The sequence below is a fragment of the Dermacentor andersoni genome, chromosome 9 (genome assembly GCF_023375885.2).
Source record: "Dermacentor andersoni chromosome 9, qqDerAnde1_hic_scaffold, whole genome shotgun sequence".
NCBI classification, from domain to species: domain Eukaryota; kingdom Metazoa; phylum Arthropoda; class Arachnida; order Ixodida; family Ixodidae; genus Dermacentor; species Dermacentor andersoni.
This window is the reverse complement of record NC_092822.1, coordinates 14,593,213-14,665,301: the sequence shown is the minus strand read 5'-3', so window position 1 is coordinate 14,665,301 and position 72,089 is coordinate 14,593,213.

The window sequence follows — 72,089 nt, the reverse complement described above, 5'->3', positions numbered from 1 at the left end:
TTTAATTATATATGGTAAAACGAACATCATGATGCCTTAGAATTTAGTGTAGTATCGTTTATTCGAGCGCTCACTTTCAACTGCGCCGATACTATACTGATAACTTCCACGTACACTTCTCCAGAATTTCGCGAACGCGGCCATGAAAACAATGCTCAAGGTTAAAGACAGCATCAGACAGATGGTCTCTTCAGCGCTGGATAAACCGAACAACCTTGCGCCTTCTGAAAGTGCGCGTGTTGGTTCCGATCGCACTAACGAACATTTACACAGCGGGCTCTGTAAGCCGTGCTTCGAGTTTTACAGATGGGATTACGTCGCACGCTGCGTCCACACACCAATCAATGGCTGGTGTGTGGGCACAGATAAAACTTCTCCTTCCTTATTTTCTTTTACCTTTCCATTTCAATCTCACCTTTTCCTGTGTTGAGCAGCAAACAAGATTAGGTAGAAGAAATGCCAGAGAGCGAAAATACATGATTAGTGCCTGTTCTGTTTACTTCGTCTTTGTGTTTGTTTATTTCATTTATTGTATTCACTATTGTGCTATATAGTTTACTCCTTCCGTTTGAACCAACTCCGGATGAAAACGTTTTGCTAAGATTAGGTCCTCGCCTAACTTCCCCAAGTTTCTTTCTATGGCTTTTCTCAGACTTTCTAAAAAGAAGGACGACAACGAAGGGCGTTTCTAATTGACCGGTGCTTTCCCGTCACCTGCTGATTTTCGGTTTTCCCGGCGTTTTTCAATTTCTGCTTCTGAAGCCAGCCTAGTTACGGTTTCATTCATTTCTTCTATGTCATTTTCATCTCTCTGTTCTAAGGCTGCATATCTGTTTCCAAGTACCAACCTGAATTGCTCTGTTTTTACCCTTACTGCGTCTAGGTTGGTCTGTTTCTTCTTGACCAATTTTACTTTTCTCTCTTCAAGTTGAGGTGAATCCTAGCCCTTACTAGCCTATGATCACTGCTCTTAACCCTGCCTAACACTTCCGCACCCTGCATTATGCTGGGATCGGCAGAAAGTATGAAATCTAAGTCATTTCTTGTTTCACCATTAGGGCTTGTCCAATTCTACTTTTTGTTCCAGCGCTTCCTGAAGGTGTTCATTATTCGTAGCTTATTCCTTTCCGCGAATTCTACCAACATCTTTCGTCGAGTGTTCCTAGAATCCACGCCGCAGTTGCCAATTGCTTGTTTATCAGCCTGTTTTTCCCCGCTTTTGCATTGAAGTCACCCATCACTACAGTATATTGAGTTAGCACTTTACGCATCGCTAATTCATAAAACTGTTCTATTTCTTCATCATCGTGACTGGAGGCTGGAGGGTAGGTTTGTACTACCTTCATTCTATATCTCCTATTCAGCTTGATTACGACTACTGCTACCCTCTGATTGATGCTGTAGAATTTGTCAATGTCGCCGGCTATGTTTTTATGCATTAGGAATACTACTCCGGACTGCTTCTCATCTGCTGGTCCTCTATAGGAGAGGACGTGGTCATTTGTCAGCACTGTATAAGCCTCACCAGTTCTTCTAACCTCACTAAGGCCAATGATATCCCAAACAATGCCTGATAGCTCCACAAAGAGACCTGCTAGGCTAGCTTCACTCGAGAGGGTTCGGGTGTTAAACATTGCAATGGTCAGTTACCATTTGCGGCCTGTCCGGGTTCAGAGATTCTTAGCACCATCTGCTGCATTACAGGTCTGACCGCCGCCTTGATCAGGTAGTCCGCAGCTGCTGGGGACTGAGGGCCATTGGGTAATCGAGTGAGTAATTTGGGAGGGAGTAGCCGAGTACTGCACCAGGGTGGCCAATTTCTGTTCTGGTGAAGAAATGTTTTGTTGAAGCTTAGTCGGTCTTTCTAATTTGGTTGTACCTGGATTTGTAAAGCCCCGCTTGCTCTCGTTTTTGCGGCTGTCAGGCGCCACTCCAAGTATGGAGATGTAGTGTACTGGGGGAGGTGAATTCGAGTTTCTCACCTTCAGAAAAAAAGCGCAAGGATTCGAACTTCTGACTGTTGCAACCGAGCATCCAAGCTAGCACAGTGAGATAACCCTGCGAGCTCTCAGGCCACCTTATGTCGGAGAATTCCAGACCAGACAATCGTACGTGGGTGAAAACATGCATGAATTACCCGCGATATATGGGTTTTGCTGATCGCGGCAGGTTACACAACATAGTATTTCTCAATGGTTTTAACGTCGTGGTTTCGGAGTCTCCCGTACGCATGGGGCCATGAACGGGGCTAGCTACACGATATATTTTCGTCAAATTTGAAAAGTAATCTGGAAAAAAAAAAGAAAATGAGAAAAAGAAAAACTTTCAGCGCTTACCGGGAATTCACGAGTCGCGTATGGACGGAGTTACACCAAACAGCTTGCGGTATCGTTTGCCTGCCTTGTTGTGTTACGGAAGTACTACATACACATAGTCTTACTCGCTCGCACGAGAATGTTGCCGCCGTAGCAGAGTTCGTCTAATTTCGAAAATAACTTTATCCTCAGCTCTCGCACCTGGGACCCGTATAAATTTCGAACGGCCCCCACTTTTCACTCACTTCCCAGCGTCCCACGGTTCTAGTTTACCCAAAGGCGTTAGCGTCATTTATACGAGGACGGACCGGAGCAGGCGCTTGCGTAAGCGGGATGTGCCTTTGTTATCCTCAAAAGCGGACTCGTCTTCGCAGCGCACATTTGCCAGAGCGCACACAAACCGCGTGAAGCCCACGATCGTTCGAAACAGCGACGAAGCGCTGAAATGAATGTGCACTGATTCCAATAGGCTGGCTTTACTATAACCAATCAGAGGAGTGCGCGAAAAAGGGACGTCGGGCGTCTTCGTTTCGGCCTTTCGCAATGTACGTGGAATGCGCCGCGTCAACGTAAGCGAAGTGTGGCATGCGTGGATTGAAGCCGTTGATGGCACCAGATGCGCGCGCTCAGCGCCTCTCCGAAAGAAAGAAGTTTAGTTCATAACCTATGTCTGGGCATATTTGCTTCGAAGGAAACTCGCTGTGACCTCTCTTTCATAGACGGGACTCAATGGTGGCGTACATCACCGAAGCAATGACGCGGCTGCGGCAGCGAAGTTTCGCTTTTCATGAGTGGTTTTCGCCGCGAAGGCACTTTCTGTCGGAGGAATCCTTCGACCTTTGTCGACTGTTGGAAACGAAAGAAAATGACAACATATAGTTGCGTGGGGAGAATCGCCTCGGCACCGTCGATGAGTGAAAAGCGTCGTGACGACTCTGCAGTGTCTTCTTTTGCGGCTTCTTTTTCAACCCTTCAATCAGAAACGCTGCACTTGCTTGCATTCACCGTGACGATCCCATAAGACGAGTGCTGCTTCTTGCGCAGAGGTGCCTTTTTTCAACTTTCTGTAAACCTACAGAGAGCAACAGATTCCTTCAAATTTTCTTTCTTTGTTCTAAGAAGGTCCTTTGCCTTTCGTTCACAGCTGGCGGCTGCTGGCGCCTGCTGCTTACAGAAAAGCTGAACCACTGAAAGTGTTTCATTGAGTCGCAGGGACTCTCTGTAAATCCATATCACACAAATGTTCACGTAAAATATGTAACCTATGCATTTTAGAAACGGAAACGGAAAGAAACGGTAAGTATCCGGAAAGTCCATAGGATAATGACCAGAAAGTAGTAAAAGAGTGAGAAAGTGCTGCAGTGCGGATAAAGGTAGTGTTTCAGTAGCATCTCCATTTACACCTAAAGTACGCTCATTTACTCTTTGTCGGCAGTAATGAAGATTCAGCCTGCGTAGCTGGTAAAACCTAAATGTATCCGCATTTTTACACCACCGGCGCGACTTCTCGGCAAGCGTATTTGTTGGTATTTCGTCTTTACCATCGTAAGACAGAACCTATATCACTTAAGTTGCTGTCTGGTGGCTTAAACGGCGCCATCGGCTCAACCTCAATTTACTTAAGTGGCGTACCAACTGCGTGCGAACTGCTCGCGAACTTTCATGGTCACGAAAGCCGGGGATAAAGTAGGCGACATCAGTGACTCATGAGAATAAGTGGTGGCGGAATGGTTCTTTTTTCGTATAGAAGCTGCGAATGCCGTTAGCCTATGTACGCTCAGTAAATCATGCAATATTTACATTACATACACCTAACTTTACCTCACTCTCTGCCAGATTTCCTATGTTTTGTGCATCAACATTTAAATATTGTTTAACACAGCTAGGCTGAATGCCATTATATTTCTCCTACGTGAGTAGAAATTGCGACAATCTTGCAACGCATAAAATTATCAGAGGCACCTTAAGAGAACCTTGAAGAACCTTGAATCTTAAGTTAGACAAAAAACAACATAAAGATAGCATCAAATGCTGAGAAAAACGTAACAAAAACAAGAACACGCACCACTAGACACTAGAAGTTGCGCAACATTCATGATGCGTGCGTAAGGAAATTATGAAATTATACTTAAAATAACCGAGACGTGTCGAAAATCGCAAGTGTCTTTTACAGTGCAAATTTAATCCTCGCGAGACTCGCACTTCGTGGCATCATCCCTTGTTGTGACAATTGCTTGCATGTCCAAGTGTGTTGCAGCGTTGGCATTAGCGGGGGCTAATCTAAAAATCTTGTCTAGAAGCTTAGGCTTACTTGAGCCCTTTGTTTGAGGACATTGACGCGCTTTCATATTTTGAAGCAAGCTGGAAACAGTCGCCTAGCACTAATGGTCATATAAATTCGTTATTGTAACAAAAGGTATGCCCAGTTATCTTGGAGATCAACCCTGGGATCAACTGCGCCTTTGTAATAAAGGACAACAACATGCTTCAATTTGATTTTGGTCTTAATAAAATAATAATCTGAATAAAAACCGATCACTTGTTTTTTATTGACCTTACTCGTTCATCAATACATTATATTGACGTATGTCCTGCGACTTCCCGAATATTTCCGGTAATAGGCTTTGTGAATCATTCGCAATGAGAATCGCCAGCACCGTCGTAAAGTCAACACAATGCTACGTTTACGATCACCCATGAAGATGCAAAACGTCAACATGCACGATAAATGTTACGAGACACACAACATTAACAGGAAGCAGAATAACATAGAGTACTACTGTTTTAAACAGTTACAAATGCAGCTATCAATATTACTGAGACTGGACAGCTTCACGAAAAATCATTCGCATGGATAGATGCGTCATCCCTTTAATACAGGCCAGCAATTCACCTGACCCCCAGAAGCTTGACTGGAACAAATGGTGGCGTTTCTCAAGAAAATTTTTCGGCCATGGGTCGACGAAGGTCGTTACACTTTAAAATAAGTCATAAAAGGTTATTAGATTTGACATTCCTCCTACTGATTACGGAAGGTTTCTCCCAAAACACGTAAAGGAACATGGGGACAATGAATCTCCTTTATAAACTGTGGCCCCTAAGGAGCTTTTTAAGACAATGTATACGACGCATTGTAGCAGTGCCTGAAATAAGTCGCTCCAGACCATTACTGACTAAATTCACGCCCTACTATATTTCACCCCCAATAAAAGCGGCAGACATTTTGGCATTAAAATCGAACCCATCGTCTCGCTCCTATGCCTGCGTAATCTACTGCGTTCCAGAAAGGAAGATATTTTGAATGTCAGTACCAGCGGAAATATGCAGGGTGTTTTTTTTTCGGTAATACAAATTTTCTATTAAAAGGCCCTAACCGCAGCCAACGTGGTGTTTTCACAGACGATATCTTAAGCAACGTGGAAATACTTTGCCGCTGACAACGTGAGCTTGAGGAGAGTAACCAACAAAAATTTATTAAATAATGTTTCTTTTGGTGGCTTAGGGGAAGATGTTCAAATGGCGAGTTTGAAGGCAGTCATATTATTATGCACCCTCACTAAAAGAAATTGCTAAAGTGGCAGCTAATTTGGAGATATTTATCATCGAATGGCAATGTTAAATACAGGCAATACTGAAACCGAGCGGCGCAGGAGCGCAGAAAAGGCGGCCTGCGCTGTCATATCAGACAGGAAGGCGTCGTGACGACAAGCACGACGAAGTTAGAACATCTTGGCTAGTCGCGGCAGCTACAGGTACGGCACGCTTTTGCCTGGCAAGCATGCCCGGCTGTGTAGTCGGGTCAGGAATTGCCGAAGGATGCTACCATTCAAACTTCACCTCATGTTTCTGTACGGGGGGGTCCCATCTGACACGCAGCAGGACGTGCTTAGTCTTGATGCTGCCTCGACTGAGCTTTGGAATTTGACGATGAATATCTCGAATTAGGTGCAGCTTTGAAGATGTTTAAAAGATGGGTGCATGAAAATGTTAATGCCTCCTAGTTGGCCATTTGAACGACTGCTTGCAAGGCGCTATTACAGTTTAATTATTTACATTTTGTTACTTATTCTTCTTATGCTTACGTTATGAGCGGCAAAGTATGTCCGCCTCGTCTAGGAACTCGTCGCTCAGCTCATTATCTTTAACAATACCTGCATGGCGAAAAAAAGCAACACAAAACAGCAACACCCTGAATAACGTACAAGAGTGCAAGGCTATAGTTTCCGGTCAAATAAACAGTGCTATACGATCTACTGCAAATCGGCATCTCTGCTTTTATCTTTATATTTTTCTGCGTACACATGCAGTCCCGCTTTATGGCGTTTCTGCTAATGTCTGTTTAACTCATGAGGAAATCACCAGCGCATGCGCAAGCCATCAAAGCGCCCTGTGCGACTTGCTTAATGGGCAGTCGATGAACCCAACATAACAAATTCGTTTGCTTTCAGCGTTTCTTCGCTGCTATGCGGGTTGCGTGCAACAGATGTCGCGCGCACTGCAAGTATAACGGCCGCTCGACACGCGCGCCGTTGGAATCAATGGCCCACACCATGGCAGTTTGAGAAATAAGTGCAATCCGTGTCGCATGCAGCGGAGACGCAAATTACAGGCATTGCTTCTTTTTTTCTAGGTTAACGCTAGTTTCAAAATTTTCATGGCGTGTCTGATGCTTGTTGGCACAAGTACGCACGCCCACGCTACTTCCGCTGAGCGCCATTCGTGCTCATTAATGTGCAGTCGAATGACATGATGAAGACAAATGCGCGCATTAAATTTTGTTTGTGCGGGTGCGCGTGTCACCTTGACCCTCGGTAGGCATTGAGGGCGAAACTCAGACGCCATATTTTCTGTTTTCGCTTTTATTTTTTTTATTTGACTTCATCTACTAGCTCGATCTGCTTATTTACAGAATTTGTAATGATGGGGTATATATGCTAGGCAATGCATCCAAGTAGTTTAATGTAAGCTATAGTTTAGCAGGAAGAACTATTAAGGTAATATATATAATTGGTGTCCTCCTGGAAGCTTCAATATAGGTGATTGACAGCTTTCAGAAGTTACGTTAAATAATTACTGTCTTTTAGCCTACATATGGTGATACATGAGTTTCAAGAGACACCGAAATGAGCCGCAAGAAAGGCAGAAGCAGTAAGATCATTATGTGAAGCTTTCTTGTACAAAATTCAACTTATATTAAAGGCATACCTTGCTTGCAAAGCGGTGTTCCTACACCAAAAACATATCTTGCTCTCTTTTTTATCGCGCTAAGTCACTACTTCGGATAGTAATTTGAACATACGAGAAAACACAATTCTGTTACGCGGAAACTCAAACACAAACCCCTTTTCCAGCGGCCGTTTGAGGTCTGTCTTATCAGGCGCGCCCCGCTCGGTTTCTTGCAACACCATGTGGATAGTGCTCGCCTACGCGCATCCTAGGCAGCGGCGGTGCCCACCGTGTGGGGACGGGGGACAGAGAGAAATAAAAGAACCAGAAAGCTCGCCTTAGTGCATAGCGTTCGCAGCTAGCGTTTCCAGAAAAACATTACGTTTACATAAGCTGCAGTTGCCGGGAAGCGTGAGAAGCACTCGGGGATCTTTGAAAGCTGTCGCGTTCCAGTCTTAAAGGTGAACCTTAAGCGCCGTCCAAGTCTTTTTTTTATGTTTGGATATTATTTCTATCAGTGCTTTTGCTTTTCATGCACTATATTGTCGTGCACGATTGTGTGCACACTAACGGAAGAGGGAAGCTACAACGCATTGATGATCATAATCGGACGCCACAGAGCAAGTATACGCAGTTTTGAAGACCCGGCGATGCGTCGGTGCAGAAGACGGAGCAGACGAGGCGTAGAGAACAAAGGAATTCAAGTGGCCTGGAGGTATCTTAAGCAGTGGTTCAAAAGGCACAGGAGCGCCCCATTCATTTAGAGTCATGCGTGCGACCGGCTGGACCTCTTGTATCCCACCATTGCTTCTTCGTCGCCTCCGTCTAAAATTAACGTCGCCACACGCAAACAAAACCGATGCTGGGTACGTAGCACACGCAGCTTTCATGACATACGAGACAATGGCACCGCAGTGTACGTCGGGCTCACGGTGAGTCAAAATCTGCACGGAATGGAGCGGGCGCGAGCGTTTCTTCAATTGTATTCTTTGAGCTACATGCAGGGTGCAATATACTGCGAGCTGAATGGTGTCTAATGTTGCACCTGCACGACCGGCCCCCATCATTGGTGTCCTTTAAACTGCAGCCCGGCTTTCCTGAATGAACTAATCCTCCAGTAGAGTTCGCAGCTGGACAGCTTGGTGTGGGAACACGGATAGTGCGAAGGCGTGCTACGACCTGGGAAAACATGTTTTCGTACCTGGGCTGTTTCAAAGCTGCCAGTTTCATAAGAAACCGATAAAGAACCTAGAATAAATAGAAATTCAAAGAAATAAAGAAGATCTTGGCAACCCGGTGACCAGCACATATTTCGAGAAGCACTAAAGAAAGGTTCGCTTAGTACACAGAAAGGAATAAAGACAAGTATGACCAAGTGCAACTTCCAAATGAATTCAAAGAGTTCGTTAAGAGAGCCGTTATGCGCTGTTTCTTATAAACCTTTGCTTCGTTCCACGGGTGTAGTATTATTTGCGCCTCGTTTTTTTTTCTTGCACTGAACCAAAGGATTTTCTAACTTTATTTGCGCTGCGCCAATAGACTGTAGAACTTGTATTTCTTTACAACCTAATAGTTAGTCGCCTATGCCCAAACTCATACGTCCGTTTCTGTTTGCATTTCCACCCGGACTTAAGATATCTTGACTATTCGAGAACAATACGCCAAACCATTTACTTCCCAGTGAAAACAAAGCGAGACACGAAGGGTACCGATTAACATAACAGCTAGACTGCAATCATGGAGACAAGGGCGCGAACAAAGGAAACTTAATGAACTCCTTGGTGCAGCCGTTAAACTGTCTAATTATAACATGCCTACATACTTTTTCGCCCAAAAGAAAAAAAATTGCGAATTGGTAGCATTCGCTAATAACCTTTACGGTTGCTTTTCTTAATTATCAAAAATTTGAAATATATAAACAAACTGATTATTGAACATCGTGCCTGATTCTTTAAATATTTGTGCAGCTCTAGGGCAAGTAATAATAAATATTATAGAAATTAAGACATCACCTGGCAGCCGAGATGTAGATTTAAGGGGGGGTTTCTTCCCTTTCTCTTTTGCTCTTCTATCCTTTGTTTATAATATCTTTTTCTATTATCTTTTATTCCTCTCACCCCCTTTGCCCAGCACATAGTAGCCAGCTGATCTGAGAACGGGCTAACCTCCCTGTCTTTCCCTCTATTCCTGCTTCCTTCTCCTCATTTCGCGTGCAAGAGAAACATATGTGAAATTATACGCCTCACAGAACACACCAACGCGCAGCACGACGTTCACAGCAAAAGTAGGAAAGGAAAACTGCTCCAAACTTATCTTTAAAATCGATTCCTTAGTAATACAATTGAATTTCAAGAGTGATTCCGCGACTTCGGCTGTAGAGCAAGTAGAGCTTCGAGATATTCAGCTGGAGATGAACAGTGGTCTAATATCCTTGCTTCCCGTACAAGGTCAATCCCTTTTGACACGCAATTAGCTAGAAATCACCATAATAAGGACTTCATATTCAGGAATGGCTATAGAGAGAGAGAGATGCAAATGAGAGGAAGGCAGGGAGGTTAACCAGACTTAAAACGTCCGGTTTGCTACCCTGCACTAGGGGAAGGGAAAGGGGAAGTAAAGACGGAAAGAAGAGCGTGACAAAAATGAAAGCGTGAGAAAAAAAAATGAAAAGGGACGAAATGGGGTCATTATAGTCTTTCTAATAGGCCACTGTCACGTAGAAAAGTCAACAGAGCCTTGACCGACTTTTGCTGCGACGACAGTTCATGTCGACATTCCAAAACTGACTGTTCTGAAAGTGGCCTGTCGTCAAGGCGTGCCAACGCGGTCGCTAGTGACAGCCGGTGCGCGCTGTATCGAGGACAGTGGCAAAGCACGTGTTCGATAGTCTCTTCGCCGCCGCAGTGTCTGCAAGCCGCGCTGTCGTCCATCCCGACTCGGAAGGCGAAGGATCTTGTGTAGGCGACACCAAGCCACAGTCGGCAAAGTACTGCTGTTTCGAGTCGAGAGAGTCCAGGTGGGGGTCGAAGTCGAAGGAATGGCTATAGATGGCTTATACACTCTACCGGAAGAATTCCAGGCCAGAAGTGCCCGAGAAATCCATAGACAATCTCCTGAAAACTGAACGTCTTGTAATAAATACCTATGGACATTAGCCGACGAAACTTGCAAGGCCATGAGTCTATGCAGCGGGCACGTCCTTGGTTAACTTCCTTAACTTTACCTCCTTGTTTCTCTGTCTCAACAGCAATGGTCGGTAGAGACACAATAAAGCTAATAAACAAGTATGTACAGACTTTCCATAGATTCTTTCCATAGACTTTCGTGTAGGTGCATCCTCTCCTCAAAATCTCACAATTGAGTAGGAAGAAATAAAAGTACATTATGAATTTCAAGTCCCTAATTCCCAGAGCTATAGATATGCTTTAGGATATACTACAAGGGCATACTTAAGACGTCGTATTTGACCTTTTCGCAACTTGACCAGTTTAAAAAAACCTGTTTTAATATGTAAAGTGCCCGAAAGATAAACCAGGGAATGTGAGCAAGTGGAAAACAGGCAGCAACGGTTTCTTTGAAGGATTTCTTCACACCTTCGTCAGCAGCTTTGAACTCGAAATAAAGGCGGCAGCACCGGAAGCTGTTCAAAGCTGGAATAAAATCGTAATTCTTTAAACGCAGTGGGCGAGAAATTCATAAAGCCTGCATATGCGAAATCCTTGGCAGCGAATGCATTCTTTGCATGGTTTTGCTCAAGAAAATAACATACAGTATAGAGTGAGCAAGACAGTTGCGGCCGCACTCTTGATTCACTAAGGCGGCCCTATGTTCTGATTTTCCTTCTGATTCTTTTGCTTCTTTCTTCTTAAAATTCCTCTTCTTCTTTTATTGTATTCCACTTGAACTTTCTGCGCAGCCCCGATATTGAAATATGACAACCAGAGTGTGGCTCCTTTTCTTTCCCATCAATTCCTCTTCCTTTGTTCTTCACTTCAAGCCGTATTTCGCGAGAGACCCTATCGCGATATTGAATTGCAAGAGAGTACAGAAAGCGATCATTGAGGTCACAGATACGAAGAGATTACCACAGCTGACAAGTCAAACGTCAAGCAGGTGGCGTAAGAATATACTTTAAAGATATTTCTCCTCTCAGTTCCTTCGTCTTTCCTTCATGCCTTTGGCGATTTACATAGGCATCAATTTTCCACTTTTTTATTCGAAGTGATTGGTTTTTCTTGACTCTTCTGATGGCGGTGCTGACTTAAAGACACAATATATAGTGAAACTATTATTGCATGACTGTAATGACACAATGCTTTGAAAGCCAACAAAAATTTTTTGTGAGAATAAGGCGAACCGACTGGCCTGACTTACCATATTAGTCACTACCATATCAAACCGAAAGACAGTCAGGGCAAAAAGAGAGCACGGCAAATTATCTTGCGTTTTATTTAAAGCGTATTAAATGAAAGTGTACAGAAAGACAACTTGCTGTCCATGAGAGCCGAACCCTCAAAACTTCTACATTACGCGTGCGATGCTCTATCAATTGGCTCTTCCCGCGTCCATATTCTTGAGTATTTATTTATGTGTACAAGGCCTGTTTGTATGCGTACACTCAGTTTCGTCCTGCAGTGCATAAGAGGGCCTTCGTGGGAAGGTGATAAGTCTAACTCCAATGCAATTAGCTGCGAAATTGAAGTCGATCAACTCTGTTTGTCCGCCTTCGTTCACTTAAAGGCAACTGGTAATGTATATACACTTTCCAGAGCAAAACTGTACGTACAGTCTGAATCGCACTTGTCTATCGTGGCTAACCGGCTGATTTGGCCACCGTGTTCAGCAAGAAAAGCGCACGCGCCGCAATGAGACCCCGCATGTTCGCACCTTAAGCTGAGTCATGCCCTCTCCGACAAACATAAGTGGAATCTAGCACCTACCGCTAGGCAGCAGCTGCGGACTCTGGCGCAGTTCGCAGCCGGCCACTGTATAGACAAGTGTGATTCAGACATTACCACGAATTCTGCTCGATAAAGCCGATTTTATTCTGTGCCTCTAAATGTAACTTGAAATTGAGGACTGTGGTTCGAATTTGGAATTGCGAAGTCTCCAGCGCACCCGTCAATTTCGATTAGTGTGTTTGAATGACTAATAAATTAGTTTTTTTCAGGCAGACCAGTGGCACGTACACTGTTGTTCGTGGATGTGCGTATTTGATCCCAACTGCAACGAGAGCTTGGATCTACGCCATAAATTTCCTTCTCTCTTCTTAGAAATCCCCTTCCGTCTCCGTTTATAGAAGTAGTTCCCAATTAAGCGTGCTCCTTAAGAAAACGCGTACAGTAACTGAAACTGCGAAAACTCTCGCACAAGTCAAACACAGCACCAGCCGTTCGGGTCTTGCTGGCGAAAAAGTACAATTATAAAAGAAAAGGAAAAGACACCTCGAGGAGAACAAAACTTGAAATATCTCCCAAGCCGGTTTTCTGATGCTTACAACAAGTTAAATGGTGTGGTTTAACGTACCGAAACTGCACAACGGCTTATGAGGGAGACGACATAATTAATTAAAGGTTTCGTATTAATTTCATCAACTTCGCATTTTTTATTCCACATTCAGTGACAATACTGGGCACAGCTATCTCGACAGCTTATTTGTCAAGATACCCATCATCGTTTTGTGTGTGCAGGTACATGCTTTTGTTTCATAGAAAACTGCAACCGAAGGTCCCACTGCTGGTGCGCAATTTCAATAACCCACGCCGAAACGGAAGAGTTAGCGTAATACCACTTAACCTGTTCCTCTCTCTGTCACTTTCAGTGGATCACCCAGTGCTGACGTCCCATGAGACGTACCACAGTGCAAAATAGGTGGCGCCACTCCGATTTTTTCGTTTTCGTCATTTTCTCGCGTGACAATAGCTCGGTTCTCGGAATGACGAATTTGTCATTGCAGAAGCCGATAATATTTTATTCTTTCTTGACATAATATTTTTTGTATGCCCTTTTAGCGTGCACCCAAATGTAAGTATCCGAATGTTTTTGCATTTCGCGCTCATTTAAATGCGGCCACCTCGACTGGGAATGGAACTGGTGACATGTTGCTTACCAGCAGAACGGCAGTGCCCTTGTGCCACAGCGGCGGGTCAACGCAGTTTGAAAGGGCTTCTCACACCTTTTATACTTGCTGTACGACACAAGTATGTTGGATGTTTGTTGATGTGCGTCCGTTGGAGGCGCTCAGCTGGAAACGCTTTCCCTCACATAGCTTGCAAGAGTTAATCTTCCTCAGGGTTCGACATTAATTTAAAACTAAATTCTGGTGTTTTTGTGCGTCCAGACAACAACCTGATTATGAAGCACGCCGTACTGGGGACGCCGGATTAATTCTGACCGCCTGGAATACTTTGACGTGTGCCGGATGCGCATGGTTGAAGGGCGTTTTGGCTTTCTCCTCATGGATATGCGGCTGCCGCGGCTGAGATCTGATCCCACGACCTCGTGCTTAGCAGCCTAATGCCGAAGCCACTGAGCGACCACGACGAATCGAACGAAACCGACCGCCACCATCAACGCTGCCCGCCGAAAAGCGTCTAGATCGACAGGCCGGTACATAACGTCAGGAGGTGACGTCGTGAAAGCAACAAGCAATCATCGCGTGCCCTATGCGCCCGCAGTGCCCGTTGATGAACCGTTGACACCACGCTTACGCTCAGTCCTCTTCGAAACCGCACCGTGCTCATTCCCTTCGCCGGCCTTGCACACGCGCCAGACATTCGCATATCCGCCTAGTGCACCGCCTATAGAGGCGCCACTGATAGCCACCTACCGGGCGCTTCCAACAGTACGCTGTAGCAGACGCCAACCCTTTGCAGCAAGGATGGCTGAAGTTCGCGGCTGCCATTTCTCCTTTGTTCGGGCGCCAGGCTGCTTATTCTGCAATGACAGCTGTAGGGAAGATGCTGACCTCTGTGGGAGCGGATGTGAACACGATGTTACCGGTGTTCGGGACAATCCGGTCCACATACGCGCCAGGTGCGTCTCGCAGACAAACGGCATGAACCCCATTTATACGCTAAATTTTGTTGAATAATGCGATGTCTTGATCGTTATTTCTTTAATTCTACCCTTGCCGTAATGCTGCTTCTGTACGTCAATAATAAGCACTTGTCGTTAGCGCAGACTTATATCAAACAAATCCGCGTGGTGCGATGTCTGCATATGCCGTTGTGATTTTTCTGCCGATGAATACAAGTGACATCGCCGAATAAGTGCAGTTTAAGTCGCCTCAAGAAGAGTAATTGCGAATTTATTGATGGAAACGCGTAAACTGGTCAACAAAGTCACCAAATGCACGGGTTAATAAAACCGCGGGTTAGCGCTGTAGCGCCGATGCAATTCTGCTGCATACTCCGTTGAACTTCCGTTCCCGCCGCAGTTGTTGCAATTCTAAATCCCCTAAGGGAGCTGCTTGGAAACGTACAAAGCTAAAGTCAGACTAACTTTTCAGTACTTTTTTTAGTGTTACTAGAGAGAGGTGCCACATGATATATTTAAAGGCAGAACAGCGCCAGTCAAAGTAGATGAGCTCTGGCGGCAAGGCCTGGTTTAGTCCTCTGCGGCGTAAGCATAATAAGAAAAAATTCAGTTGAGTACAAAATTCACATGTAACAAACAAATCACGCGGCGTGTTAAGTCTGCTCAGGCAGCATCGAGGTGTGATGACTACCTAAAGGTGACGCGAACTTTTAAACCAAAAATGGAACGAAAATACCATATGCAGCAACTATTAGCAATTCTCGCCCTGAACTACCTATTTTCTAAACACATTTCCAAAAAAAAAAACAATATCGAAGATTCCCTCGGGCGAAAAGAATAAAGCTGTTAAAGAAGCACTTGCTTGGTATCATTCCGATAAGGAACAGCATCATCTATACCTTTTACAAACGAGGTAAGGTGAAAACCTCGCAGCTCAAAAGAATCAACAAGAGTTATGCATGAATCAACCAACAACAGTTAAACATGTGCGAAGGCACGCATAAAATAGATGTAAAAACATGAAATGCGCGACCACATACCGGGCCACATTAAACCAACAATTTCAATTCTTGCAAACTTCAGTAGCTTTACCATACAACACAATTCCCTCGTGCAGTCGTGTTGCCTGGCTAGCGCAACGCGGTAAAGAAGCGGAAAACAATATAAGCGGAAACGGCATTCCGAGCTTTAGCGAAATGCCTTTAAACCACATGCTGCACTGCCGGCGAACTTCGTCGCTTGCGAGTCTATGATTGAGTGGAAAAAACACCGACGCGACAAAGGAAAGGATGAGAACAAGAACTTTCCCGCCGAAGCGACGATCCATTGCTACCGTTGCTCCGGCTGATGAGGCTTTGCGGGGAATGATTAGAACCGTATCGCCGGCACGTTTTCGCCGGTATTTGAGCCTCCCACCATGCAAGAATTATTCTCCGACATTCCCTGAAGCTTTGGCCACCCAACACATGCGATGGGTGTTGCCTATTTTGCTCTGAAAACGTGAATAAGACGGAGAAGCAATATCAACGACACAACAAACTGCGGCGCGCGCTGGCTCCTCTCCCGTGTGTTCTGCGCAAGGCCGCCACCAGTGGCGCGTCCATCGGCGCGCACTACGAGTTTATACGCGACAGACAGAGAGGACCCAACGCGTAGAGACGGTAGCCCTCAAAAAGCGCGCACCCTCCCGAAACAGCACCATTTCTCTAGACTCGATGCGTTTGCGTTTTTGCGCGTGAAGCCAACCCAGAGCGAGTGAGAACCGCGCTCGCGGTCGCGATTTCTGCGTTATATGCGTTACTGTATTTTTTTAAAATTTTATTTGAACGCCTCGCTTAAGACGGATGCACGTACTCGTACTAGCTTTTCTGAAGGCTATTCTCGTGTCTCCGGGTGCGCGAAATAGCGTGACAAATTTTGTGTGGGGTCGATTGCATCCTCTGTAGAGTCATTCATTTCTTTTTCATTTCTTTATTTCTCTTTCGTTTTCTTTTTGGCAGATAATGAGACCGGGGCGTTTCTCTGTCTTCAAAGGATGGTTCGCTCGGCCAAGTCTATGAAAGAACAAAGAATCGCAATAATGTAACATCCACTATAAACGCTGTTCTCCTCTTTTCTTTTTCCGTTTCCTCGTGAAACACTATAGGAAGGGGACACTTAACTGCGCTGCCAGCCTCGTATACGCGTTTGACCGTCAAGCTTCTCATTGCGTCACAATGGCGATCGATCGGTTGTTTTGTCCGTTCGCACAGTGAGCTATTGATTCGTGTCGCACATTCATCCTGCAGACACTCCCACTGCCAATCCGGACTTAACGATCGTAAACACAACCCCTCTCCCCCCTGCGTCACATGAAAGTCATCTCAACGCCACGCATTGTGACTGTGTCCCATTCCGCTTATTCTTTACCACCCTTCAGACGTTTCCAAAGTAGCCAGGCATGTGGACAAAGGAGTTCGGCACTTCGAGGAGAAAGACTGAGTAACTTCCATTCAAACGACAGCAATAGCATATGGCACAACTTATTGCAAGAATACCGCAGGTTTATTACCGTTGCCAAGAGCAGTTGCCAACCGTATATTTGTGCGACTGAGCCAACTTCTTCGACTGACGCTTTCATATTTTTACTGTTTGTGTCTATATTCACGTGATAACTCTATATTTATGACTTATCGAAAATGGCGTACGGTATTTTTGTTGCTTTCCTTTTATGTTCGACAGGTCATTATATTAAAGTGTAAATAATAAGCGTATTCATGTAAAATATTTATTTATCACAATTCAGTAATATGCTTTAACCATATAGTATATAGTCCGTACCAGCATTTGCCTAACTGTTACTCATCCAATGAACCCGCAACTAGCACCGGGTATGGAACCATGCAACCAGCTTTGGAAACTTCTATCTTTCATGTCAGTAAAAAAATCTAACTGAATTGAACCCTATCTTTCTATGAAAGACAACTATATATATATATATATATATATATATATATATATATATATATATATATATATATATATTGCGAGAGAAAATTACATCGTGACAGAGCTAGTTGGACTACATTGAATGCGTATTTATGGTCCGATTGCCCTTCAAGAGCCGCGACTAGGTAACAAGAAATTGTGGAACATTGACCTGTCGAGTGCAGAAGTAACAACTGAAGAGGAAGTTCTAAGCTGGCTGCCCCAAAATGAACGTTAAGGGATCTCCGAATCGAGAATACCTTTGCAATGCATTTCTCGGACGCTATGAAACCCGAGCGATACCCGTTTTTCATGTCTTTGCTGCATCGCTTCAAATGGCTACCATGCCTGTACACGGATTTCCTGTGAAATCGATTCCAATCCACGTAGGATGCAGTAAATTGAAGGTGGTGGTGGTGGCGGTGTTGCAGCAGGCGGGGCTAGCCTGGCATTTATGGTTGGCGTTCGTTCCGCCTGAGCCTCCCATAGGTTGAGATGGGGGCTGTGTCATCAGACATCGATGAGGCTCGCGACTCGCACGAAGGCATTCAGCAGTCGTTGAACTCTTTTCCTGTTTGCCGCTGGCCCTGCGGGGAAAACGACGTCTTCAAAGGTCCTGTGCATAAAACCACTCTTTTGCAGGCTGTCGACTATCGCTTTTGTTTCTGTGTCGAAGTGTGGGCATAGCCAAAGGAAACGTTCAATGTCGCCGATATCAACACAGTAGGCGCAGAGGCGGGGCGTACGCGTACGCTCTGATGCGGCACACCAGCGTTGCTTCCTCGCGAGTAAGTCCATGCATCACACAGGCTTGGTACGAAGTCTTGTAGATAGGCCTAAGTGATTGGGGATTGCATCCTTAGAGTTGTGAAAAATGTTTGCCGCTCTCACTTTTGGGACACATGTCACCGCTAGGCTTGCAAGAGCGTCAACTTTTTCCTTTCCTTGAATACCTACGTGCTATGGGATTCACTGAAAGTTTACGTGGAATCCCTTGCTCATTTGATCTTTAATCAGTGCCAGAGATTGCCTTGTAAACATCTTTCGAGGTAGGCCACGATGTAATCGTTGTAACACTGATTTTGAGTCCGTCAGCACCACATCTCGCGCAGAATGGAGCCATAGTTCCTAGGGGCGGGCAGCGCAACCCAGACGATGGGCAAAAGGAAGTGGACGATACGAGCTCAAATGGGACACGGTTGCGCTGCCGACCCCTAGAAATGTGTTCAGTCACCAACTCGCCCAGCTTACTGTGTTAATTTCGTAGTTCTCGCTAAGCCGAGATAATTGCTGCGTTTTTTAGTGTTGTAGACGAAACTACGTGATCCACGCGGTCAGATCATGACACGTCAAGGGAGGGTATGCAGAATTTCGCTGCGTAGCTATTTGTTTGTGCACACACCGACCCGTCTGTGTGCACTTGTAGGTGGCTTTGATACTCTGTGCTCATATGATCCATGCAGTACAAGAAACCTTGATTCGGCAGTTGGAATGGTGCCTTTCGCCAGTAACTGGGTACAATGACGCTGCAGGTAACGTCTGGAATAGATCATGGCAGCTCGAGACGGAAGGTGTTTTCCGATTCGACACCACCATTAGCATATCCTAAATCCATATTTTCTTTCAAATATTAATAACTTAAACAGTTTCTTTTCACACACCGTTATGATTGTAATTGTTTAGAAAGTACATTATACATGTTGCTTTGGTTGTTTTCTAACAGGCTAAAAAAATTAAATTATGGGATCTTACGTGCCAAAACCACTTTCTGATTATGAGGCACGCCGTAGTGGAGGACTCCGGAAATTTCGACCACCTGGGGTTCTTTAACGTGCACCTAAATCTAAGTACACGGGTGTTTTCGCCACGGGCCACGGCGGCCGCATTTCGCCCCCATCGAAATGCGGCCGCCGTGGCCGGGATTCGATCCCGCGACCTCGTGCTGAGCAGCCCAACACCATAGCCACTGAGCAACCACGGCGGGTTTCTAACAGGTTAGTAATTAGTTTTGTTATTGTGTTTCCTGCCTACCCTGCTTGTAAGTTGAGTCTGCAGTATGTAATAAAAGATAAATAATCGTAATTTACTGGGTCAACATCAAACATTGCACATTTGCAGCAGACAAAATAACCTGCTTGTTTTACAATAAATTACAACATTTGCAACAGTTTTTCTTTTGTCTATTCTATTTACCCTCTGTCATGGGTTCGCGTGACACTGTGACAGTATCATCACTGGCGTTATGGAAGATATGGCAAGGCTAGAGTCCAAGAAGGTACCACTTCAAAAATATGCCTCCTAATCACAGAGCAACTAACAGGACATTGCCTGTTCAGTCATTTCAGGGGGAGCCAAAATAAACATACATGCTCTGTAATCTATTGCAAAAGTAAAGACTTCACAAACTTCATAAACAGGTTGTGCTTATGCTAGAAGGCACAAGGTGCTGCTTTGTGCCACCAGGGGGCACTACCAATGCAGCCGCCCACATTTATGCCTCCAGTACCTGATAATCGGCAAACAGTAAGAAGTATGCGAACAAACTCTGGTATGACGAGGGTACCGAGTCTAAAGCAGTTCCCATAGGAAACACATGACAACTTGAAAATTTGATGAATTCACTTTCAACAGCAGCATCGGAAGGTGTTCAGCGCCGCATGGAAATGGGAGTTCTTACTCTAAGCCACTGGACAAGCGCCGTGCCTGAAGGGGACTCACCCAGCCTTAATAGCTGCGACAACAAGGCCTGATATGCCATGAGGCGGAGTGGAACACACTCTGCTTCATTACTAACTTTCTTGTTTGAAGTCGCCCGTGGAACTCCCATCGCCAAGTGACGTATCTTTCTATGCATTAAATTGGAATATGCACAATGTACAGGCCAGTTTCATACACCAGTTGTTCCAGCTTGATGAATAATATTTATTATTAAGCAATTATCATTTACGTTGAACAAATACCACTTCAAGTGTTTTATAGCAGAAATTATTTCGAGAGGGCCTTTCTACGTTGCGCATCGTCAGAAGAAATAACGTGAGAGTTGGCACAGGGATAAAGGTTGAGGGTACAACACAGGAAAATAAGTTTTAGCCGAACGAGGAATACGAGGTCGGACGCGCTTCTCCGGCCAACCTCTCCGCCTTCCCTCGCATTCTACTTTTTTATTGCTATACAGCCCTTGCACGGACGCTCGAGGCGCATTCTCACCGTCGCCGTCGTCAGGCTGTCCCGATATCGGCGCGCGCGTGGAGTGTTGCTAAAAGCTCCAAAGACGCGAGAGACGCGCAGGGCATTTTGCTGCGAAGCCGAAAAACCCAAGTGGACGCACCCTGGGGCTCCGTTCAGTCGACTCTGCAGTGAAGTCAGGGCAGCGTTCCGCCTCCCACTGCTGACACGAGCGTTGCGCGCACAAACACCATACGGCGTTCCCGCTGAGTGGCTGTGTACACGGGCCACAGCGTGCTGCTTAAAGTGCACCGAGCTTGGGTTGCCTAAGGTCCCTAAGTAAAACGCCTTAGGGCACCAGCCTTGTGGGACACCCAACAGCTGCTGTCCGAAATGTGACGTCTATATGGCGTCTTTCTGGCGCATGCAGTGAGCAAAAGCGGGGCCTTCGATATTGGCTATTGTTACCCAGAGAGAACTGTTGCTGGGGTGTGATTTTGGAACCCGCCTGTAGAAGCCAAGGCGTTGTTTCTGCTATGCAAGATGCCGTTTCTTCGCGTGCTGTGTCTCTCTAACATATAGTGCCGGCGCATTGTTAGAACCCTGTGGGAGGAGCTTCAGCGCAATGTTAAACCTTCTTATCGATTTCATTGTTTCACTTATCGATTTCATTGTATTTAGTGGTAGTCTCTCGTAAGAATTCACGTTTATACGTAGTTTAGCTTTGTGAGAAAAAAAAAAAAACTTTGCGTTATTCATTTATTTCAAAGCTACTAAAAGACGCATCTAAGAAGGGAAGTATTCTGCCGGTACTCCTAATTGTTGAGTTTATCTAATGTAGTGAGGAAATGTTTTGGCAAAAAATGTAGGTGCAACTTAGGCAACATGTATGGTTCCGAAAGAGATTCCTTTCAAGAAACACTGTAGCGCATGGCTTCAGAGTGGTAGAATGGATCGCAATAGGCTGTTGCAGAGACGTAGGTGTGCGTACGCTTTCTTTGTTCCTAGCTCCGCAACAGAACATTCTATAAGCTGACGTAATATTTCTTAATTGTATGAAAGTGCTCTAACGTGCAGCTCGATGAAAGTTCATTACCAGACCAGTACGTGGACGTTAATTACGCTAAATCACGATATCTGCAAGTTCTCTTTTGCGGTTTATAAAGGTTTGCGATGAGCCCCATCCTGTTTTGAAATATGGTGTCGAATGGGGTGAGCGAACGTTCGAAGTTCCGAATTTGAATCCAATATTACACACAATCTATTCGTATTCGAAAATGAGCTATTCCGTACTTCCGTACATCAACTCTAACCAAATATTAGGCAACAATCGACTGTTAATGTGGTGTTACTGTTCCCCGTCGGCTAAAGAAAGTATCGCAAATTGTGAGAAGTGAAACAAGATATTGCATTTCGTGAGAACAATACACATCTCAGCTTTATTTTTTAGCATAACTTATCCATCTATATGTTTTAGTGTGTGTGTGGAAGGGGATGGGGGTGCGCGGGGGGGGGGGGGGGGACGGAGAGAAAGGTTGGAGGTGTTGGCAGTCTAAATTTTTTTAAGCACTGCAAAAAGAAAATAGATAATGCACGCTGTGTTTTTGGTTTCATGGCGGTAACCTACATGAAGACCTTTTATACTTGCTTGCAGTCTCTAATTTAGTGTTTTTTTCAGTCTAGTCATGCAACTTTATAGCCAGGGATGTTTTTCTTGGAACGTGCCCTTTTGCATGCGTCTTTCGCACACATTTTCTTCACCGGTCCCCTTCCATTTTTTCCCCGCAGCTTCAGATTTTTTTAACATCTAATTTATCATTTTTGGAAATCTAGTCATACAGCAGCCATTTATTCTTGAAAGACTTGTCTTCAAACCAGGCTTTTCTTGACAATTAGTGATGTTATATTGAATATTAATGGTAATTGTCCATGATATCTTTTTCACTAGTCAGTACAAGCGTGGTGCCGAAATATACAGAAATCAATATTCTTGCTGTAAATACGTGGGTCTCCATTTGGCTCTTTGATATGCGATTCGATATTCGGTAGTTACTATTGCTATTCGACTTGTATATTAAAAAAAATTTGGTATTCACCCACTTCAAGTTACAGAGACGAAATTGCAATTCTAACAGTGCTGATATACACATCAAGGCAATTCGCCAAAGATTCCATTACTTGCACGCAATTTAATGTCAGGAAACCTACGTGATTGTTCATAACATGAACAAAGGAACATGCAATTTTTACCTGTAACCTAATGGAGTCAATTACTGAGATGCGAAAAAAAATTTTTCAAGTACTTAGGAGTGAGTGAGTGAGTGAGTGAGTGAGTGAGTGAGTGAGTGAGTGAGTGAGTGAGTGAGTGAGTGAGTGAGTGAGTGAGTGAGTGAGTGAGTGAGTGAGTGAGTGAGTGAGTGAGTGAGTGAGTGAGTGAGTGAGTGAGTGAGTGAGTGAGTGAGTGAGTGAGTGAGTGAGTGAGTTAGTTAGTTAGTTAGTTAGTTAGTTAGTTAGTTAGTTAGTTAGTTAGTTAGTTAGTTAGTTAGTTAGTTAGTTAGTTAGTTAGTTAGTTAGTTAGTTAGTTAGTTAGTTAGTTAGTTAGTTAGTTAGTTAGTTAGTTAGTTAGTGAGTGAGTGAGTGAGTTAGTTAGTTAGTTAGTTAGTTAGTTAGTTAGTTAGTTAGTTAGTTAGTTAGTTAGTTAGTTAGTTAGTTAGTTAGTTAGTTAGTTAGTTAGTTAGTTAGTTAGTTAGTTAGTTAGTTAGTTAGTTAGTGAGTGAGTGAGTGAGTGAGTGAGTGAGTGAGTGAGTGAGTGAGTGAGCGCGTGCATATGTGCTTGCTTGCGTGCGTGCGTGATAGAGAACCATAGCATCCCGTTGTGCTGCAGATGTAGCAGGATTTACTGGCCAGATTTCCATATATTCACTTCCCACTTTTCTGGTTCTCCCTGCTCCAAGCTCATACGGTCAGCTTTCCAGAGGCGCATAAGCCTATTGAAACATTGACCAGGTACTGCACTTCAGCTCTTTATCTCAGCTGAGCTCACACCAAATGGCACCAGCGTCTGCTCTGAGTGCGCTCATTACTTCATCTCAACCCAAAAGAAGCACCTGAAATCAAGCGCACTTCCTCGGTAGCAGCTTGACGCCATCATTACATGAAGCTGCACCTCTCGTATTGTTGAAAACGCCATTACGTGACCACCACCTACGAGCAACGTCTTAGCCATTCATTTGTCTAAACCTTCTCTTTAATATCGTTATTTATTTTATTTATTGACGCTTCTTATTAGTTTTATTTATTTTATTGACACGCTTTCAGCATCGGTTTACACGTTGAAGTAACTGATGGCTTGAATCGTATCCTATTGCACTGTGAGGAAAGCCATATTGGAGAACTTCGAATTGCTTGGCCTATCGGGGTTCTTCGTAGTGCACCGAGGTATCAGTACACTAAGCAAAATGGGGCGCACATTGTAAGTTCCGAGCACCAACTGCGAAATGATTCGGTCCTGTTGGCACCTGAAACTCGTGTCTTTAAGTTTTCTCCCGGCTGATAGGTGAGTTACACCGCGTCTCTCAGAGTAGTTTGCGCCTACTCTTTTTGGCAACTGTGCACCGAAGTAATGGCATCCATGAAACCTCGGTGCAAGCATCATCGCCTCTTCACTGAGTCTAGAACAAATTACTGACGGTGGCCGATCGAATTCTGGACAGCCTGCAAGAGACGCTCTTGCACCCGTGCACGCACACTTACGCTTGTCTCACGGATCAACTTAGGCTTCGCAGGCTGTCGTACAGACACCTAACTCAGTAGTTACATACGAGCATCCGAATGCTCTTCTAAAAGGTCATGCACTTATACACTGCTCTTTCCCGGTGCATCAACGTAAAGAGTTTGTCAAGTATGAGGGCATATGTATAGTTTTCCTCACAGGTTTAAAGAAAAATGTAGAGCTTTGGTAACTCCGCTAAGTTTATTGGTCACTGAGAATGTGGATCAAATTTCGCCAAGAGAAACAATAACTCACTGGGTATATCACTATATGCTTCTGAGTGCTGACAGAATCGACTTTAGGTCCACAGAAGTCTCTCTTCGACAGAGGTGGAGTGATTCCCGTGTACTGATACCTCGGTGCGCAATGAAGAACCCCGGTAAGTGAAGCGATTTTGAAGTTCTCGAATATGGTTTTCCTCATAATACAATAGGATCTCTATTTCAAACCGAACAATTCAAGCCATCAGTCATTTCAACGTGTAAACCGATGCAGAAATCATGTCAATAAATATATAGGAGAGGAGGTTTAGAGAAACGAATGGACTTTTAGCATATCTCCAGATTTGACTACCTACGTTACGTTGTTTTCTGTGCGTTCTTTCTTTCTGTTTTTCATCTTTTAGCATGTTTTAAGGGGGTGCTGTCATGATATATTCGGCTGTTCATCTTTTTAGTCAAATAAAGCTTAGAGACCTCTTAACCATAGGGAAAATGGTGACAAACCTAAGCTCACTGTAAATAATGTAATATGATAGCTTTTATACAGCAAATTTTGCTTTCGTTTCCCAGGAGAATATTTGTCGTGACGTCACGACACAATGGCGACGTTTTCAGACTCGCTCCATCTCGCTCGGTCGTCGCGTATGCTGCTACTCGCTCTGAATGCCGACGTAACAGCATAGCGGATGACCGAACCACACAGTGTCGTAACGTCACCACACTATATTCTCCTGGGAAAAGCAACTGAAAGTGGCTGTAGAAAAGCTATTATATTAAATTATTCACGACATTGCGAGGCTTCTCGCTATTTTTTTAGGCTTCGGGGTGCAGGACCTTCATTTAGCACAAGTATTGAGTAGTCGAAAATATCTCGCTATCCCTTTAATAAACTGCCCCCAGCAAGAAACACTAGAGCCCGTCATTCAGTCAGTCATTCGTTGGGCCAAACTCTTCCGCTGCCTCCCCCCACCCCTAGTGTAAGCCATAAGCCGTTCTTGCCACACGTAAAGCAGATTGCAAACTTCCTGCACCCATTTCTCACTCTCGATCAATGACTAAAAGCTACTGCATCCAGTGACCGCTGGCGTGCCCACACCGACACAGCAACGAGGCCTTGAAGGACCATCCATGAGCGATGGAGTAAAGGGTGCGGCTTCCAATTGACCACGATCTTCCCGCTCACGCTTTAACGCTCGCCATGGCGTGCCACATTTTCACCTTGCGTGTCCCCACGACTTGCCCGCAGTGTGCCCTGAACTATTTGTGCCAGTCTGGACAGCCAACAAATCAGGGATGACCATATTCGACTTTGCCCGCAGTCACTAAATCTGGATGCTCCTTTACCGGAAGGAAAAGAAAGCTGCATATGCTTGGTCTGCCATTTTAGGCTGAATTAATGTGTCACACTACTGCGACAATTATATCACGCAGAAAGGAGAGATCACGCGAGTCACGTGATAATATGTTGTATCAATAAAACAGAATTTTTGAGCCTCTTTATCTTAATAAATTGTCGTTTCCCAACGCTTCCTAACAAATCTTGCGGTCACACAAACGTCCAGCATTGTAGCTCGCTTGTTTCAGGGAGTAAATTTTTATTAGCCTATAGCTATATATGTAGCTAGCTGAGCATGGATGATCAAGAGATTGACACAGCATAGTAGAAGGCGGGCAGTAGCACTTCTCAGCAGCCCTCGACAAAGACGCACGGAGAGCACACGCTGACGCCGACACGGCAATCCACTTCTCGTACTGTGATGAATGTGCCACCATAGATCAACTCTTCACTGGCTCGTTCTCTTTATTTTCGTGGGAGACAATAGATTCGTGAAGCTCTTGAAGGCCGTGTCATTGTGGCTTCGTCAGTTAGTTGTGGCTGCGCTTTTGTTCAGCGTCTGCGGATAGTTCGTGCTTTGTTACCGTCTCACTGCTCCCCCGTACATTCTCATAAAGTTCCCAGTTATCAGCCCACCTTCTGCTTTTTGATAGTGTACTTGATGTCATGGTGAGGTCTGCTATGCGTCACGCTACTTTTCGCGACACGTACAGGGATCGACTGCCCTCGATGCATGGCGCGAATCACGTGATTCTCCACCCATTTGATCTTTTTGCCGACGACATAGCCGTGTCTCGCTAACTGACGCCAAGGAGCTCATCGAACTTCCACGTCACTGCACCCCGAGGTTTGATGGATTGTTGGCCGACACTACTGCAGTTCGTCATTAGCGAAATTCCGTTATGTCGGTAATCCCGGTGTAAACGCTGCGTGACTCCTGCGCGAAGCTTTTGGTTCGTTCGATGGTGCAGTGACACGCACACGACAGTGGATCAGAGTTTTGCCGAACTGCCTAGAAAGCGTCATTAGTGGCAGGCAATTTGGCTTGTGATATTATCTTGATGAAGAAACTCCAGTAAGGAAGTAAGTGAGGCATGATTCGTTGCATTTGACGATGCAGAAAGCCAAGCTGAAAGATTCATAAGAAGATCAGGACCGAGATACTATAACGGTTGAATTCAAATGCTGTTCCTTTTCGCTCGCACATGGTCAATGATGCGAGTGGTGCTCCACCTGCGTTAACGCCGGGATCAGCCGGTAGTAAACGGTGAATGGTAAAAAGCTGAATAGAATCGGGAAGAAGAGCTAATATATATATATATCATCAGCCTGGTTACGCCCACTGCAGGGCGAAGGCCTCTCCCATACTTTTCCAACTACCCCGGTCATGTGCTAATCGTAGCCATGTTGTCCATGCAAACTTCTTAATATCGTCCGCCCACCTAACTTTCTGCCGCCGCCTGCTATACGCTTCCCTTCTCTTGGAATCCAGTCCGTAACCCTTAATGACCATCGGTTATCTTCCCTCCTCATTACATGCCCTGTATATGCCCATTTCTTTTTCTTGATTTCAACTAAGACGTCATTAACTCGCGTTTGTTCCCTCACCCAATCTGCTCTCTTCTTATCCCTTAACGTTACACCCACCATTCTTCTTTCCGTAACTCGTTGCGTCGTCCTCAATTTAAGTAAAACCATTTCGTAAGCCTCCAGCTTTCTGCCCCGTAGGTGAGTACCGGTAAGACACAGCTGTTATACACTTTTCTCTTGAGAGATAATGGCAACCTGCTGTTCATGATCTGAGAATGCCTGCCAAACGCACCCCAGCCCATTCTTATTCTTCTGATTATTTCAGCCTCATGATCCGGATCCGCTGTCACTACCTGTCCTAAGTAGATGTATGCCCTTACCACTTCCAGTGCCTAGATACGTATCGTAAACTGCTGTTCTCTTCCGAGACTGTTAAACATTACTTTACTTTTCTGCAGATTAATTTTTAGAGCAACCTTTCTGCTTTGCCTCTCTAAGTAATTGAGCATGCATTGCAATTGGTCGCCTGAGTTACTAAGCAAGGCACTATCACTAGTGAATCGCAAGTTACTAAGGTATTCTCCATCAACTACTATCCCCAATTATTCCCAATCCAGGTCTCTGAATACCTCCTGTAAACACGCTGTGAATAGCATCGGAGAGATCGTATCACCGTGTCTGACGCCTTTCTTTATTGGGATTCTCTTGCTTTCTTTATGGAGGACTACGGGGGCTGTGGAGCAGCTATAGGTCTACACCCTGATTCCGTAATGCCTCCATGACTGCTGAGGTTTCGACAGAATCAAACGCTTTCACGTAATCAATGAAAGCTATATATAAGGGTTCGTTATATCCCGCACATTTCTCTATCAGCTGATTTATAGTGTGAATATGGTCATTTGTTGAGTAGCCTTTAAGAAATACTGCCTGGTCCTTTCTTTGACAGAAGTCTAAGGTGTTCTAGAATCTATATGAGATTACCTTAGTAAAAACTTTGTAGCCAACGTACAGTAAGCGGATCAGTCTATAATTTTTCAAATCTTTGGCGTACCCTTTCTTATGGATTAAGATTATGTTGGCGTTCTTCCAAGATTCCGGTACGCTCGAGGTCATGAGGCCTTGCGTATACAGGGTGGCCAGTTTTTCTAGAACAATCTGCCCACCATCCTTCAACAAATCTGCTGTTACCTGATCCTCCACAGCTGCCTTCCTCCTTTGCATAGCTCCCAAGGCTTTCTTTACTTCTTCCGGCGTTACTTATGGGATGTCAAATTCCTCTAGACTATTCCCTCTTCCATTATCTTCGTGGGTGCCACTGGTTCTGCATAAATCTCTATAGAACTCCTCGGCCACTTGAACTATCTTATCCATATTAGTAATGATATTGCCGGCATTTTCTCTTAACGCATACATCTGATTCTTGCCTATTCCTAGTTTCTTCTTCACTGTTTTTAGGCTTCCTCCGTTCCTGAGAGCCTGTTCAATTCTATCCATATTATAGTTCCTGATGTCCGCTGTCTTACGCTTGTTGATTAACTGAGAAAGTCCTGCCAGTTCTATTCTAGCTGTAGGATTAGAGGCTTTCATACATTGGCGTTTCTTGATCAGATCTTTCGTCTCCCGGGAAAGCTTACCGGTATACTGTCTAACGAAGTTACGACCGAATTCTATTGCACAAACCTTAATGATGCCCATAAGATTGTCATTCATTGCTTCAACCCGAAGTTCCTCTTCCTGAGTTAAAGCCGAATACCTGTTCTGTCGCTTGATCCGGAATTACTGTACTTTTCCTCTTACAGCTAACTCACTGATCGGCTTCTTATGTACCAGTTTCTTCCGTTCCCTCCTCAAGTCTAGGCTAATTCGAGATCTTACCATCCTATGGTCACTGCAGCGCACCTTGCCGAGCACGTCCACATCTTGTATGATGCCAGGGTTAGCGCAGAGTATGAAGTCTATTTCATTTCTAGCCTTGCGATTCGGGCTTCTCCACGTCCACTTTCGGTTATCCCGCTTGCGGAAGAAGGTATTCATTAGCCGCAAATTATTCCGTTCTGCAAAATCTACTAATAACTCTCCGCTGCTATTCCTAGAACATGTGCTATATTCCCCCACTGACTTCAGGTTCAGTTCCAATGGCGGCCTGTCTGGATCCAGATATTCTTAGCACCCTCTGCTGCGTCACAGGTCTGACCGCCGCCATGGTCAGTTGCTTCGCAGCTGCTGGGGACGGAGGGCCGGGGTTTGATTGTTGTATTCATATAGGAGGTTGTAGCCAAGTACTGCACCAGGGTGGTCAATCCTGCACTGGTGAGGGAGTGCGTTACGGTTCTGGTCACCGGGATCAGGCCGCACTCCAGGCCTGTTTACACAATTTTATCAACACGCGGATTTTTAAAAAATTCACTGCAAGATTGCGCGGCACCGTGGTTCTTCCCAATCACTGTCTCTCTTTCTCTCTGGCAGGATGTCCATAGCGCAAGAAAAGGAAGGGTTATGATATCACGATCAATACCGCCAGACAGACGAAAACAAATAGCGCCGGCGGCTGCAACTGCTAACAATCCATTCCATTCTCTATTCTTGTCGCCCTTCTTTATTGGCTCGGACGTTACTAGTAGCAGCGGAGCCACTCCTATCGCCATGATGAGCCATTCGTCGAGATGCATGATAAGAACTGAAAATAAGATGCAGACTTTACAATGCACGCGATATTCATTTAAACTTTATTTTTACTTTCGCTCATTTCATCTCATTTCTCTCTTTTTCTGCCTTTCTTTGTACGTGCCTCTTGTATTTATTATTTTTTTTTTCATTTTATAGGGAATGACGAAACAAAGAGAACTGAAGATTAGGGAAGCCGCTAAAATAAATCACAGTAAAACTGGGACCCAGCCGCTAAATATAAACACGGCACAAATGCGGTAACCGCAGAACAGCTGCATAAGCCATCGTCATCTCCTTCTTTACCCTGTAGTTGAGCCGTATATGACAACGATATGAAAAAAGCACGTCATGGCAATATACTATATGGTGCAACAAAGGCACCATGATGAGAAGGTGTGGCTATTACCTTTAAAAAAATCAAGAAGAAACCAAACTCCTTGAATGCATTTCGATAATGACGAGAGGTTTTGCCCATGCCAGGCATTCGAAGTTCTATAGATCTTTGTGCTGAAAAGCACAATAGTAGACTTAAACTTATAAAGAAGGTAAAAAATAACAATAATGTTGTCTGCAGCACATTCCCACAGTTGACTTTAAGAACTTACTCAAAATAAAAGGAATGTTTGAGTCTACTTACTATACAGGTGCCGAATAATGTTTTTAAGTCATGGAGACAGCCTACCGCCTTACAAATTCGTTTCCTACAGAAAAGTCATTCATGATGTCACTTATCAACCCTGCAAACTTTTGCCGAAATGACCTTTTGGTGATCACAGAGCTTTATTAGCCTCATCTTAGTGAATTGAAAAAAAGAAGATATTTTGACATGACGCATACGAAAATATTTGCTTAGCTGTCCTTAACTTTTCTTAAGAAACTTTGTGGTGCCTACTGATCAAGGTATAGTGAAAGCTTCCCACAATATCCGCGCGTTCTCAATAACTTTAGCAAAAACCAGCTGCAGTTTCATTACTGTAAAATCTGACTTTTTCCGAACAGTTTACGAAAGATACTGAACATTGTTATTTAACTATCGTGACAATTGTGTATGAAAAGGCATTGCGTCGCAGAACAGCTCATTTCTGCGCCTGGTGTTCCTATAAAAGTAAACAGTATGACCTCAGTGAAAAGGATATACAGCTTCTAATTCTTTTTCTCTGTTATTTTGTTTTTCGCAAGTTTTGCATTGATGGTGTGTTAGTTCTTCAATGAATCAACCGCTTAGTAAGCTTCACGGACTAAAATTTCTAAGAAATAGTAAGCTTTGGTTGCGGACCCTCAATAAATGTTTCTATAAATGTGTCTGTTTTTTTTTTTTTTGCTGATACCATTGTTTATATTACTTATTATTAAAAGAAAAAAAAATGAGCAGGAGCGGTTATCTAAAAGTGCGTGCTATATAAAAATTAGGTCCGGTTATTCCAGAAACCTTAACACAACCCAAGAAAAAGAAAGACGAAAATAATATGAAAACAACAGATAAAACATATCATACCAAGCACTGCTCAAACTCAAGTGACAAACATGTGAGTGTTATCACGGGCACTAGAACCGAAAGCACGCGCTTGTTATTTGGAGTAGTCAATGTTGTTGCTTTCTTTGTGCATTACTGTAGCAGGTACAGATTTATGCTGCACGTGCTAATGACCATATCAATAAATAAATAAATGAATAAATAAATAAATAAATAAATAAATAAATAAATAAATAAATAAATAAATAAATAAATAGGAATGCCGTGAAAAGAAACCGAGGGGCTCGATTTTTAGTAGTCGCAATCATGAGAAGCCAACAAACAATGGCACCAGGAAGTTATTTGTAGTTTTAATCGAAGTAAGCAAATGGTAAAAAATGGACACGAAAGCTGGTAAGAGCAATTGGTAAGAGCCGGGCACGCGTAATGCGAGGACGTGGGTTCGTATCCCATTGGCCGCTAGTGATATTTTTCTTACACTTTCATTTCCATTTATGATTTCCTTATTTCAAAGAAAAACTACAAATATTTTCCCCTGAGCTGTCCTTGATGTCATGGTTTTTTTTTTTTTGGCTTCTTATGATATATCAGTCGTTGTATCAGAACTTTTTACTCATTATGCCTGAGTAGCAGCGTATTAGGGATTGCGGGATAGGCTGCCCTCCCATGTTCCCGCGTGTTAAATAAAAATATATTCTAAATGAAGAATAGCCCATTACCTCGTCACAGTGCGAGGAAAAATCGCTAATTTTGAGTGCGAACCCAAGTTCCGAACTTTCTCGTCCCGCACCACCGACCAAGATAACCGTTACCGCACGGCTTTGTCGGAAACATTGACTCCCGCGTCGTGTGCCGACCCACGTCGCGGCGCGTTACAGCCACGCCGACCCACGCGCATGTACACCAGCCGCTTGAACTGGCGAGCCCCCAGAAAGCGCTTTACACACGCACTTCCGCGCTAGATTTACTGCTTCTGGCACGGCGAAAATTACTACCACCCTCTGGCGCTCGTGTACGACACCGCTCCATGTTTTGGGTTTAATCTCGCCTAATGGTGACACGTCGTCCGGAAGCGGCCCGTTCATATAAACATGGCGCGCGCCCCTTCCCTTATCGTGGTGTATGGGCGCAACTGTGGATGATACAACAAGGGACACAATTACCCGGGCACAAACGGATTCACTGTTCTTTTTTTTTTTTTTGCGCGCGCCGGGTGCGTTGACTCGTGTGCAGTGAAAATTCGTGCAATTAAATAGAGAAACGAATTGATCTTGTACTAGAAGAAAATAAAATGCACTGGTTCATAGCTAACAACAAGAAGAAAGAAAAAAAAAAGAACGGAAGGCTGACTGCATTTTTATTTTCATCTTTGAGCACCAGAAACATTTTTCATCAACCTAAAACTAGGGCAGCTACGTAAAGAGAAGCGTGAGTGCAATTCGCGAAGGAGAAAATAACTTTATCTTCCGAGGTGGTTCAACGACATTGGGGCTGTGCTGCCAGGCACGTGGTATGTTCTCGGGGGAGCGGTCGCCCTCGCGCTGTGCTATGGTGTAGTGTATCGTCGGAACCATGACGCCACCTGAAATGCGATGTCGTGGCATTGGTAAAAATGCATGCTTCGGTTCTCAGACGACGATTACGACAGCGGGAGTTGGAACTCTTTAAACGGTTGCCATGTTCATTACTATTTTTTCGCTATTCAACGTCATTTCGATGTGTCACGATTCAGTTCTACTGGGACCAACTGCATTGCCAAAGACGCCGATCCTGCAGTCAGCATTCAATTTCACGCGTGCAGGAAATTGGTACCACATGCTTAACACTGCGAGACCACAAGAAAGAGAAATGAGCAAACATGACAGGGTGGACGCGCTACTCTTTTTTTCTACGCCACAAAGCCTCAGCGCGTGTTTATCGGTGCCCTGAAAATTCACTTTATAGAATTTATATATATTGACAACAGTAGTGGCATCGGACGCCGTTTCATGGCACTCAAGCTTCAATGTACTTTAGCAGCGTACAATGTTCGGTTAGCTTACACGTGATCTATTCATAATTAAATAAAATTAATTAAACTATGTTTTCTATTCGCCAGGAGCACGATATGCTTATGAGTCATGCCCTAGGGGCTGTCTCCAGATTGTTTTCGCCATGTGGGCTTCTTTAACGTGCACCCATGTACGATACGGGAGCGTTTTAGATTGCGTCATCATATAAGAATGTGGCCGCCATGGCCAGGGTCGAAATCGCCACCTCGAGCTAAGTGGCACAAGGCCATACTTACTAAGCTACCGCGAAGGATGATTAAACCAAGTGAAGCCGAGTGCGAACTAGAGCATGACAAAGCATGGAGAGAACAGACAGTGCGGCCGCCCTGGCTTTATTCGCATCGCTCAGTAATTTGCGGCCGATATCACCAGGTCATCTTCTCTACACTGCCTAAGTTGCAACTAATGTAGGGTAGGGAACCCTATTAGTGTACTTAATGTAAAATTTCAAATATTTCAAAAAAACGTTGTCATAGCAGGCCGGCTGTTTGCACAAGCACAAAGTCGGGTTCAAAAGAGTCTGGGATGTGGGATAAATGTGGAACATTTCTGCAGCCTGGCACCAACCATGCAACGGTGCTTGCGCGTGTTCGTCTAAAGGCACCCTGCAACCGAAGCCCTTATCAGGCCCTTTATTTTTCTCTCTCTAGCATAATTATCTAGCAAGAAGACTCCTGCCTTTGCCGCACTTCTCGCTGTGCAGGGCCCAGGCTGTCACTCTCAGACTTCGACAAACAAGCACTTACCCGAGCCCCGCGCCACTGCACACAGCGTTACCCCGAGCGGTTCCCAAGCCCGGACTGCCCCCTGTGTGGTGGTTATGCGGACTTCGAGCACGTCCTGTGGAGCTGCGCCTCTACCGGTCCCCCTTTCATCCAAGAGGAAATGCTGAAGCTCATTAGGGCCCAGGATCGGACCTTTCAAGTCTTGGCAGTCCAGAGGGCCCGCGAGAGGGCCGTTTGGTTTCACCTGATGGTCACCGAGTGGGCTTAGCCAGGTGACGTTGAGTTTACTCGCGTATATTGTGGACCCAATAAAGTTGTTTCACTCACTCACTCTCTCTCTTTTTCTTTCGCAAGCATTCGTGCGCGCATGTGTGCTCGCGCGAGAGCAACACGCGCTACGCACACGAGGCGTATACGTGCGTTTAATAAACAGACGTCGGCTTCTCTTGTCCCAAGGCTATCGGACGGTCATTGCACACAGCATGGCTGCTTTCGGCCCACCGGCAGTCAGCGCCCGCGGTCACGCCACTTTTCAGTAACATGTTAAGTATCAATTGCTTCTCAATGTCTTCGATGGTCGTCTGCCCTCGCTTTCTTGTGAATGCATCTGTAGCGACACTGGAAAGTCACTCGATGTGCGCGCTGTAAGAAAAAGAAAGCTTGGCGTTATAGCATACGAACATTTAGCGCGCAAGATTGGGGTTACTAAGCCATGATGCTGGTATCTGGATCCTCTATGAAGCGGAGCGTATCACTGTTGCTGGGTCAGTGAGAGGGCGCCCGCAGAGCCCGTGAAAAACGGAAAAACTCTTCCATGTGTGATTGCCTGTTGTCAACGTCCTAAGTGGTCATCGCTATGGAACCATTGAATCGCTGTTTGAATTTGTCGACCAACACTTAGCAGACTTCCTCATGGTTCCCTTAACTAGTAAGCCATTTGGTCTTAAACGACTAATTGAAACGGACGCTAGGAAACATTCACGTTCCTCGGGAAGGCGGCCAAATCTGCAATGTAACTTAAAATAAAGCTGCATGTTATTTAGCTCTAAAAATATTGTTCGGGTGTTACAATTTCAAAAAATACGTGTACATGAGTCACGTATCAGACAGATATAAACATGCACGCTTAGGGCCAAGAACTTCAGTGTAAGTCAAAGAAGTCACAGACTGCGCCGAGAACGAATTGGGCGGCAACCATTAACGCTTCTGAAGGCCGCTTTAAAACGCTATTAAGAGATAGAGACAAATTTATTATAAGAGAAACAGCTGAGAGTCCACATTTCCAAGAGGGGTATACAAATATGCAACGCTACCGCATTCATAAGATCGAGGCGTAGCTGCCGAATGCTGATTGTAGGAAAGACGCATGCACGTGCTGAGCTAACCTGAATCGGAAGACCATATTTGTGGTTAAACCCTGTATTTTACTAGTTTCTCCGCTAAAAATAACATTAATTCCAGAACCTGAAATCGTCAAAGTGCGAATTACGCTTATTTAAGGTTATGAAGTACACATTTACAAGAATCATACCTTGAAGACATATTAATTGTTCCCTTTTATAAGGTACAGATTGCACATGTTTTCATCCCTTTCGAAAATGTCATTTATGTCATTGCAACCGTACTTCTCAACACATCTCACTTTGGTATCGCTGTGTGGAGGAACGAAGCCATCAATCGATCATACACGTGTCGCGTGGACAGATGGAGTCCTTGACAGCGCCACACGCACAGTCCCAATGATAACCACACATGATGCAATCGGAGCTAAATTCAGCCTCTCGCTCGGCGTTCAGAGAGATATAGCTCGGCAGTTCGTTTGTCAATCCGAGTGGGAGTGGCAGCGTTTGAGAAAGCATGACTGCAAATAAGGAGTGGGTCGATTGTAAAATTAGACCAAAGAAGGCCACTATCTCTAAGATAAGTTAGGCATGCAAGCTTTCTAATGCGTGAATAAATATAACCTGTGCCTGATGGTTACGTGATTTATGCATTCTAGTGCCCGTACAGCGTTTGCAGCACGCTCAAGACGTTTTACATGCCCCACTGCGGCTGAGAGGAAGAGAAAAGTTTAATGACCCGAAACGCAGAGAGGGTGGCCTGATATACTCGTACATTCCTCTAGCCAGCTGCGTTTCGATCGGGGGAGGGGAATCGAGAAAGTGCTAGGCTGACGTTCCTTTGCAATCTCCGCGTTATTTTACGGCCTCCCTCTGCTCTCGCAAGCAGTCTTTTTGCACGTCGTGTAGGTCCTTTCGTCGAGTACGTGACTTTTACAGCGCATCGCTTCAGTGCTTGTCCCAGTCGCTGCAGGAGATCTCGGCTTCTGGATCTCGTAAGCAAACGGTGCAGTTAATAGGTTTTTCCCCTGCTGTTTGTTTCGAGTGTTAGATGCCAAGAAGATTTTTGCTTGCATCATGGTGGTGCGCTCCCGGCTTTAGTAAACACTGTTACCTGGGGCCTCGTGGTTATCTAGAACGTTATTTATCTCGACCAGTGATTGTTGTGCTTTAATTAAGAAGTCTACTTCTTCTTTTTAGCGTCAATAAATATTGAGCCTGTGATGGGATCTCGTGACCGTAGCTTTATGACCACATTCTTCAACTATCTCGCACGTTACCTAGCTTAACCAGAGCTTCCGGAACCTTCCGCCGCCTATGCGCACTTCTCCTAGTCCTTTCACCTTGAACCTATATTTCTTATTTATTTATTGTATACCTTCATCGCACAAACACGCATTACTGCCGAGAGGAGACAAAGCCAAAAGGGAACACAACACTGACCGACACAGAACGCGGTAAAAATCGTAGTTGTTTTCAATACTAACATTATCAGACGAAAGATTGTTCTGTTCACTTATGCATGTCATGAAATAGGAATATCGAAAGACGTCACCGCTAAAAAGAAAACCATATAAGTTCATCGCATCGTCGCGTCTCTTGGAGATACAGGGTCCTTTATGAAAGTAATGCGCATTTTCTGGGAAAAATAGATTTATTTACCGGACCTGTACAAATGGTCAAAATTCTTCATAATACTCTCCCTTTGCATCAATACACTTGCGGATACGTGTCTGCCACACCTGGAAGGCACCCTAAAAGTCTTCGATGGGAATGTCTCTCAGGAACGCTGTAACACGCTTTTGGATGTTTTACACGGTTTCCCAATGTTTTCCTTTCAACAGTCTCTTCAGTCGGGGAAACAAAAAGAAAGTCACACGGAGCCAAGTCGGAACTGTACGAAGGATGGGGGACCCCTGGGGTGTCGTTGTGGGCCAGGAAGTTGGTAACGATGAAGGATGTGTGGCTGGGGGCATTTTCATGGTGGAGCTTGACCCTGTCTTTGATGTCAGTCCTCACGCGCGACCCGGCGTTTCAATCTCTTGAGCCCCTACGGGTAAAAGGCTGAGTCGACAGTTTCTCCCTGCGGCACAAACTCAAAACAGACGATTCCTCGGGCGTCAAAGAAGACAATGAGCATCGTTTTGATGCGAGACTTGCTCATTCGCGCTTTCTTGGGGCGGCCACTCACTGCTCTGCCTTCTCGATTCTGGGTCGCACTCGAGCATTCGGGATTCGTCTCCGGTTACGACAGAGTTAAGGAAGTCCGGCTCATTTTAAATCAAATCCAACAATTCTTGACAGCGCAAAACCCGAAGTTCTTTCTGATCTTCCGTCAACACGTTCGGCACAAGCTTCGTGCAGACCTTGCCCATTTGCACACTGCATGGAGTAAACTGACGACCGGCTGCGTTTGCAGGGCAGAGCCCTCGCCACATACCGCGCTGCCATGGATAGTCGCGTCATAATAAAATCATGGGCATTAATTTCATGATGAACCCTGTATAAGATGGCGACATTGCCTACTTTTCTCTGTCAACGCTCTTTTAGTATAATAGACATTGTGAAACATTTTTAACTTGACATCTTGTCGGCGATTTTCTAATGCTTGTTCACGATAAGTTGTTCCCTTTCTGCCACACTCAATTTTCTGTTATAGCTATTAGGCGCAAATTTCTGGCTTATTTTTCACTTTTTCAAGCTTGTCCATGAGATGACCGTGCATGAATCCCAACAAATGCAACCGTATTAAAAAAAAAAGAACCTATTCAAGTAAACTGTGAACACGAGGGACATACAATTTTCTTATTATGTCTAGTAACTGAATTAAAGTACTGCGGGAAAAAAATAAGAAAACAATGAACCCATTGCCTGAGTTCTGGTGTGCATAAATTCCTACTGCACCTTGATAAAGAGTTCATAAAAATTCAAGGATATTTATATCCGTCAGCTTTCTTTCAGGACATATTATTTAAAACATAAGCCCATGACTGAAATACACAGTTCCTAGAATAGGTGACGTGTACTAGCTACTAAGCTCTTCTGTATTCTCATGTTCACTGCACTGATACTTTGACAGAGTGGCGTCGAATGCATCGTGATATGTTAAAGTATTGAAAAATACAACCAGTTTACGTTTATTAGACGGCTTGAAAGGTAATGAATAATGGTGTTTCAATGCACTTTATACGTATTTGTATGCGATTGCTTGTGTTTGGAAAATCCCATTAAAGAGATAATTGTAAAATTACCTGCCAAGTGTAATACGTCATTCATATGCGTTGTTTACAGAATTACGACATAATCTATTCTTGCCCAGCTGCGTGAGCTGTAAACTTGACAATTTTTTTCCCATTTAGTTTTCCAATATTTGTCGATGCTCGCGAAATGTTTACGTAAATGAATAGCCTCTGCTGTCATATATGATTTCGCTTTTTTTTTTCTGTATTCAACGCATTTTCTTTTGAATGGCTGAGAGCTTGCCAAATGATGAAATTACTTTGAACAGAAAGACCGTGGCTGGGCCAGACCAGACGGCGAGGTGGGTATACCGAATGCGCGCGCTTTTTCCCACAATATCTGGGCGCTCCACGATGTCGACTGACGCAGCACTATGCACGAGGCAGTCTATAGCTACTACAGAGAGTGCAGCTAGCTAAATCGACCAAGCGTCTTTTTAGTTAGTTACTCCGCGACAATACTTCGCCACGCGACAGTGCATCGGCCTTGAATATTTAAAACGCTACGAAAACCACATGGGGCGCGCCCCAATAACGTCAGATTCAATACACCGATGATTGACTAAGGCGCAGTGCCGTGAGTATTGCTTCTCTAAATGTAACCTACCGTCACTCGCTCTCGGGTGAAATTACCCGCCAAGGCTGGACATTCCAGAAGAATTGGTTCTCGTCGTCTGCTGAACCCAGAATGCAGCCGACCATCTGTGGCAGCGCCAGCGAATGCGAAGAAACTCAATGATCCGTTCGTCGTAACGACAACGCGCGGCGAATGGCGGGTGTGAAAACGTAATGTCCTCGGCGTTTAAGGCGGCGAGGAGTACACCGTGAAGGGGTTTTTCTCGACTTGCAGCCTCTCTTGCAAGCACGTCGGTCGCTGCTGGGGAGACACCGCAGGGTCCTTGCAGAGCTAATCAGGCGCCGCCCAATCTACAAAGTACCTTACACAGTTTCCTCCTGATGCGTTACCCCATCAGACGCGGTACACTCGCTCGCCCTGCTGTTCGTATCTTTCCCACTCTTCGTGCTCCTCCGGGAGCCCAGCAAAAAGGATATTCATCAATAGAACACGCTTTTTAGTACATCAGGTCTTTTTCGCTACCCTAGATAGTCGCTACAAGTGCTATAGATGCTATACATGGGCGTGTTGTCACATTACAAAAGCATCTAAGCGTTATGGGACGCGCCGCCCTCGAAGATCCGACTAGGCTGCATTACGAACTTAGTTTGCGCTGTTATTTAAGGCTGTTACTTAACGCTACCAGTGCCATCACTCGTAAATAGGACTTTGTGGAGCCAGATTCTACCCACATGCGCGGGGCGCATAATTCTATATGTTGCACGAAGCTGCGTGTTTTCAGAGAGACATCCCACCACCCTAGTAAAGCCCGCGAAACCGTTAGAACGCGGCATTGTAAACGTCATTTACGTAGTTATTTAGGGCATTTATGTAGTGTTACATCGCTCTCAAACAGGACATTAATTGCGAAGCCAGCTTTTACTTACACGTGACGTACAATTGTATAGGTTCCACGAAGCTGCGTGTTTCTCGAGAGACATCTAGTGACCAGTAAGGTGAAATGGGACCTTCTACCTTCTACGACGAGTTCGTAATGGGTGCCTACGAGGCAGATGTCTTCAGGCAAATAACAAACGCCCATTGTCAAGTTCACGAGGCATGAATGAAAAGCGCCTGTGAACATCCGCGCGTCGTCTGTGGAGCGTGCACATAGTTATGTATACGTGCGGGGTAACATCTCGAGCACGGCGAATAAAGGGGCGCTTTATGATGAAACCTCGCTCATGCATACGCCCGACCACGGCGTACAAAGACGCCACCCGCTCGACCAATGACTTGACAAGAGACCGCTGCTTCTGCCTTTGGGTTTGCTACAGACGCCACTAAAATCTCGGAGGCAGGGTACCGTGACTCAAGTTTGGAGTAGCCGCCGCAGTTGACGCTCGCAGCCGACCCTGGTGGAGAGGAGGAAAAAAGAGAGTGGCCGGAACCAGCTTCCCGGTTCGCGGCAGGCATCTGGCGGCAGTGCTCGCGATGGAAGTGTCAATCTCGGCGTTGTGCTGATGCGGGAACGCGTGCTCGAGAGCTTAAGACGTAGCAATGAGAGCCGAGCATTATGGCAACATGCGTATACGGTACGCTTCCCAAGGCGCTATGACGCCTCCTTGCCGTGCTCGTTGGTCCTGCAGGCGAAGCAGGCGATTTAGTAGGGACCGCGGCTGAGAGGTTCGCTTCTGGGCTGCGCAATTCGCTGCAACGTGACATGACGTGCCGCTGTTTCTGCGGCTTCTGGTTGCAGGAGACAAACCGTGTCTTCTGGTTATTCCCAGGGAATAATGAGGTCTCTAATTTATCGTCCTTAATTAACAGTCGAATGTAGATTGCAACATCGCGCATTCAAAAAAAGACTAATTCGCATTTTTTTTCTTGTTTATTTTTGATTCATTACGCACGGCAAGAGAACGCCGAAGTTAGGCTATTAAGGAAACAATGTACTACTTATTTATTTATTTATTTATTTATTTATTTATTACAATTTCTTTTTGTTTTGTTATATGACGTGCAAACCATGCTACCTTTTTTTCCATTACTTTCTTTTAATGGAGTCACCCATGGCACACAGCTCAAGTACTCACCTACGCATAAAGATTAGTTGAACGGAACATTACTGGCATGCCAAATGCCATGATGAGCTAGCAGTTAAACGAACAAAATTAAACAAATTTGCTTATTTGGTTAAGGACGTTAGCGCAAACGTTTGATCTGTTGAACCGCGAATGAATGAGAGAACGAAGAAACCGTGCGGGGATAAAGTCACGCCCATTTTGCTGAAACATTCAGACTAGCGCCAATTCCGTGGCAACAGCACCTGAAATGGGCGACAAAATGACGAGCGCTTCCTTTCTCTTTTTTCGTAATATTAAGCGAACTCCAAGTTACCTCGTAGCACATTTTGCGACAAAAATTTCCAGCTACATACTGATCTGAATTTTTCACTAAAGTTTATGCGGCTATCTCCTCTAATAAGAATAGTTAGACAGGCTTTTATAGGACTTCACGGCTCGACTAACTGGTTAGGGCCGATTACTATCAAGCATTGACCCCCTCTCAATAATTGACCAGAAAATGCAGAATCGTTCCGCCTGCTAACAAAGTATTATTTCGATTTCGATTCTTTAGCTGATTTGCTCGCCTTAAAAACGAACAAGCAAACAAACAAACTACATCTGTGAGTCGTTCTTGTTCCTAGTCTTGCAAGAAATTGCATCACCCCATGTGGCCTTTGAAGACTTCCGTTTTATATCTGTGTTTTCTTGCAAGGTTCACAATCAATTTACGTGGTATCATTTGGTTGAACATAGCGGCAATTCATTTTGATCAGTTAGTTACACGAAAATTCATGGCCTAAAAAAATTTTCGGGGCGAGAAGCACGAAAGTGATACTTGATATAATGGGAAGAAAGATGAACACAGTTCTCCTAACCTTGGCATCAAGTCTTGTATTCGCGCTGCTCGCTTAAATAATGGAATACTACCTCGCTCACCAAACCATGCTCCTGGAAAGTTCTTGTTTGTTTGTGTTATTATTGAATTTGTTTATTAAGGCGAATGCCTTAAGTGGATTGTTGTAATGGCTCGTACCAGAGAGGGAGAGAGAATAACTTTATTGAATTGGGGAAAGGGCGATAGGGTATTAGGAGCTTGATGGGTGGCACCCCAAGTCTAGGGCTCCACTGGCTTCTGCCGCTAGCCGAACGTGACCAAGAAGAAATGCTTCAAATTCATCAAATTCAAGAAGTGCCTTCTGCACTTTCGGGTCTGAGCTGGCGAGTTGTGCCTCCCATTGCTCCAGTGTGTTAGGTAGATTATGCCTAAGTAGGCATTGAAATTCGGTGGTCTATTTTAGCATCCCCATGAGATCTGGTACAAAGACGGTGGCGAGTCGCTAAAGCACGGACAGGCACGTCCGTACATCGTTGGGAAAATTTTGCTCAATCTTGATAAATTTGGATAGACCCCCGTTTGAATCCTGCGGAGATCTATTGCGTATTCCCCTTGCAAAGATGGGGGGGGGGGGGGGGGGGCATATCTTTGCCGCATGCCACGCTGGTGGGCAAGAATATCGCGTGGTGCCATACGTGCCGGATCGTTATCCTCCTCCTCGCGACGGCTTTCCTGTGAAGTGGCGGGTTGTGAATGGGAGAGCGATGGTTGCTCAGCTCGGTTCGTGAGCTCTCGAGCTAGAGCGTCAGCCCTCTCATTCTCCTCTAGGCCTGCGTGTACCAGACACCAGGCCAGTCTGTATGGATTCTTGAGCTCCTTTCCCAGGAGGTGGCTAACCTTGACAGGGAGACGGCCGTTAATAAAGAAGCGGCACACCTCCTGAGAATCCAAGATGATTGTGTTCTACGACGGCCCCGTCCATTCCCGGTCTTTGATTGCCAAGGCGATGCCGAAGCATTCTGCCTTGGAAATAGAGGACGTGATCAGGGAGGCGCTTGAGATTAGACTAGTCTTGTCAGGAATGGCTCATACCCCCTTAAACAAGCAAAGATGCTATGACTGAATACGAATGAAGAAACGAAAAGAAGTACGAAGGAAGGAAAGAAAGAAAGAACGAAAGAAGGAACGAAAGAACGAACGAAAGCAGAAAGAAAGAAAGAAAGAAAGAAAGAAAGAAAGAAAGAAAGAGAGAGAGATGAAAGAAAGAAAGAAAGAAAGAAAGAAAGAAAGAAAGAAAGAAAGAAAGAAAGAAAGAAAGAAAGAAAGAAAGAAAGAAAGAAAGAAAGAAAGAAAGAAAGAAAGAAAGAAAGAAAGAGCAAATGCGAAATGAAAGGCAGGGAGGTTAACTAGGACTGAGCCCGGTTGGCTACACCACACTGGGGTAAGGAAAAAGGGGAGAGAAATAATCAAAGAAAAGAAGAAATAACCTTTAGGTAGTGCATTAGCTGCTCGCATGTGTCGTTGAGGGGGTCAACCTGCAACGCCATACGTTAACTTTACACAGCAGCTCGTTATGTCTTGCAAGAAGTCTGACCCCTACGATCGTATAACTTAAAGGGAAGCTGAAACACTTTTCGAAAAAAACGAGTTCTCTGCGGCATTCTGCAGTTTTGAGTCCCCTGAACACGAATATCTGGTTCAAAAAGGGCGGAAACAAACGCAAGCGGCTGTTTTTCCAAGAAAACGCGCACCAGCGCCTCAGGGCATCGCGCGAACGCCGCTGTTGCCCGTGATTGGTCGGGGCCGCTGTGACGTCGTTGGCGGTAGTCGCCGGTCGGCGCCGCCGCATGTCTCCGTTTCAGAGCGTAGCACCATTCCTTTCTCTCTGGTAGCACGCGGTTCGGCTGTTCTGGCTTCATAGCTGAGTTGCAAGATGGAACGTTCTCGCTGTCTCCGACAGCTTGTATTGTCCCCGTACATGTTTGAACCCACAGCCGATACGGAAAACGATGGCGGCAACAGAGTCAACGACGATATTGAGTGTGCCAACAGCGAGAGCGATGTGTGCACCTTCTCGCGCGCTAGAAATCTTAGCTGGTACGCATGTTTTTGTTTTTTTTTTCCATGTAGCTGCACGTTGCAATGACGGGAGAAAAAATGCGCTAAAGTGTCACTGGGAACATGCTGCTGGGAGAATGCTGAAGCACTAACTTCTCATTAGATTTACACGGGTGCAATTCCGCGATGTCAAGCACCTTGCCGCTGCTTGTCTAAAGTCCCGTGGTTTTTTCAGCGTTGATACACGATCGCGAACATAAGTGCCGCGTTTTCAAAGCGCGCACATGCAGTGCTGTGAGGTACAGTCATGGAAGTTGCTTATCATACACATCCAGAGATGACCAGAGGTATTATATGTGCAATATTCATACTATGGTTCGACGACTTTGCGAGTGTGGCTCGATCAAGAATCGGTATGCGTGCTCCATGCTAGTGTTGACATAAATATATTAGGCAGTTTTAGCACCGCCGTGTGGTAAACACGATAACTGAACCGTACGTCGAATGTCACTAGGCAAGCCTACACTCCATTTGATACCTCAGGTGCATCGCTGTGGAAGCTACGCTCGAAGTCCGGTCACCAAAATTTATTACTGCGCGCGTTTCCGTCTATGCTTCGCAGCGTGCCAGCGGCGTTTGCTCGCGCGAGCATGCACGTGAAGCTGCCGCGACGGGCTGCAATTAAAAAATACCGAAAAGAATTTTTTTTTAAAAGAACGTGTTAGCAGCCGTATAAGTACACGGATGGTTTCTATGGGTAAATTCTTTTTTTTTTTTTTCATTCCGAACTGAGCTTATATATGGAAAGCTTTCTGAAAAATCGGGTCAAGAAACACCGAACTTTTTCTAAGTGCGAACGCAGCCACTGCAAGAAGTATCTCAAGCCTCCACAGCGTTGCACCTGATGTATGAAACGGAGTATAGCAACGCTAGCAACAACGCGTTTTCGCATTTGTCGTAAGGCTATCCGGCTACGCTAAAACTGTGTTACCAGACGTTAATGGCTGCAAATGTTCGTATTTCTCCACTGCATCAATGTGGGCCTAATCACGCTTTCATTAAACTAGGTGCACCTGCATGTGCTGCGTATTGATGGAAGATGAAGAGAACTGCTTGTGCTGCCAGGAGGTGCAAGAGATTAGGAAAAAACAGAAGCGCACGCAGTGCGTAACAAGTTCAAGACAATTCAGGACTGTGTGCCTCAGCAGGGCAGTACTGGAAGTGGCACTTGCCCAGAAAGGAGTCGAACCGGCTGGACAAGGCAAGAAGTTTACACACAGGTGTGAAAATGATACGGCCAATGGAAAAAGAGTGATGCAAAAGCATTTTTTTTTACAGGCAGTTGAGGTATGCAGCATACCGCCAGTTTGTCTGGCTAGTATGGAAAAAGTTGGGAAAGAAGAACCGTCGAATTCTGCCAAGCTGTGTACTTGAAGTTGTTCGGGCTTCAGTCGCGCCGATTTAATTGGAATACCGATTGCCCGCATCGTTGTCAAGCTCCGATGATAGTCACTGTCGCGGAAATGGTCCGAGCACAGCACAGTTGATTTCGTCGGCACGAACTTATCTCTCCTCACCGCACGTACCCACTGCGCTGCAAGCTTCTTTTCCTTCGGGAATTTGTGAAACACCACATCGTCTCGCCCGCCTGTGTTCGCGCAGCCGAATGCTGCACAGAACGAGGGCATGTTGGGCGCCCTTGGCTGTAGGCACTCACGCAGCATAAAAGGAAGGAACAGTTTACGAAAATCGCAAAACAAACGTGAGCGGCGGCGGCGGCGGCAGATCTCTCGTAGCGTCGTTCAGTAAAGCGCAGGACGGAAAGAGGCATGCCAGCACATGTCAGCACGCCGGTCCGCAGCTCGGCTGGCTCGGTCTCCGCCCATGACGTCACTCTCGCCGGTTCTCTCCTCTGCCAACGTCCTCACCCGGCGCTCCGGGAAGCGATGGGGGCGTGTCCGCGCGGATGATTTAGAAAGCGATTTCCGCCCGTTATATTAACAACACGAAAAAAAAAATTTCAGAACCGTAAATTATTAGGTCTGTTCTTCCCAATCCCAGCATTTCATAGAAATTGAAAACCGTTTCAGCTTCCCTTTAATGCGTTACCAAGTGGTCAGCAGGCTTTCGCTTCACGTGTTGCAGGAGTGTAACATGCTACTGAACGTTTTTGCTGAACGTCTGTCATCTAGCAAGAAAAAGCGTATGTAAATCATACGCCACGAAGTGCTACAATAGCATTACACTCTCCGTCACACAGTCCTGCTACTGAATATTTTGTGTTTATGAATTATTCACATTGAACATGCGCCAAAGAGAGAGAGAGAGAAAGAAAGACAAAAGAAAGACAGGGAGGTTAACCAGAGATTATCTCCAGTTGGCTGCCCTGTACTGGGGGAGGGGCAAAGGGATGCGATAGGTGAGAGAGAGATAAAAAAAGAAATCCCGACAACACCACACACACACGCACAGACGATGCACACGAACTGTTCCGGCGTGTGGGCGCTGTCACGCAGTCTGCGAAGGCGCTCCTCACTCCTACTCAGCCTCACTCGTACATGGCAAGGAAGCGCAGTCGTCAACCTAGCCACTTATTTTAACTGTAAATGTGGATACGCCCAAAATATAACATCTTGTTAGTATACAGCACCGACGTACTTTTGAAAACTTTTCGCTCCTGCATATCAACGAGCTTACGCAAAATATATGCAGCGCCTTATATGTTGTGCTCCTTCGGCCCAGATGAATAAATATGCAGAATTCGCGTTTTTACTATTGTAGCCAGTAATATTTTCCCACGTACATTCGGTACAGCATTGTAATTCTGCTAGACGATCGAAAACACAACTTTCCTGCAATCAAACTAACCGGGCGTCAAGGTCTTAACCAAAAATAAACTGGCAGCACCGAAATCTATCTCAAAAATTTGCATAGGTGCTAACTACGGGGAGTGCTCGGAAGCCCCCTCCCCTCTCCCACTTCTTCTTCCTCCTGGCGTGCCGATTTGTCATTGCCAGGATTCTGTCATCCATATTTGCGGCTGCTTTAAGTTGTCCCTAACTTTTCCCTTGTTAAATCTTTCAATGACTAAAGGCTTGACACTATCAAAAGTAAAAAATACGCTAATTGGCATGGAAGCATGGCTAAGTTCAGAGTGCCAACTGCTGGGACACAAACTAAGGCACAATAAAAGACACTACACGGCATTAGCGCGGTGTTGTGTCTGTTCTTGTGCCTTAGCTTGTGTCCCAGTAGTTCACGCTCTGAATTCAGCCATGACACGGTATTGTTGGCGCGGGTGGGCTGCACTCCTTATTAATTCATAGTTTCGTTTAAATTATGCGAATGCGAATATTAGAGGGAAAAGCGCAATATAGAGCAATTTAGCAACCTAGCCATAATTTGCAATGGTATGACTAGCTTCAATTTATAGCGAAGAAATATGACGCTAAATGTTCACATTGTTTGCACCATTGCTCTGCAAGCTTTTACAGTGAAGTCGTTAGTGTGACCAGCAGCACTTGAAAATTTATATCCGTGTACTAACGGTGTCCTGGTAGAACTAGATAATTCACGGAGTTCATGTTTAAAAGGAGACTAAAGAAAAAGAAAAAGGCTATTTGAACTGCATTAGCTAACTACGCCCCTGAACACCAAAAAAAAGCTACTCTTTCCCCGAGACCGACGCTTGGTAAGCCAGTGGCGACGCCACCTTAAAATTCCCGATCCAACAGGCCCATGACGTCATGAATTTTTGACAGCGTATGCTTGAGCCTAATTATGTTTTTCTTGGTAAACGCGGACTACACTGCATGCTAAATGAACCAAAAACAGAATATAGCAAGTTACAAAAAATATCACCTCACCAAAACGGCTCAAACGAGATGAAAGACTTTGAAATACGCGACATTACCCTGACGTACAGGCCCTGGGGGTTCCGCTGCGAAAATAAACAAAAAAAATATTATGTCTGCACTTCAAATGTTCTCCTAATATTAAACCTATTACCGTGAAATAAGTGAAACTAGTATTGTTCATGGAGACATTTTAGATCTAAACTGATTGTGTGTTTCTCTTTAGTGTCCCTTTATTATTGTTATTATTTAAGGCACACTGATGGGACAGTCGATAATTCCCGACTTAGTTGCGCACTCAAAAAAAGAAAAGTAAACACAGTTGACTGAGAACCCTTTTTTCAAATGTGCTGCTTATAACGGAGTTATATCTGGAGGGGACGCTGGGAATGTTATCAGCAATGCACAGAAAAAGGAAATTAAAGTGTGTAGGGTAATTAAAGGATAAATAAAAATGACTATACATTTGTTTATTACCTGTGCAGTGGCTAATAAAACTCTCACAAAGCTTCCCCGCTTCCCTGAAAGAACCAAAGGCGGTAGCAATTCTATATTGGCAGCGAATGAGGGACACGTTATGGGTGACGTGCACCGGAAAATTCACAAGCGTATTTTACGAACCGCTTAAGAAGTTTCCCTCATGTCCTAAAAGAAGTCAAAGTGCCACAAAGTTGAGATTCTGAGTAAACAAGTGGCTATATTCAAGGGTTGCTTGGAGAAAGCTTCGAGAGCGTCAGTCCATTACAGCCGTTGCGAAGAACTCCTTAAGCAAATGCTCGAAGATATTATATGACCGTTATCAACTATATTTCCCGCTGTACGAAGAGAACTCTACGTACCGCCACGCTGCTATTTGGTGAAAATAAGGGGCATGTTACGTATAATGTGTGGCGAAACGTTAGCGATTCTGGCCTAGTTATAAGCTTTGGAAATAAATAGTCAACTCTCATAGTACCGATATTTTCATGCGTTTACGATGTTTTTGATGCGTGAACAAAGCTTCCAGAGCGTCAGTTAGGTACAGCCTTTGCGATAAACACCTTAAGCAAGTGCTCAAAATGGTTATATGGAAAGCTTGATATGTTTTCCTGGTGTCTTCAGTGATTTAAACGAGGTATATCTCGTCCATATTTTGTGAAAATAAAAAGAATGTTCCGGGTAATGTGTAGGCGAAGTACAAAATATGTAGGTTAATTACAGTCTTTGCAGTAAGTTACAGATCCAAGCGCTCCGGAGCGGTATAGGTTTGTTTTACGAATGGCGTATAATTCAGCCCATTGTACCGTGATATTTGTAGATGCCAGCAAGATCTAATTTGCTACAAAAGAAAAGGGGGAGGAGTTGACGTCATGGTCCACAGATGCTAAGTGAAACACGTGTTGGTAAATTATAGTCATTGTAAAATTTGCTTCAGCAGGTTCATCAAAGCGTTAGTAGGTTGTTATGTTCGCCGTTTACCAGTGTCTAAGACTCATTATCCCGGCGCTGCGGAAGTGAATGTTCAGCGAAGCTGGTGAAAACCAGCAGTATGGCTGCTGAGGGGGGGGGGGGGGGCTATGCACTGCTTTATTGCTTTAGAGGAATGTTAGTAACGGTAACTTAGAGTAATGTGAGCAATGGCAATTTTGACAGCACACAGCTACCCATAGTTATGCTGAAACATCATTGAAATCAGTTCGTAGGCTGGTTCTTTTATATATGAAGGGTTAGGGACGGGTCACTCCCCACGTCACAAGCTGTTGTCGACGCGGTAACTTGCGCAACAGTAATCTTTAGTGGGAAGCATACGCGGGGATCACTACGTGATTCACATTGTTATCAGGAGCGCCTTATAAAAAATTATTTGGTTCGGATGATTGTTTTGTGCTTCCTTATTGAAACGTATGCTGTTCTGTATGTTGCATGCCTGATTCCAAAGATTGTGTGCACTGTTCACTTCATTTTACTGAGTGCTTGAAGCATGTGTCTTACGAAGGCACGAACCACTGCTCCTGGCTGGCACTGCCACCGGGATCGGCCCAAGTTTTTGCTAACGGATGCGGACGCAAAAAATGTCGACCACCGAAAGGCTAACAGCTTCGTTGTAATGATTGTGCATGACAGCAAGCCCACACTGAGGGGAAGTGTGGCCCATATTAGGCATGATGCGTTAAAAATGTTTAACGTTTCTGGTATAACTACAATAATTTTAGGTAACTAGTGATATACTCGATCGTTTTATACCTATTTCCATGCGTTCCACGAGACACGTTATGTTTACCTGATGACTTCAGGTAAATAACCGAGGTGCTTGTTTTGTATTTGGTGAAAATAATGGAAAATAATCCGCAGGCAAAGTTCAGAGTGTGTGGGTGAATTTCAGCCCTTCGAGTAAATTACGTACGCGTGTGCTCCGGATTGCCACAATTGTGTTTCACGAAGGGCGCTGAATTTAGCCCACCGTCCTACTACTGCCACCGAGACGAAATTTGTTTTTAAAGAGGGGACAGAGGGAGGAGGGGGATATTATAGCCAACGTGCATGCGCAGTTGAATGTGTGTTCATAAATTACAGCCTTTGTAACTACAACCAATGCCATTTATCGAGTGCTCAAATGAGTTCTGCGGCTCTTATCCGCTATGTTTCCCAATATTCTAAGAAGGAACTACGTCACACCGTGTTCATGCCTGGTAAAAATTGAGAGCGTGTAGTTTGAGATTTTTGGCGAAACGCTGACGTTTGTAGCGTTATTAGGAGCTTTGCGAATAATCACTGAACCGTAGCATTCTCTTTCTTTTTTTTCATGCCTCCTGGGGTGCACTCAATGAACAAAACGCGCCACCTTGTTTATAGTTGGTGGATATAAAGGAAAGGTTATGGGTGATGGGTAGGTAAAGTTTCAAACTGTGTCATTCAATTAAAGCCTAGAATGTAGCCCGCCATCCTGGCAAAACTGCAAGCCACTGAAATAAAATTCTGTCTGATGGGGTCATAGGGCTGATGTGCATGGCAAGTTTAAATTATGTGGGTAAAGTACAGCCCTCGCTGACAATTCTTGTAGAGGGAGTGACAACAACAGTTGGGTGAGTTGGTGCAGTAACAACATGAAGCAGCTCTAAAGGCGATCGCAAAGAGAAGTAACAAATGCATTTGAGTGTTGGAACCTGTTATATGTGAGGAACAGCGCAAACGGGCGAATCCTATGCTGGAAACGTATTGAAGTCCGTGGTCTAATTGCAAGCAGCTGAGATTCATAATGCAACTGCTAAAAAAAACGACTCGCTGGTAATTGGACTGCTGTTCTGCGAGATCTGAGAAGTCTGCAGTCTGTTTTTGACTTATGGAAGAACCTGCAGACTTGAGTAATAATTACTCTGGAGTCATTTTAATGACGCGGGAAATAGGCGCGACTGATATGTGTCTCTGCATCATTGCTTCTTTTTTGAACAGGCAACTCTAACGGCTCACAAAGTAACTGTTTAATTATTTGCATTTATCAGAGATAAAACATCACGGGTGTGACGTCAATGGTGGTAGTCAAGTGGGTGTGCACGAATGCGCTCCGAGAGGTAGTGCGTGACTTTGTCTTGTTTTTAGCGAAACTCATGCTGAGTGTAAAAAAAAAGAAATGTCGCAGTTTCGCCCGAAAGGCGAAGCAGCTATTGGGAGAGCAAATTAGTAGACAGTTAAGCGAAGTAAGCATAGTAGCTTTATCGGCCGTATAAACTTGGAAACATCCGCTTACCAAGTGAATTAGCAAGCTTGGTGTCTGCGCGCAGAAGCAAACACGAACACATCACACTCGATGAGCGTGGACACTCGCTGTAAAAGCGCTGGCATGAGCAAGCGCGGGAACAGCAGGATTTAATTAATTTAATTTAATCTAATATATGGGGTTTTTCGTGCCAAAACCACTTTCTGATTATGAGGCACACTGTTGTGGAGGACTCCGGAAATTTCGACCACTGGGGTTCTTAACGTGCACCTAAACTTAAGTACACGGGTGTTTTCGCATTTCGCCCCTTTCGAAATGCGGCCGCCGTGGCCGGGATTCAATCCCGCGACCTCGTGCTCAGCATATCATATTGCCCGCAAATACAGACCGGGATAGCGGAAGAAAACACAAAAACGACGCGGGCGGTAAACACCAACTAGGCCAAACTGAAGTTATGCGTGCTCAGCAGCCCAACACCATAGCCAGCGAACAAGCACAGCGGGTAGAAGCGACCTTCGTGGTGTCTATCGCTTCAACGCAGACAGCGGCGAGAAAACAGCACGCACAAAGGTATCAGCCGTCTCTAGATCACTTTCAAGATCGCGCGCCGCCGTGCAAAGTACGCAGCTGTTGGCGGAGTAGAAACCCTCCCCTCCCTTCAGCGCTGCCCCCCCCCCCTTTCCTCCGTTTCAAGCGCGAGATTGAGCCTCGATCGTCAGTTCCCCGTGCACCCGGTCGCGAAATACGCAGTTGCAGCGGGAGCACAACGCCGCCCCACCACCCATCCACCCTCCCTCCCATCACCACGCGGTGTTTCGCTCGAAGGAAAATGGCGCGCTTACTCTACGCCTTCCTGCCTCGCGCACGCCACGTTGAGCCGCGATCGTCGATTCCCCTCGTGTGCTTTCACTCGCACATGCAGCATACGGCGCGCGGCAACGGTATTATCGCCTTTGGACTTCATACAGAACATCATGGCGCCGCTGACAGCAACCGCGATAATGGCCTAGAATGTCCATATAATTGCTATCGCCATAAAGGGGGAAAGAAGACAAGCGAGAAATGTTGACCGGAACGGCTTTATGTGTTAAAATATACGTCGAAAAACTGCAAGAATGGCCGGTAGACGAGCAAGGTGACTAGAAAACGTGGGCGGGGGAGGTGTCACATCGTCTAGATAACATAGACAAGTGGATCATTTATGGCAACGAAGTAGAGAGTCCATCATTCGCTCGAAGGTTGCCGGGGTATTACGAAGGGCGAACAACAAACTTTGAATTGACAAAACCCCCTCAGTGCTGGGATTGACAGCAAGAAAACTGACTTCTGGTTGCACAACAGTGCAGTTGAGCAACTTCGAGTGAATGCGCATGCATCAAAAAGAAAGCAATGCCTTTCTTGTCAGCCATTATTTTCACGTTGGCGTCATGCCTGTCGAAAGACTACACAAATACCGGAGGGTGTCATCACATGGTGCCTTGTAAATAAACATGCGTATTCTCTCTCTCCTACTCTCTTTATTGATAGCGTAGAAGCACCATTTAAAAGCATCACGCCCTCTGTCATTGATTTCGTGTGCTTGCTGCAACAGCGCTAATTACAACATTCAGATTATCAGTTTTTGTTGCTGTCGTTGTGCGGTCCTTTCAGTCCGTTGGCACTACGTCGAGTCCCAAAACAGAATGGTTCTTGCTATGTAGTTGTTGACGGTGTTGCCGTGGAGGTCATTTAGTCCCTTTGGTTTACGGCTGCACAAAACAAAAAAAGAAAATAAGGTACAATCGTGAACTGAATCTTAACTATCCATGTGAGAAAAATAGCAGCCCAAATGGGCAACAGCATATAAAAAACCACCCAAAAGAAAAATAAACAGGTCGGATCATTCCAACTGGTAGTCACAACTGGCACGACGTACATACAACACGGCATACATATTAAATAGCGCCTAAAACACGGACTAGGAAGAGTACTGGACCAGCACTGACTGCCAACAACATGATTATTGAAACCTGAACAAATATATACTATTAGCAATGGGCTGAAATAGAGAAAGGAAGAAAAGGAAGGCAAGTCATCGTCAATCTACTCTTACTGCGCATGCGCCACAAACGTAAAGCTATATAAATGTAAAATAGACAATGTGGACACAATTCAACTAATTAACTTCTGAGGAACTGAGGTTCCTTATCGCAAAGAGCTAGAGAAGTGGCTCTTCCTTGTCCGTGTTCTTTGGCGCTTCTTAAAATAAATGAATGATCAGTACAAACTAGATCGTGCCCAAATCCTCCAAAGATAGCGTAACAAAGTTCTGAAGAGAGCTGGCGCTTAAGTCAGATGGCGCTAGGCAAATTTCGTTCAGGTATATGCGGCACACTACAGTTAGCGTTGATAGTGTTTCATGTCATGTCTACATTGCAATTATATTACTATACATTTCTGGTAGTTTTATTTTCGTTACTGCTTATCTTCGCTTACGCAGTGGCTCTGCAAATTCGATGGCAATAAAGTTATGCAGCTTGTATATCGTGCTAACAAGGACAACGCTTTTTTCTCGTTAACGCGATCGACGCTGTCCTCACTTGATTGATATTTAGTTATTTATAAAGTTATTTAGCTATATATTTAGTTTATTTATTTAGTTATTTATTTATTTAGTTAGTTAAGATGGAACACATTTATTATTGTTCCGCAATGTAACTTGTGTATATGATAATTGACAAATATAAAATACTCTTACGTCGGATGCAGGCAAAATTAACTAGTGCTGCAAAACGGGTTTATGCATTGAAATACATGAGATTATACAGGGTGCCCCAGCTAAATTTAGCTAGGGTTTAAAAAATATGCCGGTCCACTTAAGACAACGCGACCAAATGTAAGTTGCTGATTACTCCATAGAGTAAGCCACAGTAATTTTTGTATTCTGGTTAATTGCATAATTTGTCAAGAAGAATTAACCAACTTATGAAGCAATGTATTTAGGCAAAAATTCCAAATAAAAGCTGTAGAGCGCTTTGCAAAATGCCTTATTAAACAGTATCTAACTTTCCATCTATCAGATATTAATGTTTTCCCGCTTAGTTCAGATGTCCGAGAAATATATATATAAAAAAAAAACACGGGACTCGACCGCTCGCGCGTCTTGACTGCAACGCTCCCAAACATTTCTCGTACAAAGGAACATTGCATCTAGCAGGGCGTGCTGCCGCTTAAAAGGCGACAGGGCAGTGACGCAGGCGTTGGCTGGGCGGTTTACGCCATTTACGCGACGATAGCAATAAACAGAAGTGGCGGCAGCACACCCGGCTAAATGCTATGTCCGTCTGTACGCGGATTGTTTGGGACCGCTGAAATCACGGCGCGCAAGCGGACATGCCACGTGGTATTCTTGTACGTATTTCACGGGCATCTGCAGTAAGCGGGAAAACACTAATGCCTAATAGATGGAAAGTTGGAAACTGTTTAGTCAGACGTTTTGCAAAGTGCTCAACAGCTTTCTAATTGGACCTTTTTCCTAACTTCGTTGCTTCCAAAGTTGCTTAGTTAAGCTTTACTAATTATCCAATTAAGCAGAATACAAAGATAGTGCGATTTACTGCATACCATAGTCAGCAACATGCCTTCGGTCGCGTCGTATTAGAGGGCATCGGCATATTTTTAAACTCTGGCTAAAGTGTGTTTGGCGCAGCATAGTCTTAGCCGCTTTTGCACCATTAAACCACATTTAACTAACTAACTGGTTAAAATTAGCTGGGGCGCCCTCTATACAGTGGTGCCTTTGCTTATCTGCACGGTTTATGACGAGTAGTTGTGACGTGCTATCGGAAACGGGATCGGGCTTAGTACGCCACGGGTTATCACAAATACAAAATGTATACAAAAACTTAATACACAAGTAGTACAGTGTACGCACCAACTATACCCCGGCAGAACAGGGCTTCTTACAGGAAAAGTTGGTGCGGCGTACTGTAAGTTCTCTTTAACGGCGCGATAAGAAGTGAACACTGACAACAACAAAGCACGAAATCACCTTATGAGCATCGCGTTCTCTGTGTGGTGCCCGTTTTCGTGCCGTTAAAAAGAATGCACAGTATACCACGGGCGTGGGCTGTTAGGCGATAACTACTTTCACATGATTGAGACGTCTCCAACAATGCGTCACGCATGCGCAGATACCCACGCGAATCGGGCTGTTATCAGCGCTCTCAGAGCATCGATGTGAGATGTTCGAGCGCTATACCTTAGGCTATGAGCGTCCAGCGCAAGCAACCATCAACCGAAATTGTCCAAGGCGAGCAGAGACAAGAGACACTTCTTGCCAAGCCCGCAAAGTGCGCGGGGCATGAAAAGCGAACGTAAAGATGTTAAGTGCCCGCGCGATAACGGGCGAGCCCATGATTTTCACTCACTACAGCTGCAAACGCGTAATGCTCTGAAGCACGTGAAATTAATATTGTTTCACAATGTTTACTTGCGAATTTCAAAACTCTGACATCGTGCACATCTAACGCTGATAGGATGGTGTGAAAGCCGCGACTGCATCAAATATCAGAGACAGATCTCAAACTGTGCACTCAAAACCACGCAGCACCTTTCATAAATATCGTCGCCTACACAACTTTTTCCCATTAAACAATGCAGCCGGGTGAGATCCACTTCTCTTCAGTTTTTTTCTGCGACGAACAGAAAAACAGTCAACATTACCATAGGCCAGTTCAACTAGTATAAATATATTACATTTGTCACCACCACGTCCAACACAGAGAAGATTAAGTGATAGCCAAGAATGCTCGGAACTATCACGTTGTCATGTCGGTGTTTTGAATTCGCGTTGACACATCACGAACACAATCACGAAACAGATAGTCATGTACTCAATAAATTCTGTCAAGGAAGCAACTCACCCAATCTGGCTTGATGCACAGGGCTGTTGCCACAATAGGCACATCATCCCACGTGGTAGGGTGCTGCTGGCCGAGGCGTGTCGACAAGAGTTCTGACATAGTCGTAATATTCGCACGTGCCTTCAACGCTGAACTGTCCTCTTGCCATTCCTTCCATTTTCATCGAGGAAAACACCTCCAGAAAAAGCAGTGGTCGCCACCGCGAAAAGCATACAAAGATGAAAGTGCAGCAACCCGCAGCCGATATACGTTAACTAAACGCGATTATCATGGCTAGAACGACTGCCGCACACAGCCGAACCGACTGCCTCTCACTGCCTCGTTTACCGTGTCCTACGGTGTCTTCACCGCAGCGCCCTAGTCCTAGAGGAGGACACGCTCAAGGTGACCCGTCCGGGAAAGAGAAATACTCTCTTCTCGCATAGTGTTCTAACGAGCAAAACTTTTTTTCTATCGTGTTTTCTCCATCAGTGGCAGCACCGGGGAAAAACTTGGAGGGATGAAGATGTGGTTGTGGCGACAGCGAAGGCAGTGGCCATGCAAATTGGTTTGGAGTACTCCTATCCTGGATCTGGTTAGGTTGTAATCATTGGCAGAAAAAAGCACAAAAGAAAGGGCTTTTCGCACCTTCGGAGCGTAGTAACAGGTCGAACCAGGAATAAAAATGTAGGTCTCAAGAAACTAGAAGCGAAATTTGTTGAAGAGTAGGTAAATGTAAACGTGTTTTGCACAAATGCAGCTGGTCGTGGATAGTATATTGTTATAAAGCCAGCTATATATATTTGGGTATTCGTGAAAGCAGAAGAGGGTTGTAAACAGAGCATCACCAAAGAAATGGTACATACGTCATAACAATAGCGACTGGCTCGTTGGCTCGTTGTACATGGCTCACATGGCTCGTTGGTTCTATAACTCCAAATCGATTATGAGTCTCCCCTGAAATGTTACTATAATGTTCAGATTAGTAATGGAAACAAGAAGTTAGCTAAATAAATCGATTCTTACCGCATCTTTAACTCTATAATGTGAATCGTTTCTGGCCACACACAAGGCACCTATATAGTGGTATGTAGGCAGTTGCCTCGTCATATTTCGGGCATCTTCAAAAAAAAAAAAAAATAACGTGTTTGATGCTGCGATCAAACCAGTCACACCAAGCGTAAAACTTTGTTGGTCTCCTCCTTGGACTACAAACTTTTTTATTGTGATAGCAATTATACGAACAGTCCAGACGCATTTTTGTCATTGCCGTCACCGTGATGTGCCGTATAAAGTCCAAGGACGATAACAGCGTCGCGGCGCAGCGTATGCTGGAAGTGCTAGTGAAAGCACGCGAGGGGAGCCGATGATCGCAGCTCAATCTGGCGCGCGCGTGGGAGTAAGGAGGCGAGCAAACGCACCGTCTTCCATCGCGCGAAAGGTCGTGGGGAGATAGATCGGGAGTAGGGGAGTGGGGGTGGCGTTGGGCTCCGGCAGTAACTGCGTATTTCGCAACCGGGTGCAAGGGCAAATGGGGATGTATTCTTCTAGAAACATTGCGACGATATTATCACCTTCACCACGCCTTTGCTATCGGCGTGCGCTGACTGGCTGTTTTAGCAAGATCGAAAAATGAATAGGGCTTTCTAGTAGTTTCGGGCTACGTCAATTTTACGTCGCGGTGTTGTTTGGTACTCCCAACATACATTGAATAAACCAACACGTCAACACGCGCTAAGGAACCTCCTCCGTAGTACCTAGGCAGAGTCAGGTATTCAAGGAGCAAAAGCCCCCAGATTTTCTCCCTTACGCCCGCTCTTACTCGCACCTGCGCACAAACGCCTGGCGATCCCTCAAATGAACGTCTCGTTTTCCTCGCACGGTAAGATGTCTCGCGTGTTATGAAGCGTTCGAGAGCGCGTGTTGCTAGTGCTTGCTGACGTCACGAGTAAGCAGCCTGTCATGCAGCGGGTTGACTTATAGAACGCGACTATCACCGAGGCGATAATATCGCCGAGAGAGAGAGAGCGAGAGAAAGCACCCGTATTTGCACCCGTCAGAGAGTATGGGTGATCGGGGTAAAGCCCCTTCGGGGTGAGACGCAGCTCCCCCTATCACCGTCTACCTCCTCCTTAGACGTCGGCCGTAATTGGTTGGCTTCCGGCGGTGGTTTGGGCTTGACCGATGACTTGTGTTTGGGATTGTTCTTCCTGGCTACGGAGGGAGGATTCCCATGATTCTTTGTTCCCATGTAGACCGTTTAGCGCTGGGCAAGCCCAGAGCATGTGATTTAGAGTCGCTATGCCTTCACAGTTTTTGCATTTGGGAGAGTGCACCTCAGGATGCCATTTGTGTAGGATATACGGGTTTGGAAAGGTACCTGTCTGCAATTTTCGCCAAATTACTTCTTTCTTCGTTGTGAGAGATCTATGGGGGGGGGGGGGGGGGAGAGATGGATCTCCTGTCCATTCCATAGCGTTCTAGAATTTCTCGCTATGTGGTGAAGTCTCGCTTTTTGGATAGGGAGTATTCTGCCTGCGCTGGGGCAGAGTGTGTGAGTCCTCGGGCGACCTCGTTGGCGATCTCGTTCCCTGTGAGTACACTATGGGTGAGTGATCGTCTCAGAATACATCTCCTGGTGATCGCGGCTCAACCTCGCGCGCTAAACGGAGGAAATTGGGGAGGCAGCGCGGGAGGGAGGGGGTGGGGGGAAGAGCCACTCCTACTCCTCCGGCAACTGCGCCCTTTGCGCGGCGGCCCACGGTGGCGCGCGCCGTATATTGAAATCGATCTGCAAACTGCTCATCTCTTTGTGCGTGCTTTTTTTTGCCACTGTTTGCGTTGAAGCGATATAAAGCACAAAGGTCGCTTCGCGCTGCTGCTGCTGCCACGTTTGCTCACACCAGCGTTTTCGCAGTATGAGTCCGCATTCATAGAGTGCGATGCAATCATGTTTGCCTGTGCGCGTTGAACATCATCATTGTTGTCTGTTTCCACACGAACACCGTCGTTGTCGGTGACATTGTACCGCCTTTGTAGTTCTCAACGTGCCATCCTCGCTATCGTTCCGTCGCCCATGTCATCAACCTTCAACGTTGTTTTGTTGTCGTGATGATCGTAACCTTCCTGTAGTTTGGCCAGCGGCCGCTGGTTTGGGTAGCACGGTTCCGTGGTTTTTCATTGAGCGGCGCTCGACCATTCCCGGACCGATTTCAGAAAGTCTTTAATAGGATTGACAATCTCGGGATAGTTCACGCACTTTTCTGGATTCTGGTCTCTGTTTTCACACCAACCTGGGTTGCTTTGTAGTACACTGCCAAATGAATGGAACCTCGGGCTGCTGTGGTGATGAAACCATGTTTCAAACCAACCATAGGACTAACTTGAGTGGCTGAGTATGTGACATTGGGTGTATGCCACTCTTCAACGAGCCTATTTGGCTCCAACTTGGGCCACGGAGTACACTGAGTACTTATTACGTGCGGACTGGGTATGCGCCGCTCTTGAATGTCTAAAAAAAGTGCTTTAAAATTTCTCCGTTGCGTAGTGGAATCTTACCTGTGTCATATATATTCATACAATCATGTTCAAATAGATATTATGACACGTGCCACGCGTGGCCTTCGTGGCAGAGCTGCTAGATGGCGCAGCGTACCCAGTGAGATGCACTGGAGAGAGAGTCCGGCTTCATACATGGCGTCACACGCGACGCGTTTCGGCAGCAGCAACAGGGTGGGTCGCCACACTACCTCAATATTGCTTCACTGCTTATCGCATCGACGTCAACATCCATTGTGAGATGAGTTCTGCCGTAAGTTTTATTTTTGAGAGCTGTTTGGTCATTTCACAATGACCCTCCGCTATCACTACGTTCACCTGCCTTGGCGATTCACTCACCACGGCGTTGCGCACGAGATCGTGGGTTCGATATATCGCCGCGGCAGCCGTATTTCTGTGGAGCCGGAATACAAAAAATGCCCGTGCCGCGGGTGCATTTTTAAATAATTCTAGGAGCTCTCAATAAATTCAGTAGCCTTCACTACGGCGTCCTTCATAAGCTACCTACTCTGCCATTTCGCGACGTTTAACCCCACTGTACGTTTGAATTTTATGTCCGACATCACGAATGTTTTGGCATCCGCTCTTAAAAACAGTCCTTGTGTAAAACAGTGTTGCGAATGTATTCTGCTTGCACAAAGCTTTGTCTTTTTCGATTTTTTAAAGAAGAGCATTGGACAGTGTTTTACTCACTGAACCAATTAAACCAATATCATCTGTGCGAGAATTACATTTAAGTTTAACCGGCACTTTTTGCTTCTCTATGAATGCGTCTTCATAAATTACAAAAAACGTATGACTTCAGGGCTATCTTTTTCTTTTGTTACACGCTTCCTTTTCTTTCGACACAAACTTAAATTTTGCTCTGCTTTAGCTTAGGGGAGACTTGAGGCGACAGTTTCCATCTTGAGAAAATTGCCATCGCTCTGTTTTTTCTCAGGTCTAATAAGAGTGCTGTTTTCTGTTGCTTGATACGATTCGTAATTATGCCGGTCTAACGTTTGTTTACTCTATTCGAGTCCGCTTCCTAGAGTGACAAATTACACATGAATTTATTTCCATTTCTGCACAGCGTACGTCTATAGGCGCTAATGAACAGAAACCCGGAAACAGTTCCTAATAGGATGAGGACAGACCGGCAGGGAATCGTTAGGAATGATTACGGCCTTCTTCTTTGATCTAAGTGTTTTAATCCTAACGAGTAGCGAAATCCCTGTTTGTCCGCGAGTTCTGTATGTCTAGTTACGTATAGCACATGTCAGGCTTTAACCAAGGCACTAGTAAAAATCTTACTTTTCTTCTGCTGGCGAAGGTAGGGTTTACCGTTGACATTTACGGTGCAAGTTATTGCTTGGTTTCGTTTTTCTTTTTCCTATAACAACTTACGTCTCCACACCACAGGAAGTGCGTAGCTAACATCTGCGAGTGAGTTCTCCTCAAATATAATATTCACCGTCAAAAGCACAAAGACATGAATACGGTCCATCTCACTGAATGAAACCAAGAATAACGTTTAGAGCTGTCGGGGACAGCACGCGTTATTTTACTAACCATATCTACCGGTCGAAAGATTACAAAGCTTCGAAAGTACCTTTTTTCGGAGTTTCTCGTTAGTGTCTATGATTTTTCCCCCGTCTATCACTTTCTTTAGGAACAGATATGGTGTGTCTAGAGCAGCCTGTGGTCTGATTTTCCTGTTTGTCTTGACTGTGTCCTTGTCAGTGCGCTGCTTCACCAGCAAGGTATGATGGTCTGATAAGTTGAGGCCGCGTTTCCGAAACACACCTAGCTCGCAGGTGTGCATAGATAACTAATGATCTGTCGGTATGTACACTCTCACAATTCAAAGAACCTTATTTCAAGCTGGCTGGCGTATATGTGGTTGCTTGGAAAGCAGAGCCACCTTTACGTTCTCTCTGTTCTAAACCTCACAAATGCTCCTGCCTATATCACGCTGCAAGATTTTCTCGTTTACAGCCGCCTCGGTGAGACAAGACAAAGTTCATTGTGGGAAGAAAGTGCTCACTTGAAGTTCAAAGGCGCAGTCTTCCACGTGCTATCGCCTTTCCCTGGCCGTACGACCCAGTACCCTCGTAGCCCCTTGAAGTGTTAGGCGACTGGCAACTCATGAATTTATTCAGGATGCCGTTTCTCCAGCCACGTATTTACGTCTCGCTACGAAGGAAGTTAAATGGCTGTGGAGATACTCGTTGGCGGGAGTGAGGTTCTCGCGAAACGAGGTAGTGCAGAGGCACGCGAATTGTGGTAACGACGCGGAGTATTGCTGATGCATTTGATCAGGGGTCTAAAAGCATCACCGGCGGAAAAAAATGCAGCCGCTTTAGGCGCCCTGAAATTTTTTGCCTGCCCTTTGTCACGTATAGGTCAAAGACATGACTCGACCGTTATACCATTGTGTGAGTAAGGGACTAAACTATCGCTATCTGAGACTGCATGTAATGTTACAGCAACAACAAGGAAAAATCATTTATGGTTAGGAACAGCAATGTGAACAACATTCAGTAATAGAAATGACGATTATGTAATCTGATATCCAAATCGTTACGATGTGCAGCAGGTGAATTGGCAAACGACTGCAGTTGTTTTCATAGTCGTGGAAGTTTTGCTTCAAGTTGTGTATTCTGATAAGACGCACAGTGGGAACGATGCGTCAAACAACGGCACTTATTTCAGTTTCCTGACGGAGGAAAGGTTTAAATCATTTGGGGCTATTTAGTTAGTTAGTTAGTTAGTTAGTTAGTTAGTTAGTTAGTTAGTTAGTTAGTTAGTTAGTTAGTTAGTTAGTTAGTTAGTTAGTTAGTTAGTTAGTTGTTAGCAAGCAAGCAAGCAAGCAAGTAAGTAAGTAAGTAAGAAAGTCAGTACTTCATTTACAGTAAGTGATTTACAAAGCTCACTGCAGGGGCAAGGGCTAAAGAAAATCAAGCCTGACAAAGAGTCTGTCCCTCCGCCGTTCGTGACAGTTCACAGGCTTCGAGTTCAGCAAAATCAAAGAAGGATTTTATTACAGTAGTTTCAGCAAAATGGCCGACTAGTAATGTGCAAGAGTGCACGTATCAAATCACACATAAATAAAATAAGTTTACATAACATCTTTAAATAATCGTACACAAGAAGTCGTGCCGAAACAACATAAATTCCAAAATGACAAATGTGAATTCATGAGGATACATAGAAAGTACATTATACATGGAAATACTGAGAATACTAATTCGTGGACGATTTAAGCATTAGTCGAGGCACGAAAATCCGCTCGTTAATGTCGATACTGTATGCGACTGGTAATTATAAGTTTGTTGCTTGTTTATTCAAGGCACTACTACTAACTTTAAGGTTCAGTCTATCTGCAAGGATATTCAGAATGTGATCTGTCTGGTGTGCAGTGCTTTGTTTTCCATAATTACTTCCTATTTTAGGAGCTTGTTTCCTTTGTTCTCGCAAAGAGTAATATGGTCTTTCGATGGGATTTCTTCATATAGATTATTTTGTTGAATTAGCTGGACTAACTTAAAATAGTATGACTGATCCACCCTGACCATAGAATGTTTTATGAAGAGTGGAGCAGTTGCCAGGTCCTGTAATTTTCCCGTGTACTTCTCAAAACAGCGCAATATTTTCTTTTGTAGAGTAATAAGCCTATGGTAATTTCTTTGCGATGTCGTTCTCCAGACTAATATCCCATAATTTATCTTTGAATGGAAGAGTGCATAGTACCGACTTATTTTTAACCTTAGTGGTAATAAGTGTACTGTTCTGTAAAGACGCCCAACTATTCGTGCTAACGCGGTAGTCAGGTGATTTACATGTGTATTCCAGTTTATGTCCTCCTGGAACCACACATCAAGAACTTCTTGTTCCCTGACTTGTGCAATACAATTTCATTCAAATTTTACCCTTACCTTACTTATAGGCTTGTTTATAGGCCGGAATATCATATTTTTTTTTCATTCAAATGTAGTTTATTTTGCCTTATTTAAGTTAGAAGATGTCTTAAATGGTTATTTACACTGGCCTCAAGTACTTTTGAATTGTCTGATGAAAAGAAAACGTTGGTATCGTCAGAATGCATAATAAGTTCAGGGGAATTAGGTATTTCGACAATATAATTTATGTAGGCACGAAACGATAGTGGCCCCAGTATGGACCCTTGGGGAACTCCTTGGTTTAACTTTACCTTTGTGGACATTGTGCTATTATTTGTACGAATTTATAACCATCTTCAATGTGACTTTTGAAGAGTTGAGTGCGACTCCACGCACTCCATACCTCGACAATTTATGAAATAATAGTTCAAATTCTATGGAGTCGAATGCTTTTTGAGGATAAAAAAAAATTCCGAGAGTATATTTTTTCTTTTCCATATGGTCGATTATGTTATCTTTGATATACAGGAGAGCTTGTTCCGTTGATTTATTTTTCTGAAACCCATATTGACTCTTTGATATTATTTGATGTTTATCAAAAAATCATGTAAGTCTGTCGTAAATTACTCCTTCAAATATTTTTGATATTATTGGAAGCACGGATATAAGTCGACAGTTGGCTAAAATATTGATATCACAACCTTTGTGTACAGCAGTGACTTTTCACTTTTACCGCCTTTAACTGCTCTGGAAATGCACCGGTAGTGAGAGTGAGGTTGATAATATAAGCCAACACATCACATATCAACGGTATTATCATTTTTTCAAGCAGCAGTCATCGAGCACAGCCTAACCGACCACTACCCTATATTTTTGACTTTAGGTACAGAAAATTCTAAATCGACTGAAAAGAAAGAGAAAGTACATTTTGACTCTAAAAAATTTATCTCTATGATACAGTCAAATGACTGGCCCGCAGTACTTTGTGAATCTTCCGCTGAGGAGCCTTATCAGTTGTTCTTGGCTGAAGTTACACGCTGCATTCAAGAATGCACTACTACATCTATCACAACTCGTTTCTTCAGTTCTCCTCGAAAACCTTGGGTCACGAAAGCGCTACTTCGATGTATATTGAAGAAAAATCGGCTCCACAAAAGGGTAATTTGTGAGCCATTTAAATGTGAACTCAAATCTCGTCTCAAAAGATATTCCAACACACTTTCAGCCGCACTTAAATGTGCTAAACGAGATTACTTTCAGAACAAGATTTTGAATAATGGCAATAACACGAGGCGTGACTGGCAGGTCATCAAAAAATTCTTAAATAATAAATGCCATGAGCATTTAACAAATCCAAAAAGTGAGACACAAACACACTGCCACCCAGCTGATATCGCGAATGCCTTCAGTGAGTATTTAGTAGTACTTGCAATTCTCAAACAGATCCCCATCACTGATATTGCCTCGTCACCTTCATTCTTTCTACTTGCGGCCTAAGAATGCAAAGGAATTTCTTCATGTTATGTCTTCGCTTAGGTCTACTGGACCTCGCCTAGACTCTTTTCACCCATCTCTTATCAAGTTAGTTTCTAATAAACTGTCTCCTATCATAGCAGATATTGTTAACAAAATGTCTAAAGCAGGCTTATTTCCCAGTTCTCTGAAAGTTGGTAAAATAACACTTGTTTACAAAAAAGGCAATCGGGAACTTCTGAATAACAAGGCATATTTATATTCTTTCATTTTTCAGTAAAATCATTGAACGACTAGTTCATACACGTTTATCATCCTACCTAGCAAAATTTATACTATCACCTAAACAGTATGGCTTTCGGTAGGGTTGCTCAACTGAGCTTGCGCTTCTAACCTTCACCGACAAAGTCAAGAAGGCTATCGACCAAGGCTTGCTGGTTGGAAGTGTATTTATAGATTTAGCAAAAGCTTTTGACACCATTAATCACAAAATTCTAATACATAAACTCGAATCTTACGGCATAACTGGCCCACCACTTCAGCTTATTTCTAGCTACCTAACCAATCGTACTCAAGTTGTTCAGAGTGACGGCAAACTTTCATCTGCTAAGAACATACATCAAGGTGTTCCTCAGGGCTTGATCCTTGGCCCGCTGCTGTTTCTGCTATTTATTAACGACCTACCTAATGCTCTGACCACTACTGACTGTACATTATATGCAGAGGACACGACTATTTTTGCTTGCGCTAACAATGTCGATGAGCTACAGCGAAATGTTAACATTGATCTGCGTAACGTAACTTCCTGGTGTCGAAAGAACATGTTGTGCATCAACCCGCTAAAAGCGCTTTTTATGGTATTTCATTCCATCCCGACACTAATTTCGAACTCTATATTGGTGTGTCTTGAAAACAACTTAATACCAATATCTGATAGCACTAAGTTTCTTGGCGTAGTTTTAGACAGGCATCTGAAATTCAATCTTCATGCGCAGTCACTTGTCCGTAAGATATCGTTTGGAATACGCACCATAATCAAAACCCACTCATATCTTCAGCCACACATTATCCATTCCCTTTATCATGCACACATTCACAGCCATTTATCTTACTGCATATCAGCCTGGGGAAACACATACCTCGCTCACCTTAGCCAACTTCAACGCCTGCAGAATCAGGTAATTCGCCTCATGACTTTCAGCCATTTGCTATCGAATGCAACGCCACTTTATTGCAGTTTAAACATTCATCCTCTTCATCAGCTCTTTCAGTTAAAGTTAACAATCGCTTTTTATAAGTTATTTCGTAATATTGCACACATAGAGATGGCTTTGTTATTGAAAATCTTGTAAATCCTAACACTACTAGGTTATGAGAACAATGAAAAACTGCGCAAAAAAGAAGAAGACATAATGTCATAATGTCATACCAACTAGCCCCTCACCGTACGCTTTTAGACTACTAGGTTCTCTGAACTCGATAATCGTCTTTTGCCTATAGTGTGCACAAACTATGGTAAGTTCACTACCACATTTGCGGGAATAAAACTATGGAATTCTATTCTACATACCATTAAATCATCCCCCACAGAGCATATATTGAAGAATCAAGTTAAAAAATACTTTATGCAGCAACTCTCTTCATCCTAACCACTGACTTTGGTGATTATAATCATAGTGGATTTAGCTATTATACTACATGTTATATTACTCGTATATTTATTGTATTGCAAAGTTGCATTGCTTGTTCACTACAGAAGATTTCTTCGCAATTTTTTGTCTTACTAAATAGTTTTATATTTTCTTGTTTTCTCACGCTGTTTCTTATTTTATCAAATTGTCTGTAAAGCCACCGTAACCAATGCTTGATCTGTATCTCGTTTTTTTCCATTTTGTTCATGTATGGGAGTCCCCCTGACAGTTTTTAACTTTGGGACTTCCTGTGTAGTGCTAATTTTGCACCATGCCAAGCCAATTCGCCGGTTAGGTGTACCTTTCTCTCAATATTGCAACAGTAATCCACACTGGTCAGCGGAAGTTGCAGAAGTACAACCTAAGGTTAACAAATGGCAGGGACGGCAGTTGTCCATATTTAGCCGAGCTAAAACTTGCAATGTGTTCCTGGCAGCTCGACTTATGTATGTCATGCAGGTATTGCACTGCTCGCGGCTTAGGTTGAAAGCTTTCCATGGTATGTTTGCTACCTATGTATGGAGCTCACGTGTTGACGCCCTGCGATGTGATAACCTATTTTTTCGTCTTGAGAGTGGGGGTCTTGGCCTACTTCACCTTTCTGTTAGGCAACTTGTCTCCTGATTATTTTTCTGTCGTGATGCAAACAGTCCATTTCTAAAAGAGATGTTACAACCTCGAATAATCATTTACTTTCCAGAAATAGTTGTGTCTTCATCTGTCAGAGAGGCACTACGGGCACCTTGGGGCTTCTTCAAGGAGGTTGTCGAAGGCTTTCGCTTTCTTAAGGCTCGCTTAAGTATGGATTATATTTTCACTGCCTCCTGCAAGGAAATCATTGCTGCACTCATAGACACATCGTTTTCTCTACCCGCCGTGGTTGCTCAGTGGCTATGGTGTTAGGCTGCTGAGCACAAGGTTGCGGGATCGAATCCCGGCCATGGCGGCCGCATATCGATGGGGACGAAATGCGAAAACACCCGTGTACTTAGATTTAGGTGCACGTTAAAGAACCCCAGGCGGTCGAAATTTCCGGAGTCCTCCACTGCGGCGTGCCTCATAATCAGAAAGTGGTTTTGGCTCGTAAAACTCCATAACTTAATTTTTTTTATCGTTTTGTCTTCCTCATTATCGTGCACCTTATTTGGAATGTCAATTCCTAGATGTCCTTAAACGTGTCCATCGAATGATCATTCCTTCAGGTATCAAAACCTTCGTAAGTTGCATTCAGTAACCCTTAATTCTTGTCACAACCTGGTTAGAAAAAAAGGGCTTGTTTCGCACCGTGGTCCACAAACTTCCGCTTGTGTCCACATGCTGAAACAACTGATCACTGCTTTGTGGATTGTAGGATGTCATGTTCTTCTGGGAAATTCTCCAAAGAACACTTAAAAATAATTTAGATGTTACACTATACACAATTCGTTTCCTACCTTTTACAGATCCCTGTGATCCCCCATGTGACATGCAGATGGTACTTGGCCTGCATAGCCTTTGGCGCAGTAGAATGTGTGGCAGGCACGCTGAACCATGGCGAAGCACTCGGTAGTTTTTTTTAGCACTCTGTTGCCTATGTTCGTAGTGTCTACGCTGCGCAAGAAACAGCGCCGGACTGGATGTCTTTATCGGACGCTGGAACGTCCTTGCCTGCTATTTAAATGTGTTTTCTGTCAGCTTAAATTTCTGTAGCGTGTCGTTTTTTTTTTATTTTGCTTAAGATTCCGATCCCACGTAATAAAGAGAGGAAAAAAGCTGGCGTGGCCTATATTTCTTTTTTTCAGTTTCCTGTGATAGCCGCTACGGACGCCGGACACTGGCGGCAGAGGCAGTGGCGGACACTATAGCCACCCGAAATGGCTGTTGGAATGAGTCCCTAACAACTTACGCTGTAAAGGCAAAATGATCCAACACATCCTATTGGCAGCCGCTTAACACCGTTCGTTCGTTTTACAGCGTAAGCTCGAACAGCCGCGCGCGGCTGCTTTCAGGCAACATCGGGCTCAGCAGACCGCTGTGCAGAGAGCAGGACAAGCCGCAGCTCGCCGTCGACGCTGGGTTGACAATTCAGATCATTCTCGTGAAAACGACATGAAGATACTAATAGGGCTCCTGTGTAGCCACTCCTCCAGCTTAAAATTAAATTATGGGGTTTTACGTGCCAAAATCACTTTCTGATAATGAGGCACCCCGTAGTGGAGGACTCGGGAAACTTGGACAACCTGGGGTTCTTTAACCTGCATCTAAATCTAAATACAGAGGTGTTTTCGCATTTCGCCCCCATAGAAATGCAGCCGCCGTGACCGGGATTAGATCCCTGCACCTCATGCTCAGCAGACCTACACCATAGCCACTGAGCAACCGCGGCGGGTTCCTCCAGCTTACGCTGTGACTGTGCTGCGTGTTCCGCGCAGGCCTGTGACTTTTTTTATGATTGTACTTTTTTTTTATTTATTGCTGAGATAAAATAAAAAACAGTTTCACATCACTCTGAAAAAAAAAAAAAAACGCCGCCTTTATCTTTCTGCAAACTCGTCGTCCGTGAAAATTCAAGCTAGCGTGCATTGTGTTTCAGTCAGGTGTATGAATTCGAGTATAAGGTGCAGAGCCTTTCTTGCTTCTGTACATTGCCTATGCAACATCCTCAGCGTGTGCCAATATGTAAGTGCTGGAAGGAATTGCGCCTTACCCGCCATAGTGGCGGAGTGGCTATAGCGTTGCGACACGGGCTCATGGTTGCGGGTTCAATCACAGCTGCGGCAGCTGTATTTCGAAGGGGGAGAATGCAAAAATGCTCATGTGCAGTCATGTTGAGTGGAAAGTATATTTGTACGCGAATAACTGTGAACTGATTTTTGCAACCTCTCTGGCAGTGTCATTCATCTCCATCCTATTCCCTCACATTCTTAAGGAAAGTAATGAGGCAAGGTGGAGCACACGTCGCGCGTTAGCTAAGGCTTGCTGTAGGCTTTAAGCTTAGAAAAGAAAAACTACCCTTTGCGTAGTAGTCGAAATGCCAGCACTTTAAAGGAATTTAAACATTCACCCCAAGGAGGATATGATCCTCACGTAACTTTCAATTCCGAGCCTGACGTCATGTTTTGTTCTGCCTTTATTGCTTGACAGAAGTTGCCCTTCCTACACACAGATTGCGATGGTTGTAACAAACCTCCATTTTCACGACATGCTGGTTTACATATTTCGCTACCAGTTTACATATGCCGTGCCAAAACCAGGATCTGATTATCAGGCATGCGGTAGTGGGGGACTCCAGATTAATGTTGACCAGCTGGGTTTGTTTAACGAGTACCTGTACTTAGGTATTTCGCCGCAATTAAAATACGACCGTGGCGGCCTGAAGCGAAGCCACGACCTCGACGTTGCGGCACAGAACCAGCCGATGTGATTTGAAGCAAGCCGTGATACAGTCTTCATTAGGTACTGCTAGCCAAGAAAAGAAGCGGTTTTTATTGGACCATCATTGTCTACTCACAATCAACCAAGTGCTTTTTAATAGCTTTTTTTGCTTATTTTTTTAGGATCCGCGAGACAACTATTTTTATTGCAAGGCGCTCTATTTTCGGGACCAGAAGATTTGAGTACTCGTGCGTGTAATTACTTGGGCAGTAGATCATCCGTTATAATCAGAGTCTTGATATAGAAACAGATTTATTCTTATTCTTGAAGGCTTCATTTCATTTTATTTTGCCGATTCTGGGTTCTCTAAGAAATATTTCGACCTGTGAACGTCGAGAAGGTCCTACAAATTGTTTTTGCAGAAATCAGATTTGCTTTTATCGTTCAATGGCATGAATGCTGAAAATCAGCAAATATAGAGAGTTCTAGAAACTCAAATGCCATTTTTATTGCAGCATCCGAATATTTTTTACACTTTATTGTCGAGGAATTACATGCACGCCTTGATAGCGGTGAGATTTTCCTTCTTAAGATTCGCATAGCTCAAATAGGAATGCTAACGACATCGACAGCGGTTAGGACTGCCCCACCATCTGGACTTTACGGGCACTCTGATGGATTTCGAGTTCAGCATATATTCCTTTATTTAGTTCATTAATTACGTCGTTGATTTGGTTCACATGAAACACTGCATACCGAGTAAGGTTGGGCTTAACACAATTAACAGCATGCCATAGACTTGCGAAGCAATTCCCAGGAAATATCCCGCATACAATTACAGCTTGTGCAAATGAACGCGCACCCATTTCAGATTCAGTCCTAGTTGTACAATATGCTTGTTCTCTTAAACTTCATTACCAAGACACTTTTCTTGCGCGAGTGCGTAGGAATGCGACTCCTTACATTATTATAATTCTCACAGCCTATTATGTTCACTGCAGGACGAAGGCCTTGCCCGACAATCTCCAATTGTCTATGCACTGCTTTAGCTCATAGGTGGAAGATAAGGTAGCTACAAGCGAATTTAGCCTTGCAAAAGCATCATGGGAATTGCTCCACTCGACATAAAAAGAGATGGGAGAGAGAAAAGCAGGGATGTTAGCAAGACCTACAAGCG